We start from the raw sequence: 72089 nt of genomic DNA, 5'->3' as shown, positions 1-72089 counted from the left end.
AGCATATCAACGTCATCTAAATCGGGATCAATCATTGTATATTTTTATTGCTCACTTACTTCTTTTAGTTCATTGTCAATGAAACAAAAAATAAAATTGAATAAAAGAATAGATCAGCTAAAAAGGTAAAAGAAAAAAAAATCAAACTAAAGCAAGAAATAATTTAAATCAATATGAAATAAAAATAGTCTCCGACAGCAGCACTAAAATCAAGTTGTCAAATCTATATTTTCCAAGTGTAAGGATAATATTAAGTTATTAATTGGACCTAAGATACTGTATTACCGTTTTCACAAGGACTACTTTCTAATCATTAGTTAGATTATTACTAATTTCAATTTGATTGATAATAAATAGAAGTAGTTATTTTCTTTCTGTGATTTTTTATTTTGAATATACTAAAAACAATAAAAAATAAATTTTTATATAATATGGTTTAAGTGTCAGAATTCACGAGTTCACCATCCCTTTTTTTATAACAATTAATTATGTGTACCCAATCGAATTTCTTTAATATTCAATTTACTTCTTTCAAGTTCAAATTAATTCACTTTATCTAAGTCAGTTCCATATGATATGTGAATACGAATAAACCTTAATTAAATGCCTTAAAGCTTTAAGAATAAATGTATCTGCCTTAGTAACTACCAAAAAAAAAAAAAACATTTTTACATGTTATACTAATTACCTGCTTTTACTATGTGCATCTCAACGTAATTATCGCTCACAAATCAAAGATTTAGTGGCCAATTAATTCAAAAAAATAAAGTAAAAACATTACACAACATCAATTGGAGATTTAAGGATTTCTAATAAAAGTTAAAATTCAAAACTAGATTACAATCATTCATACTAACTAATTACTTAGCCCCTGTTTTGTGAGAATTAAAATTAGATTTTTAGTAGATTTTGATAGAAATTTTTGAAACGTGTAGTTGAAAAGTTGTGGGGTCCATGAAATATGTGGTTAATATTGATTGTTTGTGACTTTGACTTAGATTAAAATTCAATTATAATCAAGACCAAATAGGGGCTTAATTAAACATCATGGAAGAAGAAAAATACAAGAAGAAATTATAGTACGTCACCGAAATTTAAGGAAAATTAGAAAAAGACAAAGATGTTGTACCAAAATACCGCTTTCTTCTAGTAAAAATAGCTTGTTCATTGAATTTTTTTTTTTTTTTTTTTTTTTTGGGAATCTATTTTCTTGTGATTGGTATGACTTTTTGTTCCAAGAGGCCTATTTGATTTGTATAATATTTGTATATAATAAATTCCCAAGCCTCAAACTTCAATAGATGTGCATAACACCCTCACAAGCCTTCTTTCAATTGTTGCGCCAAGACATGTAAATATATAGAACAAGATTTAGAAAAAATTCTTATTCAACTTGATTTTCACAGAGTTTGAAAAGAAAAAGGTAAAAATTCACCTTTTCAATTAAGCTCTTTTCTCATGTAACTTTAGTCATTCATCATATAATATTTGGAATTAAGTCGTCTTCATTTAAAAGTCACCCGATACAAGTTTCAAAAGTTGTCAATTTAGTCCTCATGCTTTTCAATTGTCAAATTTAACGTACAAAATTTATGAATTTTTACCAAAAGCTCCATTAATACTTTCAAATGATCACATACAATTCGGTTAGTCTTCAATTGCTAAGAATCAACCCTAGTTAAGCTCCAAATGGCCTTTTTTCACACTATTTGTATTCAAGTTGGGAATTTTTTTGCAGTTAACATAATAAGAATTGAAGTCCGGATAAGTGCATAACCATTTGAATTATCCTAGATTGAATCAAACAAGTTTCCTAGATGGAACAATTTTTAGATACTAATCATATCTCATTGCTAAATGCTTTAATCGACAACTTAACGTTGATTATCATGTCGCCTTGAGTTAGGTGGTTAAGCCCATAACCATTAGAATTATCCTTAGTCTAGTCATCTTCCATGGTTGGCCTTAGGAATGACAATCAGGTTCGTCGGCTCAAAAAAAGCTCGAGCCCGCCCGACTCGAGGTTCTGATCGAGCCCCACTTTTAGGTGCCGGGCAAAGCCGGAGCCGGCCCATGTGGCTCGCCGGCTCGGGACAATCGAGCATATATTTAATTAAAAAAATTAAAGGTAGCATGTTGCTGCCTTGTTTGGTAGCAATTTAAGATGCCATTTAAGGCAACAGGTTGCTGCGAAACAAGGCAACAACCTGCTGCCTTTTAATAAAATTAAAAAATATATCCAAAACCAAACAAAACTCGAGCCGGCCCGGCTCGACTTGAAAAGGCCTAAGCTGAAAGCTCGGGTCCAGCCTATTTTTTTTTTGCCAAACTTTTGCTCGGCAAAAAAAAGCTCGGATATTTTACCCGAGCCGAGCCCGAGCCTAAAATTTCTGCTCGTGGCTCGACTCGGCTTTTTGACATCCCTAGTTAGCCTATACAACAACTTGATACTAACCATGCCTTTCTCCATGGTAAACTTATCGAGGAAGTTTATTACACATTAATCTACTGGCTACTAGATAACACTCACCCACCTTTGGTTACTGAATTCATAAGGCTATTTATGATCTCAAACAAGCCCCACATGCATGATACCCAGAATTCAAGGGCTTTCTGTTATTTTACTTCTTCACCAATTCTCATTGTAAATACTTTCTCACTTAATATATTATGAATCTATATATACAATTTACTTTCTTTTCTATGTGGACGACTAGTACTATCACAGAAAATAATACCACCAGTTTCCTCAATTTTTGCAGGCCTTGTCTAATCGTATTTCCGTAAAGGATCTATGTTTTCTACCCTACTTCCTTGGAGTTGAAGACCTAATTACACCCCTTGGCATGTTGCTCATAAAGAACAAATATATTCATGATAAATAGCAAAAGACTAACATGATAGTGCAAAATAATGTCTTATAGCTATGATTTATTCCCAATTTCCTGCCCAGATCTTGATTTTGGAACTTCTATCAACTTCACAAGTCCATCAGGCTAGCAAAGGCTAGCACGACCTTGGTATCCTTCGGGGATATCTCACATGAAATTCGTGATGAGTGTTCCAAACCTCCTTTATCCCACGTTGAGATTTTAGAAAAAGTTAGGCTTGGGCACAAGCTCAACTTCTTCAATTAGGCTACCATACTGGGCTTAGTTTAGCTGAGGATGAGATTCGTTACCCGATTAGTCTCCCCACGCTATTAGGTACCTTTGGTCTAGGCTTTGACCTAAAGTCCACTTTCGATTGAGAACATCCCACTATGGATTCATAGATTGAATGATTGAATTCACTGCGGAAGAGCTACACAAATCACGTCACCGCATTCGTTCAATTGAGCCAAAGCAGCAATGATGAAGGTTGACAAGATTGACCGGATTTGGAGTCTCACGAGGGATTTAGTAGTTCTGTGGCTGTATATTCAGTCGAGCACATGTGATTGAGTCATCCATACATGAGCTCGATAAACTTTCCTTATACTGAGCAAGAAAAACTAGTTCTAGAGGCATCTTCCATTCATATCGATTTGGATTTTTCTACACCATATTTGGATCTGCCTCTTCTTCGATCCGAAATTCTCAACAAATCCCTAACTCCTCAAATACAGTAAGATTTCACACCTGGAAAATCTTTTACTCTACCTCCTTAGAATGACCTTAGAATGTTTCTGCGAATTATGACTTTCGCCTGGAATGTAAGCAAATAGATCATGTTTATTACTCAATTGTACTTTGGCTATCTTACGTACAGCTGAATAAGGTTTTTTTGATGTTCTTGTTGTAAAATGTAGGCTTACTCCTTCCTTCTAGGGACATTGATCTAAAGCTCAAGTATGGTCTGTGCGCCAACATTCTTCTCTACTGTAACTAATCAACTGATTTAATGTAGGCGTCACTATTTCCTTTGTCCTTCCCCCTATATTTGCCCTCTTAGTAGTGGTTACTCCCGATCCGAACCATCCTTTCTCCATTCATAGAGAGATCCAATCGTCCAAATCAATAAAAAGGCCATCGTGGACCAAGATCCAAAGGGATCAATCTTGTTGGAAGGTATTGCCCAAGGAAAGAAAAGTTTACTACCAGATCAAGAATAATAATAAAATTGAAACAAGATAAAATCGTATGTCGAAACTACTTTTGGTATCACTAGAAAGATCAAAACCACATTTCGTAGGTCGACAATTTTTCTAGATAAGAAGAAAATAGAAAAAGGAAGACCGAGTGGGATCAAAGAAACTAGCGAACTGATCACTAAATAGATACAAATAGGTGAAAATTCGGACATCACTATAGCATAGTTGGTTTTTTCGCTCCTTGCTTGTGGAGCGGCTTAAGGAGATTTGGGTCATCTCTGATTTTCTCCACCCATTCCTGGAGGCTTTGGCATCTATCTTTGAAGAGATATCTGAGTGTAATACATTTTCGACTTCGCAATAATGGAGTCTACTTCTCTCATTTCCAAAAATAGCATGGATAGCCACACCCCTGTGCCTTTTTAGACTCCTCTTGCAACTGTTCTATGACCAAGGTCTGCATTTTTTATTGAAGTGCATCATGCTCTTCTTGATCGAAACCAAGGTAGGCAACTTCTTTTGGTGTTGCCACCTACGGTAGGGCTTCTTGAGCCACACCCAGGGACGGGAAAAGTGATTGGATTCGCGAAAAGATTTAGATCGAGAATTGTTGGTTTCTTAGAAGAGCTGGCTTCATTTCCACTTTCCCGAAAGGCAAAGGCAATCTCTCCATGGAAGAAAGCAAAAAATCCAGCTAGTTAAGAAATAGAGTCAATAAATTAACACACCAAGTCAAGTCCCAGTCCCAGAGCACGGGAGCAATTAAAATTATAGACATGCGGATTGCCAAGTGTCGAGGGAATGGATTCATGAGTTGTTTATTTTGTAGTCTCTATAGAATAAGCACCTGGAACTATCTGTTTCAAAAAGATAGTTGTCAGAAATGAGTTTTTTACTTTAGTAATTATTGTTTTCTTTTTATAAATGAGTGCTAAATTGAACCTAAAAGTAAAAAAGCGCTAACGCCATTTTTCGTACAACTCAAGTGTTAGACTTTCTTTTTGTTGATATTAAGGTGTCAAAGACCTAACAACACGGAGGCCCTATTTAATTAAGTGAGATCTTCCAACCCTTTTCCATAACGTTGGTCTACATACGATCGTCCTGTTTTGCACTGCTTTTGTTGGACATCTTATTAGACTCTCTTTGAAAAAGGAAATAATGATCCCAATCAACAATGATTGCAGTCGGCATTTCAGCAAATTTTGTTATGGTGGAGGAAAAGAAAATGTGTCTGAACATAGATTTAGTCTCCTCCTCAGAACCTGGCATTACCTTAGAAAAAAGAATAGCCTTTCCTTTGGGTAATCGACAAGGTTGTTTCCTAACCTCTCTAAGATCAAAGAGGCAACAAAGGTCCATGCAATCAACTATTTTGGAAGAGAGCCCCTTCATCCTTAGAATGGACCTCCTTTGGGCATCTCAGTGAGTAGAGCTCTCACATCAATACAAAATTATTCCCCCACCATCTTGTCCCTTCTGCTCTTTCATTTCATCTTTCAGTGGATAGGTTGGTATGTATGTCCCTACCAGCTCCAAGACTGAATTTGGATATCTGGATCAAAATGGAATTCTCGAAAACTAGGGCTAGATTTTTAGACTTGTTCTGTTTCGATAGAGGCATTCTAGCTGTAAGTGGAATAACCATCATTCGGCCGATTGCTCTTATCCTTCTTATCAAATAGGGGTCCCTTAGCCTTAGGGAGTGGGGCTTATTTATTATTTATTGAAAAAGTGAGAGGGGAAAGGTCCAAAAAGACCTTACTTTATTGATGGGACATGTTGATCACCTTTTCCTCTCATCCTCTCCCAGTTCTAGTTTAGGAAAGGGTCAATGCAAAAACATTACTTCAAAGCAATCTCTGGAATATTCTCTTATCCGAATGAGTCATGCAAAAAAATAAAATTTCATATTGAGCTCCAAATATACGCTAGTGAGATGGGATGGGTCCTACTAGCTCTCTCCCCTAAAAACTACACGTGTGAGTTCGACCGATAAGGTTCAAGTGGCGACGGCCCTTTCTTTTGCACTTGGTAAGCGCTTCACTATAGACAAGCTTCGACCGTGACAGTTCGTCTCTTTTGAATGCCTTATTTCGTCACCGAGATCCAAGTCAGACTGAAAGGATCTCTTGATTCCTCGCAGCCGGGTCGGCTTGGAAGCAAGTTCCCTCTTGCCTATCTCCCCTCATTTCTTCATATTAATAAGATAGGTTGCCCCTTTCCCTTTTAATAATATGGTAAGCTTTCAAAGCTCATTCTTTCAGTTGGGTAAGCCTTCGCTTTTTGGATCGTCTTCTACCTAATGTGGTACTTTCTTTTTTTGGCTCCCATTGGGTTTAACTTGTTCATAGGTCGACCCCATGGCAACAAAAAAAAGGTGATCTTGTGGTATACTTTGGCGATCTTTTTCCTACTGGACACGCAAACTCCCATCGTGTCCCCGATCACATTATGTGAACCGAAAGATGAAGCCTACTTATCTATCAGCTCCTGTTATAGATCAGTGTGATTTTAATAAGCGTCTAAGCACAGTTCACTCATGTTGATCAATCAAGAGGTTTGTCGCCACCCCTTAAGATTACCTGTTGTATCACACGCTTCTTGTATTCTTTTCCACGCTTCATACCTCTTCTTTTATTTTAAGGTAAGGCAAAAGGACAGGCATGGTGGGTTAGGAGCATCCAGTCAAAAATCTTTTTGGCTTGACCAATAAGTCTTATGTCCTTAGAGTCGCTAGGCATTTTAATCGAAAGAACTTGCACAATTTATGCGTTTCTATTTTTTTAACCAAAAATTATTTCTTGATTTTCATTTCAAATTGTTGTCTGGACTTTTTATCAATATGAGGTAATTATAACCCAGTATATAAGACTTGTGATTTAGGCAATCCAATCTTCCTTGTGTAAGGCGAAAGCCCCAAAAAAAGGTTTTCCTTAACTGGGCGATCAAAAGATTTAATTACTATGCGTATCTTGGTGGTTGTTACTTTTTGTGATCTTTCTTTTTGGCTGACTCTTCTTCTTGTCCTATTGATCAGAAGCATCCAGCAGCCGTATTGGCCTCACCTGAGACAGGTGCACGGGAAGAAGAAGAGAGCCAAAAAAAGATAATCCACTTCAATTGGATCCATCTCGTCTTGAACCCTGCCCAGGATCTTGGAAAGTGATTTGTTCTCTTCAGTATCTCTCTTTCACTCATCCAGGCTTTTTTTTTTTTGGTTAATAAGCTCTCTCAATTCATGTATAAACCAACGTAGAATCATTAGGAAGCTACTAAACGGGTCTTAAGATGCTTAAAGTCTGTTGTCATAGTAGAAATCCATTTTAACTCTTAAAACTTACTGCTTTTAGTGATGCAAGCATAACTTGGAATATGTGTGTGTGTGTGTATATATATATATACACACACACACACACATGTATATACATATACACACATATATGTATATGTATATACATATATACACATATATGTGTATGTACATATATGTATATGTATATGTGTATATATACATATATACACACATATATGTACATACACATATATGTATACACACACACACACACACGTATATACATAAATACACATATATGTGTATGTACATATATGTATATGTATATGTGTATATACACATATACATATACATATGTATACACACACACATATATGTATACACACACACACTTATACACATATACATATACATATATGTACATACACATATATGTATACACACACACACACACACATACACACACACACACACATATCTATATGAGAAAAAAAATGCCTAGTCAGTTATTTCTTTCAAGTTTCCTTCAGCCTTTGCACTCGAGGACCAATCTCCATACGGCCTAGGGAAACATTTGCACACTAAAAAAAACTACTTCTACAACTACAAAAAGGAAATTTCTAGATCTCGTAAATCTACTTAAATTGTCGGAATATGATAATCTCTTTCCTTGACCTAACAAGATTAAGTGAATACCTAAAATTGTGGTAATTTTATTTCTTTCTTTCCATGATTCATCACTTCTTTCTCTCATTCAAAACCATGCATGAGACTTTCATCTCACACGGCTCTTAAGTGATAAAAGAAAGAAGGTAATGGTGTTTAAAAAGAAAAAAAAAAAAGACAATGGCTAGCTCCTCTGCAAAAGCTGAATATGATGCTCTTGCCTCTTGCTCAATTGAAATACTATGTATTCACAACATTCTTATGATCTTTGTATCACGCTTCCCTGTACTTCAACGATAATTTGTGATAACATTTGGATAATCTATCTATCAGTAAATCTGAGGATAATGTCTTTACCATAGATCAACGAGAAGACACTCTTATAAAGTCATTATCTTTATCATCTTTTGATTATTGAGAAAAAGATGTGTGTCTCCAATGGAAAGTACGATCTTGAAGATGGTGTGAACGATAACTATGAATCTGCAAATGCATAACAACAACTTAATTATAAGGATAATGTCGACCTATGTAGACCATATTCCAAGTTATCATTAAAGTTCTCATGCAAGGTGTTGTCCCTTAACAATACAAGCAAGTTGAAAGCCCCTACAAGATAAATTATATCTTCTATAAAGCCAATGAGACGTTTATTAACTATTAGGTCTTCTATCACCGTTAATATCAGATAGCATTGAGTTCCATGTGTCAATCATAATCAAGGATTGTCATAGTCCCTCTAAAACGTCATTGTATAGATAATGAATCCCCTCAAGAATGTCTACTGTAAAGGTGATTGGATGAGAATACTCTTTCTTTACTCCATATACTTCAAACTTGAGATGTCTTGGTAATAGATTATACTTCTTTGTTTTCCTCTCATATTTTTGTTTGCCAAACTAATGTCTCTACATGTCAATCCTCTGGCTATCATCATGATAATTTTCCTTAGTTGTTCCTTATTTTGTTCATCTTTCTTTCCTTATGTGGGACTTCTTTCTTTAGAATGGCTACGACATTTGGCACGATCACAGTCCTTGTTAAAGGTCCTTTATCATTTTTATTAAGGAACTACTTTAGATAACCTTCTCTAATTAGACATTCAATCTCATCTTCTACATGCATACAATCCTCCATTGGTGACAAGCTCTTTATGGAACTAGTAATAGCCTTCAGATGAATATTTTTAGGGTTATTTCATTTTCTTTAGCCAAGTGACCATGTTTTTTTCTTCTCATGAGACATTATGACCTCTTTTCTTTTGGTGTTAAGCGGGGGTATAAGGAGAGGACCTAATTGTCGGGCACTTGACTCATACTTTTCTCTGGCCCCTTTTCTTAATTTTTAGGATGCTCATCTTTGTCCTTTGCTTTGTTTTCCCACTTTATCGTTTAAATTATGAGTTTTCTAGAAATTAATGTATTTTTCATGCAGACTAAAAGTTTCATAATATCATTCATGAGAAATTTCAGAAGAAATATGAAAGCCTCATTAGCTCGTTATTAAGTGTAACTGCCATTGCTAAAGGTCATCTCAAACATCTAATGCCTCATGGTTGAAAAGATTTACATACTCTTCTAAGGTTTTTCTTCCTTTTTGCATAACCACCTCCAAGGATCATCAAATCAGTATTTTTTAGACTCGATCTCGCTTTAACTTTCGCTATCAATCAACCAATCCAAACAGCTTCAACCCGACCACACATATTCAACTTAGTTACTTTCAATTTCATCCACAAAGGACAAGATAACAGTGTTGATTTGAAAACCAAAAAGGCAAGAAGAAGGTAGCCACGTTTTTCACCCTTTCACACACACAAATCATACACTAAAACAGCTAGGGTAGGAGCACATATATGTAGGGTTAGGTTAGACTTCAGTTGGATCAAATAATAGGTTAAATGGTCAAGATTCAAAGCTATCCAAAAAGTAATATAAATGCGCTGGGTTGAGCCTTTGAACTTATTTGTCGATAATTATTTTACTCATTGATAGATGCCTACGAAATATATTCCTACGTTTAACATTATAGCCTGAGATTTATTAAGCATCAAAACCCAATAGTTTCAATAAATGATTATTCAATAAATCAAATGCCATGGTAGTCATCATGGGGTGAGAGTTGAACCAAGCATGAGCATTGCCTTTTAGAGTTGTTAAAAACACCTTAAAAGTTACCAGGTCTAAGAATTCTCGCAGTTGACAATTTGAAAAAATAACTCAATTCCAATATGTATCTAAATACCTACAAGATATTATGCTCCATCTCATATTGATGTCTTGGAAGGATGAACTTTAGCATTGTATAAATGACACACTCGATATATTCTGACATTCAATTTTAGAGACAAATTCTCAAAAATAGAGACAATTAAGGACGATTGTCCCATTTGATGGCGAATACTCTTGGACAGAGGCGGATTTAGGTGGTGGCCAGCTAGGGTGGCCGCCTAGCTGGATTCGTAGAGGATAATTTTTTTGTTGTTGATAATAGATAAAAATTTTAGGTTATATAACTGGTGGTTCATTTTGTTTTCAAACCCTCTTCTGCCTAGTTGGTTAGAGCTTGCATTTATGCAAAATTTTTATTTCTACAATATTTATCAAATTAATTCCCTAACGAAAGGATTCAAACATATGACCTCTAGTTAAGATGATCGAAAGCTTAACCATCATGGCAATTGTTGAATTTTGAATCCAGATTTAACAAAATAGTATATGTTAAGACTCTAGGCAAGTCAATGACCATTTTTTTTTGTTGGTTTTTGTTGTTTTAAATATTTTATACTTTAATAATTTATAAGATATGACTTATGAGTATTGAGTTTTAATTTAAAAGTTATTTGAGAATTTTTCCACTGTGAATTATGATATTAAAAATTGATTTGAGTATCGTGAATATGTGATTTATGAAAATTTAAAATGAGAAATTGGTGAATTTATAATTTGTGATGAATTAGAGTTGAGAATTGGAAATTGAATCTTTAATTATATTTCAAAATTAATTTTAATTACGTTTAATCTTTGATTAACTTTTAATTCTCATTATGATTATGGAATGATTTTTTCAACTGAATCTCAATCTAGTTCTTGTAGTGATGTATCTAATCACTCAACTACTTTTAGTCAAACAAACGATTTGTTAAGCATTAATAACACAAAGAAGTCTTGTGGAAAATTTATATTATTTCGAATTCTATTGAACTATAATATGATAAAAATATACGATTTTTACGTTTTAGTGTATTTACATATAGATAGAAGAATTTTTAATATTACTTAATTTAATATTAATAAACAACATTGCTATACAGCCGTTGATTATCGACAGTTAATGGCCATCGATCAACAGTCGCTCTAATTGAGTCGAAATCCTGAATTCGCCCTTGAGTCTTGGAGGACATATAACATAACTATTTATGAAATCCCAGAAGAGGTCTATCTACTTAAAATATTGAAAGTGGGGATATTTTAATAAGTTATGTCAATTGGAAAGAAATAGAATCGGAAAGAAAAAGTTGTTGACAACACTTTTGTAAATGGTTTCCTCCTTCATATTATGAATAGCAATGATATCAAAATAAATTCTTCAAAACATATCGAAAAAATGATTGAAAAATAAAATGATGTAATCTTAACAAAATTGAAATTCCAGAGACACCTAAAGTTTTTGGACTTGCAGCCAAGCTTTATACTTATGGAAAAGGAAAATAAGAAAAATGAAGTCATGGAATGTAATACACAATTGTTGACAACAACAAACTTTACAAAGTTTTGTATAAATACATAAGTTATCCTGTAATAGATGTAATCCCAAATCTATATCTTGTTATCCAACAATAAAGGAAATTTGATATGTAATTATAATAGAACTCATATGGCATGATTATTGGCCCCTGTTTGTATCTCACAACATTAAATTTCATTACATTTCATTTTTCTCTCTCCTATATTCAATCACACAATTTTTCATAAAATAATATTATACTTGAACCAAAAAAATTTCCTTCTTTTTCAATCACTCATTTTTCAAAAGAACTATTCCACCCATTTTCGTTTTCAGAAAATGTGGGCCAAACAGGGGGTTAATACTATCCCCGAGTGATTTTATTTGAAGCATATAATTCAAGTGACATTATCGAGAAGAGAGTACATATATGTCGTAATCTTTTTCTCTTGAGAAAAGTTTCATTTTCCCATTGAGTTTTCAAACAAGGTTTTATCCCATTGAATTTTTATATCAAGATTTTTATTGAGCCAACTTTTATAATGTACTAAAAGGAATAATGTAATCTTTTTTCTTTCATTAGGGTTTTTCATAAATTGTGTACGAGACTTTGGAAGAGAACAAAAATAAGATTTGTTTTTTACTAAACCATCATGCATATTACTACAATCACCAAAGATTGATAAACATGTAGATAAGATGAAATTGCTTGAAGGCTGAAATGACACAACATGCGACATGTTTTACCAGAATTAGGATATTTAATAAATTAAGTGTAAGACATGGACAAGTCAATACAAGGATTTTCATTTATTAAAATTAGAGAAGATTTTGATAACATTTTAACAAGGTAACATTTTATTGCTCCAATTTTATTATAGTTATTAGTACATTTTTCCTTCATTTGATATTTTTATGTCATTGAATTTTTCAAAAATTAGATTTTTAGCGAGGTGTTATTGTGTAAATAATCATCAAATGGACAATGTTGTAAAATTAGGATAATTACTGATGACTATTTATTCTTGTCAATATATTTATTATATAAGTTTTATGTCACACCCCTATTCATATAGATAATTATCCATTAACATGTGTGGGAATGAAATTGATGACTCAGCTTAGACATAGAATTTCACACATTTTTTTTACCTGATAAAACAACATAACTATGTCTCTAAATCAAAATCATATTGCCATAATCAAACATATATATTATGAGATTATAAACATATCTACATGCCATGTCAAAAGACATACAACACAGGATCCCCAACATACAACACGATAGGCCATAAACTCAAAATACCAGCCCTCAAAATAACTCTACAGGTCTTTATCCATGTACATCGAACTCTGAAATTCCGTAAGAACTCCACAGCTAGTCGTGCTCTCTATATAGTTCCAGCCTCATATACAATGAAAGAACTACATAAGTCAATGCTTTGTAAGCAAAAATCATGCATGTTATGAATATGAATAATAACGATATATGCCACTATGGAAGCATCATATTCCTATATTCATCAAAGTCAACTCGAAATCAGTTCATTTGAAACCTTTCATTTCATTGAGCCCTTGACCCACCTACTATGTACCTGATAGAGCTCTGCATAATATCAATATCAATAATCAAATGGCCAATATGAAATCGACACCGACGAGTGGACCATCCTCTCGTGACCACTAGAGACCATCCCCTAAATAGCCCTATGATCACCGAATAAGTCTCCCACCGAGCAACGCCAATAATCATAATATCACAAGGGCACAGTCGAGTGGTCCACCGTCCTGTGATCACCAAAGGCTCATTCCCTGTCTACCTTTGCAATCACCCGCGATGCAAAACATATCACATAAGCATACCTCACATGCCTCGGTGCCCTAGTAGTGGTCAATAAAAACATTTATAAAAAAAACTCACTTTGAAATCATGTTTCACATGCAAGATTTTCAATCATGATCACATGTCGTGCATGCAGATGAAAATGCACATGAATTTCATGTTACTCCTGCCAAGTGACATGTCAGGTCTAGGGCATCCCAATTGGATTGATTGGGATGACAGATGACATATTTAATGAGAATCAATGTCAATAAGTTTCCAACATCATACTCAACAATCATAACCATCATATGATGTGCAATAAACCTCTTATCAAAGTTATGTAACTATTCCAACATTACCATTTCACAAATAATTGGCTCTTGTATCATAGTTGCAAATAGACTTTTGCTTACCTTTCACTTTTGTGTGTGCAAGCTCCTACGGAGTGTATATCAATTTTCTTTTTTGCTCAACGTCAAAAAATCACCTATATTACCATCTAATATTAAAGGCAATCCTCCATTTAATAACCTTAATACACACAATCCCAAAATACGTCCATTCACGCCAAAACAATTTAGATGAAATCATTATTTCAAGTTACCGATGACATTACAAACTAATCCTATAAGTCTCGCTATTTCTCGAGCCCAATTATGAACGTCAACGTCATCCAATTGTTTTCGACTACCTATTACTTATTAGAATCTATTTTCTAGGGCCAAGAGATAACTAATAGATATGTAAAGGTTGAAATCACATTAAAAACACAAATGGGAAGAATCTGTTTTCAGATTTCTATTACCATCCAATTATTTTTCTAATCCTTTTTTGCCCCTTAACTATATCCAACGACTCCCAAACTTTTACCACACTTCTATAACATGTATGTAAATGTAATCATGATCTAAAGCTATGACAAATGAAGTGTTTTCAGCCTCAAAAACAGTCCATTTTCCACTACACAAAATCGGGCAGTTTTATTTTTCATGTGACAGTTTTCGGTTTTCATTGTAATTTATGATACCAATAGAATTATAGGACATTAAAAATATTTCTACACTTCATAATTACATATAAAAACGTTCATATTGATAGATATAAGTCACACACTAAGTATCATCCCAAAATCAAGGTATAAACCACTAAAATCCAGCAATCTACATCTCTGCCCAGGTTGTTTTCCCTCAAGTTCTTGTAATTAATCTCCCCTATTTTGCCTTCATAAAATATTCCACAACCTTCCACATAATTTCAAGCAAGTTCAGAGTTTGAATAGGTTATAAAACACCCAAAAGAACTGCCGAAAAACTTCAAAACCGTGGGTTGAACTAACCTGCTCAAACTGCTGTTTTCTATTTCTCTTTGCTTCCTTTGCTCTCTTGTTCTCTTGGGATCACTTGAGGATACGTTTGGAAGGTTAAATGTATTCTTTAAGAGATGTATAAGTAGTCTTAAGGACTAGGATCGTGAGTATTGCTTAAGGGTGAAGAAAAATATGAACAAATGACAAGTATCCTTAAGCATGAGCTATCCAAGCATGATGTGTCTTCTTTGCAGCAATACTTGAATTTCAACCATTATTTTTGGATCCATCTGTGACCTTTAAGATATATATTTATCCTATATTAAGTTATTTTGGAGTAGAGACGAGATTGATGTCTAAAGGTTGATGAAATTGAATGTTAAAATGACAAACATCCCAAGCACGAGGTGTTCTAGCATGAGGTGGTCACTTGTAGTATAATCTGATTTTATATCTATCTTTGCAAGTAAAAATCAAGTATCATTGGCTTATTTTGATGTGTTTAAAATCCATTTCACTTGCCTTAAGATCCCAAAATATATTATAGAGCTAATTCCTCAACCGTTCATTTAATTTCTTACCCAATTGACACCCGATTGTCTACTAATTTCAACAATTTTCACCTCAATATTTGTAACGTCATATGAGACATATATTATTGCATTTTGATCATGTCACTTCATGCCTCATGTCCCAAATATGTCAATTACCTATCTAGGGTTTAAGATGACCTCGATCAACCGAATGGAAAGCTTGAACCTTTGTCGATACTAATTTCCGACCTTCTCGATTTTCCATTACTTACCAGACCAATTTCCAACATTTACTTAACCTAATTTTCTATCATAGTTCAATGTAAAATTCACCACCTAGGTCAAGGAGTCGAAGATTATCAAGATGTAAAGATTTTAAAGCCTTGATGATCGAATACACCGTTTTAAGAGAAAGAAATTAGGAAATTGATGCAAATGACAATGTAATTAGCATGAAATGCATGAATCATATTGGTCATTTGTATAACATAAAGCTTGGGGTATTACATTTTACTTACTCTAGAAGATTGTATTTTTTTTTTATTATAATTTCCATTGAAACTCCTTATACACAGGTCATTGTTATAATAATATATACGCAATAGTATTTAGTCCTACTTTTTCCCTCTTATTCTACTTTTCTACTTTCTCGTCTTATCGTCTTTGATGTTGTAAAGACACAAATTTTAATATTTAGACCATTACTAAAAGTCTCGTTCCATAATTAAATAAATTTTGCAAACATCTCAACATGAAATTTTTTAGTTCCATCAATAAAATAAATATAATATATATGAAACATAATCAATTGAAACGTGTCCAAATTCCTAAATAACAAATTTCACATGGAAATAAAACTAAAATAACACTGAAAAATAAAGATCCCTTGTCATGTTACTCCAGATTTATTTGATTGAATTCCATAATTTCTGGCATTACGGTTGCACCTTATCGCTCGCCAACTAATGACTCGGTCTAATCTATGAAGAGTAAGGAAAAGGATGAGTACATGGCAATACTCAGTAGGACACAAAAAAACATGGTTCAATCCCGAATTAAAATATTTAAATATATGTGTCAAAATATCATACTGTCATCATATCTTTAGCAATCGGTAAGAGCTCAATAAATATCATATCTTTGGTACCGATAGCCATAACATGCATATCATATAATTTTTTAAACTTTCATAAATATAATAGTTCAACAACATGAAATAAACAATTTAAATAAGATAAAAGCAACAACACCTAGTTATTCCTACCATATTAGATCAATTGAATTTGAAAGGGAAAAATAGAATTCGCGTTCCAAATCCCTATTTTTACTTATCTGCTCTGTGTGTGTGCATATTTGTATATTCTATTGTACAAATAATAAACCTCTTGTTTAGTATTTAGGTTGAAAGTGACAAGAAAATTTTGAAAGATTTAAAAGTTTGCAAAGTGGCGTGTTTTACAATGCCACAAAATACTAAAAAATCATTATCCCAAATAAAAATAATATTTTATCCCTAAGAAGCCAACACATGGCAACCAATCATATCAATTCTTAGAAAAAACAAACTACTACTCAAAACCTCATTTCTTACCATTTGAATCTACGTGGCCTTACTCCCAATTTAATTATAATATATGTATATTTTTTTATTTACATACCAAAAAATAACAACTTCTATAAACTATAATATCTCGGGTCTAATTTATCTGATTAAATTTTTTTCTCGAGCCTAATATACACGATTAATTATTAGCTATTTAATGAGTCCCAAATTGATATACTTATCTTCATCCTATCGAAACCTAAATATTTGGCCTAAATAAAATTTTTTTTGTGTGTGTGTGTGTGAATTTTCGGGGCTTTACAATCTCCCTTCCTTAAATATTTTCGTCCTTGAAAATTACCTTGGCTAATTATAGAGTTCTGAATACTTCGTTTTAAGCTCCTTTTCCTTGAGTCCCATCCATGATTTCGCTATTGCACCTTTCACAGGGAAAATTATTTGTTTTTGAGTTGATACACTTTTCTATCCAAAATCATCATTTGAATTTCTTCATATGACAACTCTTTTTGTACCTCCAAAGTTTGGTAACTTACCACATGATTGAGATCATGAACATATTTTCTGAGCATCGAAACATGGAACACATTATGCACTGCTGCTAGTTCAGGTGGTATAGCAAGTCTGTAAGCCACACTACCAATCATTTTCATAATTTCAAAAGGTCCAATGAACCACGGTCTCAACTTTCATTTCTTTCCAAATCTCAATACATCCTTCATTGGTGCTATCTTTAGAAAAACCTTGTCACCCACTTGAAATTCTAAGTCCTTTCTTCTACAAACAACATAACTTTTCCATCAGTCTTGTGCTGCCTTTATTCTTACTCTAATCTTATCAGCTGCCTCAACTATTCGTTGAATGATTTCAGGACCCAAAATTCTATTCTCTTTGACCTCATCTCAATGGATAAGGGATCTGCACTTCCTGCCATAAAGAGTTTCAAATGGAGTCATGCCTATAGTGGCTTGAAAACTATTATTGTAGGTAAACTCCACTAATGGCAGTTGTGTCTCCCAACTATCACCAAGATCCAAAACACGAGCCCCTAACATATATTCAAGAGTTTGAATGGTTCTTTTTGATTGTCCATCCGTTTGTAGATGGTAAGCAATATTAAATTTTAGTTTCGTCCCCATGGCTATCTGAAAACTATTTAAAAATTTCGATGTAAATCTTGGGTCTCTATCTGAAACAATGGTGAAAGGAACTTCATGCAATCTGACTATCTCCCTAATGTATAATTGTGCGAACTCTTCCGTGTTGAAATTTACTTTGATTGCAGAAAATGGTTTGGCTTCATCAAATGGTCAAACCACTACCCAAATAGCTTTGTAACCTCTTGCTGATCTCAAAAAACCTACTACAAAGTCCATCGCTATGTATTCCTATTTTTCAAAAGTCTTGACGGCCTTTGATATTCTGCCTTAGCCTGCTGACAGACCATATATATCTCCACGAATGGACCAATTCCTTTTTTTATGTTTCTCTACCAAAATGTATCTCGAAGATCTCGATATATTTTTGTACCGCCTGGATATCAGCATATGGGGCAAAGTAAGCCTCTTCCAATATCTCATTACTTATACCCTCATCCGTAAGTACACACAATCGTCTTTTAAAAGTCAATGCTTTATCTGTAGATACTTCAAATCTTAAACGTTTGTTCGTCCCAATCTCAGCCTTATTCTTCTATAGAAATGGATCATTATCTTGTGCTTCCTTAATTCGATCCTAAAGAGTAGGTTGAATCATAAACATTTTTATTCTTACTGTAGTCTGGGTCGGTAGCATGATGACCTCTAATATCAGTTTCTCAAATTCCTTTATCAAATGTTCCTACACCGTGAGTAGAACTGCTAACCGCGATCCGATATTTCTGCTTAAGGCATTTGCAACTACATTAGCTTTATCCGGATGGTACAGTCATAATCTTTCACTAGCTCCAACCACCTCCTCTATCTCATATTTAGTTCCTTCTACGTGAAGAAGTATTTGAGACTTTTGTGGCTGTATAAATTTCACACTTTCTACCATAGAGATAACGATGTCATATCTTTAAGGCATGAACTACATCGACAAGCTCCAAGTCATTCGTTGGATAATTTTGTTCATACTGCTTCAACTGTCTTGAGGTATAAGCAACCACTTTCCCATGTTGCAACAAAACACAGCCCAAACTTTGCTTAGAAGCATCGCTATAAATTACAAACCCGTCTGAACCCTCAGGTATCGTCAATACAGGAGCTGAGACAAATCTCTACTTGAGTTCCTGAAAATATTTTTCACACTTTTTTGTCCACTAAAACTTCATACCCTTCTTAATCAACTAAGTCACTGGCCCTACTATTTTTGAGAAACCCTCAATAAATCTCCTATAAAAGCCAGTCAACCCTAAGAAACTACGAACTTAATCTACACTGGTCAGTTTAGGCCAATTTGTTATGGCTTCCAATTTAATTGGGTCTACCTCATTACCCTGAGCAGTAACCACATGACCAAGAAAATCCTTTCGATCGAGCCAAAATTCGCACTTCTTAAATTTGGCATACAATTTCTCTTTCCACAGTTTCGAGTACTACTCAAAGTTGTTCTCATGCTCCTCATCTTTGGAGTACATAAGTATGTTATCAATGAACACTATGATGAACTGGTCTAAGTACTAATGGGACACTCGGTTCATTAGGTCCATAAACATAGCTAGAGCATTGGTCAACCCAAAAGGCACGATAGTGAATTCATAATGTCCATAATGAGTCCTAAAAGTAGTTTTGGTATATCGCTTGTCTTGACCTTTAACTAAATCTTCTATTCTTGTTATAGGGTACCTATTTTTGATAGTCAAATGGTTCAATTCTCTGTAGTCAATACACATCATCATACTTCTGTCATTCTTCTTCACAAAAAGTACTGGAGCGCCCTAAGGATCACACTTGATCGAATAAAACCCTTTTCCAGTATCTTTTTCAACTGTAACTTCAATTCTTAAAGATTTTTGGTGTCATTCTGTACAGGGCCTTAGAAACTGGTGTTGCTTCAGGAACCAAGTTTGTACATATCTATCTAGTGAAATGCTTGGTAGATCTTATAGAAATACGTCTGCAAAGTCTCGCATGATGTTAATATCATTAACGATTATCTCTGTATGTTTGGAACCGATGATATTAACTAAGAATCCGTGGCATGGCTCATTTCTCAACATCTTCTCATCTTGTAAAGTCGATACAATATGAGGTAGAGACTTGAACTTTGCTCCAAAAAATGGAACTCTTCATCTCCAGGTCTATGAAACAATACTTCTTTCTCATGACATCAAACGGTTCTATAATTGTATCCTAGCCAATCTATTCCCAGAATAACATTGAAATCTTTCATCTCTAAAAGGTATAAGTTTGGCATCAGCAACTTTCCGTCAATCTCCAATTTCATAGCCTTAATCATTTGATTTGTATAAAGAGTTCTTCCTAAAGGGATGTTAACCTCTAATGCATTATCCGTTTCACACATGTAATGTTAGACTTAACAGCGAAGGATACATAGATAAAAGAATTTGGAGTCTCGGAGTCTCAGAGTCAAAAGGTACGTAAGCTAGTACATCAGATAATAATAGAGTACTTATTTTCGTAACTATAATGTTAGCCTAGCAACTTAGGATGCAAAATAAAATAAGAAAAATATACGCAGATACTTCAAATAATATTAAAATACCTACTATAATATTTGGATCCTGCTTTGTCTACTGCTGATTTAGTACAGAAACTTGGGCATTCAATTTTCTATTCTTGTCCTGATCATCATCATTTTTTTTAAGGCTCTATAAAGTTGAGAGCAATATATCCCAACTACCATGCCAAAAACACATGTTCTTCCCCAGTAAGCATTCATCTCTATAGAGTTTATTACATTTAGCACAAGGTGTAATATTCCAACTTGCCCCACCGATACAAATTCCTATGCTTGGTTATTTATTCTACCAATTACGTCTATCCTTGCTCGAATCATTACATTTTCTTTTTTCTTAATGACTCCTTGCTTCGCTGAGCATATTACTCAAAGGTAGTCATCTGATATGAAATATCATGAACCCTCTCCAACATTTCACAATATTAAGTGAAACGATGAGACATAATGATCATGCCAATCTTTGGGCATAGTCTATTTTCGAACCTCCTGATATTCTTAACTTCAATATCAACCATGTGTAGAGTATACCTTGGGGTTGTTCAAACTACCTCTCATAATCAGTAAGCGACATGTCTTGCTATTTGAGCTGTAGAAACTCTAATTCCTTGAAATCTCTCAATGCTTGTGGAAAGTACTTTGCCATTACTTCATCTTTAAACTATTTCCAAGTCAGGTTACGCTGTTGCTCTTCGATCTTAGTGCTTGAGATAGATTCTCACCAATGACCGGCTACTTTTAACCAACATGAATTCTATACATAGTATTTTCTGTGCATCCGTATAAACAATGTGTCAAAATATGCGCTCCAATCCTCTTATCCACTCTCCGACAGCTAGTGAGTTGGAATCACCGTCGAAGGTAAGGGGTTGTACCTACGAAACTGTTCAACCACTAAGACAGCTCCAGGGGCAAACGGAGGTGCATTCTGCTGTTGTGGTACATTTTGGGGTGGGGTGCTCGATTCTATCATCTCAACTCTGGTACAGCTTGTAATAAATCATGCATCAAATTTGTATGGGTAGGTGGTGCCATTTCCTAAAATTTAGCATTAAGTCACTCATCACATACTAACACTAAGTCTAAGCTATTATACCAATATTATAGTATGCATCTCATAAATTTAACAAGAAAAATAATTGTGCATGTCTTAAAAATTCAAAGATAGAAAATTTTAAAATATTTAAGTTATGTAAAAAAAAAAAGTCTAAGTATGTTCATCTTCTTACTTCTTTACATACGTTAGAGTTGTCAGATGGTGGTAGTTGAGTGCCAAAAATCTCTTAAATTCTTACATATTTAACAACTTAAATATATACATTACATCATATCTTTAAATTTTAAAAGAAATTAATAAAAATATTTTTAACAAATACCACATAAGGTCTCAACAGTAGTAGTTTCACCTACTTTTCTAATCACACTATCTAATGGATGAAAAATAAAACTCCAGGTAATTTCATTTAGTTCTTGTCACTTATAAGCACTAGTCTCAGCAGCCCAAGTCCCATCAAGGACACCAATACACCTTTGTTGTAGCTAGCAACGTGGCTCTCACTTTTTGACGCTAGAGACTAAAGTCTCCAGTACCATTCCATATCTCAACTTCAAATTGTGTGCAGTGGACGTATTAACAAATTTGGTTTACAAAATTATAATAGCACAACACACAAAGTAATAATCAATACTCGTGATTCAGTATATAGCAAAAAATGTGAAGTTCAAAATAGATCAAGTGTATGTATTTGTGCTTACTTATCATACAATTTACATGAGCACAAGTTTACTGTTAAGAAATATAATTTGTTAATTTCAAACAGTCTAAGGGGTGGTAATCCTTGATTCCACTACTCCCTCAGATTCTCAAATCTTCGCAGGAGATCTTGGGCTAAAGAAAAGTAATGATAGACTACTTATCTTAATACCTAGTTTCAAAAATAACACGGGTTAGATAAAAGATAAAATGGAGAGTTGCAGAGAATACCAGAGTCCGAAATTTCAAATTTTAGAATGAGGAGAACAATCAAAGTATGCTAGGGTTGAACCAGAACTCCAATGTAGGCACAAGAATTATTTGAGTCCCAGTAGGCTGTGATTCAGTGTAGACTTAGGAATTTGTCAGGAACTTAGCAGGAATTGAAGTTATTTAACTCACTCGCCAGACTCAAGTGAGTTGCACGATCCACCAAAACTCAATAACGAGTTACGAAAGCAAATCACAAGAACTAAAAAGAAACAACAAATCCAAATGAGTCACCATTGAGTTAAAGGTTTTATAAACCGAAACCCTTTAGTTTTTGAGTAACAGTAAACGATCTCACAAAGTCTTGTAAGTTTATCAAAAATAACAAGATTTTCCTCAAGTAATCCAGCCCAAAATGTAATCAAGGGTAGATTAACACTTTAAAACTTACAAGAAATAGTTTCATACACAAGACCTCCCTTCTAAAACTAGATCTATAATTTTAGTGAAGTTTAAAAACTAAGGTTTACATAGACACACAGTCAAATCCCCAAGAAAGTGTTCTAATACCAATGCTCGGTCCTAGAGTGCTTCAAAATCGATTGAAACGTGGAATACAAATATTAAAAATTGTAGAAAAAATGTAAATTAAGAACATAAAAAATTGTTTTTGCCCTAAAAGGAGCCCACATTTTCAGTCTTATCCAATTATTGATACGTTGGTATATTGGTTTGTTGCTATTCCATGGACTCCATCAGGTGAATTTCATTTACTTTTTTTCTTTTTCTTTTTCGTATTCATCTCAATTCGTCCTCGTTTTCCTCATTTCCACCTATAAACAGATGAAAAGTTGGCTCATGATCCGGAAGTAATCAAGCGGTTAACCTCAAGTAAAGTGAGTGGTTTCCCAAGTGATATAATGGAAATGATAGAAAAGGCTAAGGTGGATTCATTGTCTCTTGACTAGCTCGAGGCATCACTTCATGGGACTTACTACTAACGACATTTAGGAAAGGGACGGTGGCTGTGGCCAGAGATGCAATGCATGTAATGGGTCCCATTCCTAGGACAAGGTGGCTCAACAGCTCTAGAAGATGATGTTGTCCTAGCCAGTGTTTGGCTCGAAAAGTACTAGCTGAAGACTTGTCTAACTTTGGCAAGCAGATACTGATAGACAAGTTGGAGAAGCAATTGATCAATACGTGAAGGAAATGAGAAAACGGCCGGTGTCATTATCAACACGAACGTATATTATCGGCCTTCTACTGGAAACAAGATCATGGCTAGTGAAACTCGTCGTAATCATGTTGTTAGTCATTCTGTTTCGTGATCCAATTGGCTAGTGAAACACGTTCAGCATGTACCACGAGATGAAGCTCAATATCAACTAATCTCAACCAAAATAGTACAAATATATAAAGAAATCAAAAAATTCTTCAAGTTCTTTTTAGCCTCTCTTTATCAGATTTGTAGCTAATATTTAGTAATCTCACATGGATCACTCATTTTATCATCTATCTCACTAAAAGAGCAGGTTTACATCACATAGATTTGAGTTACAAATCTCAGAAAAACCCCTAACTCATACAGAGAGAAATAACCATCTAGATATAATACACATGGAAGACGAAACTGTGTAGCAAGTATATGTATCTATCTACACGAACGGTTTTCAATGTAGGGTTGAGAGTGTGACACGTGTATAGTAGATCACAACAATTAATGAAGGCAAAAACATGATACCAAAACACTATTTTATAAAATTAGGCCGCAAAACTAATCACCAAGTCAATTCAGCCCGAGAGCCCAACTAAATAATGAGGCAGCCCAATCTCTAACAACACTGTCATAGACACCCTGATATATGTGATGCATCACTCAAAACTCAGACATACTAGTAGACGGCGGCCGCAAACCCGATTCAGCTCCATTATCGTAATATAGTTCAAATCCTCCAACTACAACTCCATCTCTTCCCTCATTATTTTTACGAAGAAAAATGATCGGGTTAAAGGGTGACCAATTATCCCCATTCCTTAGGCTCCTTCTAAGCCTCGAGTTGGATCCTGACCCCAAGCCTGGACTTGAGTCTAAGGTTTGCACTATGTACATGGAGGCGGCAGGGAAACTGCAGCTTCCGTTAGGAGTGTCGATTTCTTTGACAAACCCACCATTACAATCATGGTAAGTAATGGAACCTTGGTCCAAACGCTAACGAATCGATTGCATCTCTAACACCAGTATGATGAAGACACCGACATCTATAAATTTTCTTGGAGAAAATTAATCTTTAAAGAAAAATTCCAACTTCAAATCTATAAGTATCAATTTTTTGAAAAGAAAAAGAAAATAAAGACTAAACCGCATAGATTGAAGAGGAATGGAGCCTGAACAGTCTCTAGGCATTGGGAGGAGGAACAAGAATAGTGTGTTTGGTCATGAAAAATTTTAAGTGGGACAATAAGGGAAATATAGGAAGTGGATGAGTGGAATAATATTGGGGGAGATGATAAATATGAGTAAATATATTACAGCATTATTTTTATTTGTAACAAAACATTGTAAATGTATCACAATTAAAACACATTTTGAAAAATAAATCACAAATTATATATAGGCTAAAAAGTACAAATTTCCCTTATGTATTGGATATAATATGATAAAACATCCTTTTAGAAATAGTACAAAACGTCCCCATTTAAAATCATTAGTGAGGAATCATACTTGTGCGTTGCGAAAAATCTCCCTGTAAAATTTTTGTAGTGTGATCCACCCCCCTCCGTCCAATTCCATTAGTTTAACAATTGAAACAAAATTAAAAATTGCCAAATTAAAAAATAATTATTATTATTATAGTTATGTCTTAAACTTTTTATTTTTTTGCAAATTATACTCAATCTTTTAATATTCACCACTTATAATCTCAAGCCTTTAAAACTTTATTTTCATCCCCATCCTCGCCCATTCCATCCCACCCCACCCCACCCCACCCCATCAACTTGAATCAAGTAACGGTATTTGAATCCACTGCATATGTGTAAATGATTAACTTTTTATAATATTTAGCATGTGTTTGGCCCCCATTTTTATCTCATTTTCATTCTCTTTCTCTCTCCTATTTTCAACCACACAATCTTCTATAAAATAATACTACACACAAATTAAAAACTTTTCATTCTTTTTCAACCACACATTTTTCAAAAAAACATTATTCCATCCATTAAAATTAGTTAAGAATGGAGGCCAAACACATGCTTAATGGTTAGTTGATTCTTCCAAAATAATTTGAGGAATTAGTTGAGATGGACATCCCTCAATATGGTTTTGTTCAAAAAGTCTTTGACCAAATTCTTAAAAATAATAGAAATTTTAATTATTTATAAGTCTCAAAAGATCACTTTATCCTTCCCTTGTAAAAATAAATTAAAGAAGGTTGGGCTCTCATTCACGTTAGAAACCCGAATTCCCAATTAACAATTTTAGAAAATAAATCACTCCTTCAAATTCCCAAACAATTCTTCTTCAAGTCAAAAATCATCTCTTTTCCTTCTTCTGAGGCCTCGTTTTATAGAGTTTTAAAAGGGACTATTTTCTCTGTGAAGGGTTGAGGTTCGAAATCTATATTCTTCGTTTCAAAAAATTCAACGAGCTTACATTTGGAAAAATCAATGTAAGTTTTCAAACCAACAATGAGTTTCCTCTCTAGTGTTCAAACTGTGTTCAATTTCATTAGTGCATATTCTTCTCTTTCTTCTTCTTCATTTGAGATTTTTCCCATTTTTTAGGATTGTGAGGTGAAATTGTTTTGGATCAAAAACTACAAATTCGTAATCTTGTCGAATCCCTTTATAAAGTTTTCAAGTTTCTTAATCTGGACTCAATGAAATTCTATTCAAGATTATATACTTGGTTTTGCTAAGATCATTTCTGCAGTTTTTATTCAAGTTTTTTTTTTTTTTTTTTAATATTTGCATTGGAAATTCATATTGAGGATTGGTGGTTTTGGAGCTTTGGTTCATCACTTGGTGCATAGTAGATTCATTTTAGTAGGTTCTGTAATGATTTCTTGGTGAGTTCATTTCTTTTTTATTTTCTTAATTATGTGGTTTTGTATGTTTTATATAGTATACTGTTATTTGGTTCTATTAAAGGGAAAACGAATTCATTGAAAACCTTATGGCTATTTGTAGTTTAATTACTCCATGGACGTAACATTTGTAAGTATCTATCTACTTTATTGCTTCTGAAATTTGTTGAAGATTAATTTTTATTGTCAAATTTAGTGGTTTCTACTTAAGTCTAAGTTCAATTTTATCTTATTTTCTATCTACATATATGTATATATATGTGTGTGTTTTTGTATTGTAAACTACATATAACAAGTGAGAGCAGTTGACTTGGACAAATTTTTAGGCCGATAGGATGGAGAAGTGGGAAAATTAGTTGAGATTTGTAGAAGCCCGAGAAATAAAATGAAATTATGCTATTATTTTGTGATGATCTAGCACCACAAGTCTAGACTATTTAAGAAACAAGTTATGGAAGCTCAACCCATTTAAGATGATGAAAGCCCAAGCTATAAGTTAATTAAAAGTCCAACAATTTAAGAGATTAAGTTTAAATAAATTTGATTACAATGATTTGATAAATAATTGAGTTGCCTCAATGGTCATCTACATGGTATTCATATAGGCAACCCAAGTTCGAATCATCGTGTAGATGTTTTTATAAAACTTTTTAAATTAATTAATTTTTTACGGCTTATAAACTCTTCAAATTCTTAGTCAAATACCAAATTTAACAAATCTAATGATAATACAACTTCCACATTTAGTTTTTTATTAAAAAAGAAGATTACAAGAAGAGTAAGGTCATTTTTTTCACTATTCTCCTCCTCAAATCCAAATTTACTCTTATTTTCTCTAAAAAAAATATTTCATGTCAAATTAAACTTGAGGGAATAACAAAGTGAGAAGAAGAAAGGCTTTCTACATATTTTGTTCTTTTATATCCAAGAAAATTCAAGGTAAGTAGAGGTGCAAATGTTTATTTCATTTTCAAATTATGATTTTTTGATAAATTTTGAATGAAATGGTACCTCAAGGTACAGTGCTTTGGCACTACAACAGTTTGAATGATTATTCTCCGATTCTACATGTTATGATGATACTATAGTAATTGAATTTTGTCGAAAATCCATCTACGTGCGGCGGTATAAATCTATAGTTCGAAATTTCTAATTTGATAAGGAAATGCACCGATGATATCTATTGAGTTTCAAACTCATGAATCAATTCCCTTCCTACAGGTTGAACGGATTTCCTTAGGGCATGGATGATGCAACATGTTATGGAAGAAGCCGGTGATTTAATAATTTTAATTTGATCATGAAATATTTACACTTGTCTCTTTTTATATGGATTTCTATGAACGTCATATGTGCAACTATTCTTAGATTTTTTTTTTCATGAATAAGTTATATTTAAAAGTAGATATGTGTTATAGAAGTTAATTTACAAAACACCGTTTACAAACAAAAAAAAAAAAAAAAAGGGAAGTGTTAGCAAATTAAAAAGTATTGATGTCTTTTAAAAATTTCTGTTTCTGTCTTGAATTTAAAAATTAATAACTCACTCGTTATTTGGAATTTGTAGACAAAACCAATGGCGCTAGATAACAACATAGGTTAGCTACTGAATAAACTTGGAATAGTGTCAATCCGATGTTGGTAGAATTTTATATGTCACATAAGGTAAACTGCACTGGCCAGTGTTGCTATTTTTCATCTTCTACTTTGACTTCAAAAATTCATAATTCAAACGTTTCTTGGAATTTTTGGATGAAATCAATTGAATTTGATAGTCTCATGGATTAGCTACTGGACAAATTTGAAATCATATGGTTTTGATAGCTGTGGAATTTTCTATGTCATTTTAAGTGAACTACAGTAGTTTACCTTTCAACCGAGTCACTATTGGGTGTTGAAAAATATTTTAATACCTCATATGATGCCAACGGAAGCTAATTTTTGACTATATCATCTTATAAGGAGTTTCCTACTTTATACTAAAATTTGATGAAGTTTCAAGATCGATTGCTATGCAAACAAATTTATTTTGATACTTACCCTATGAGATAGAAAAAGAAAACAACTTGTTTAGTTAGTGTTAGCGGGATTTTGAGAAATATTTTAACGCCTCATGTGTCACCGACGGAAGCCAAATTTTGGATATATCTCTTTCACGATGCTCGGAAGTTCTGTTTTATGTCTTTCTGGGGGAAAATGGAATGAAAGAACATGTTGCAATAAATAAAACATACATGATTGCTTGTTGAAACCAAGGACGTGTAAATTTATCCACTGCTGTGTTTATTTCATTTGTTTTGGTTCTTTTATTCTTAGAAAAATAAACAGTAAACATCTTTGGAGAAGATGAAGAGAGAATGGGGAAGGGTTTCTACTTTTGTTTTTTCCATTCTTTTTTTTATTTTCCGGCTTTTGTTTGTTGAGCTCTCCACTATAGAATTTTATGATTTGTGATTTTTATTATCTTTAATGATTAGACTAATCAAAAATGTTATTCGATATTAAGTTTGTATGAAGGAGCAGCTGCCCCAGTGGCATTTGTCTCCCAGCACGTTCATACAAGAAACACATCCTCACTGTACACATGGTATCTTTATACTCCCATCGAGTATTTTGAAAGATGTCGATTTTTACACGAATTGTTTGTTTCATAAATAATTACTAACTCAAGAAATATACTACCTTTTTAAGTGTCTTTCTATTTTTATGATGAACCAAGTTACTGTGAGAAAAAGATTACAAAGTATGAAAATATAGTTGCTTGAGAGTTGGATCTATTGGGTTTGGCCCGTACTTCTGAATACACATTCCTCATGTTTGCATTCCTGGTTGGGAACTATTTTAACGTTAATTCTCTTCTTTTTCTTTATTTCTTTCACTTTGTTATGCCCTTTTTTTCTTCATTTATAACATTATGTAGCATTTGAGTAATCATCTTGGAATATTTCCCAACAGGAGGGTACAACACCCTTGAACCTATATGCTGAGGATGAATTTCATCATTCTCCTCGAGCTGGGGTTGGAGGTGCAAAAGAATTACAAATTTTGCTCCATTAAAATATATGCTGGATGATCATAATAATCTCGTAGTTTCCTCTTTCACTTTTTTGACGTTTTATTGCTTTGTAAAAGATTTTATTGCATTATCTTTGGTCTAATCAACGAGTTTTGTAGGTTTTGAAATTGTTAAACAGAGCAAGAAACAGAGGGTTCTCTTATGCCTTATACCTTGATTCGATGAATAAGCGATATATTGAAGAGTTCTTTTCTTGTAATGTCTTTATTTTGAAGGTATTCAACTAATCACATTTCGTACTGATTAATACGATATATTTCTTCAAGGAAACTGAGGTTTATTTTCTTAAATTACTTGGTGGTCGTACTCAGATTTACAAGTAATTACTAAAATCATATAATTCATCGACTTGTATCATATGTATCCAAAAAAAATTCCTTATAAAGGGAGGATAATCTCATTTTTCTTCAGATTTCCTTTTTGCGAACCCTAAGTCCATCTTCCACTTTCTTTATACCTAAAGTAACTTCCTTTTCCACTTTTACTTTTCTTGAAATTCAATTAGTTTGTAGATCCTTTCAATCTAAATGTATAACGTGATTATTGTCTTCATCATCTTCTAGTCAAGAAATTTTAGATTCATCTCCTTCCATATCAAACAAAATTGAAAATGATAGTAGGAGAGGAAAGGAAAGGAGTCGACTGACCCATCTTTCGATGGATTGACCGGTAGGCACCCTAGTCGACCGACCAGCCTCTCTCTAGGGGATTGATCAAACCCCTCAGGGTGATGATCCAGTCCATTTTCATGACCGGCCATTTTGTTCCATTTCTCTCAAAAATCACATTGGTTCTTTCAAATCTCCAAATCTTAACTTTGAAATTGGACAAGATCGGACGTGTCAGGTAGTAATTCTTGATATTCTAAAGGGACCTAGCTCATACAACCATCCAACCAAATTGGATCAATTACTTGATAGGTATACTCGCGTTGACGATTATATATATAGAACCTACAGGTCTAAGGAAGAACTTCCCAGCTCAAATCTTAGCGAAATCGCTATGTATAAAGATTAGTTTGATGGAGGTTTGAGGTTTTCTCTTTATGCTTTCTTCATTTCAATGTTTAATCAATTCCATCTTACCCCCAGTCAAATAAATCCCGATGCCTAGAGGAAAGCGCTATACTTTTTGTACTTTGCCTTAGTGAAAAGATGGTGCCTTCCATCGACTATTCAGGTGCATATTTTAATTACACAACTTACTCCATTATAACGCATTTGTCTATTTACCCATTAGGGTTTCTCTTAGTATTCCTAAGTATAGAAATTCTAATAGTGGATGGAAGTCTCGATTATTCTTCGTTCTACTTTCCGAAGGCGAATTTCCTTTCACTACTTATTGGAGAGTTTCCCAAATGTACCTTTTCAATAGTCACGTGAGCCTGGGACTCTTGAACTCTCAAATACAACAGTTGACCCCTACCACTTCTTGCATCTCTCCTATCTCAAGTTTTGACAATGAGGAAGATGTTGATATTGAGAACCAGTCAACTTATAGGTAGGCTTTTATTTTCTTACCGTGCATATCTTCATTTACTTTTCTTGATCATGCAAGCTTTACCTGTCAGAGTAAGTCACGTTTGAGTTGAAGGCTCTCGAGGACGACAAGATCAAGGAAGCGAGCAACTTCAAGGAAAAAAATTCAACCTTGAAGAAGTCTCTCGATGCTATGGAAGCTCGTTATAAGGAGATGGAGTCATGGATCAATGAGCAGAAGTCTCGAGTCAGTGAAGAGGAAAAAGGAGATTGATAATTGCGCTCTTCGCTAGCCCGTGCTTGAATTGATGCCTTAGAGTGATTCAAGGATTCTTTAGAGCATATTAAGGACATGAACACATATGGGAAAAATGATGGCAGCCTCTATCGTTCTTACTAAAGAATGGGTGGCTGTTGGGCATCCATCTATCGATCTTTTCAACTATGATCGATTTCTGTCACAGGATGGAAAGAAGAAAGAGGCAGCTAAGCAAATTAAGACATTCAGATACACAAGTGCACCACGAAGAGAGGGTAAAGGGACCTCGCACTCCAAGTGATCTAGTTTGTAACTATTCACTTGTGTTTTTCATTATTATTTCTTTTCATTATCCGATTGCTTAGTAATTTTTCTTGGATCGAGATGTGGACATCATCCCTATTTTGCATCGATTGTCGTTGATTTCTTTCTCAAAAAATGATTCAGTTTGACATAGAATCAATTTTTTTTTTTTATCTACAAGAGAAAACATTATGCTCCCATTTGGAAATGAGTGGTTAAAAAAGAAGGAAAAATTTTCGATTTGCATGTAATATTATTTTATGGAAGATTATGTGGTTGAAAATAGGAGAGAGAGAAATAGAATGTAATAAAATATAATTTAATGGGGATCAAACAGGGGCTATATTGGCATGTCAAATTGCTCACCAAATATGCAGAGTTAGGCCGTATTTTTTCACACAACTCTTCTGCTTGATTGCACAATAGTCAATGGGTGCATCGACCAAGCCTACGACCGACTGCATAGTGGTGGGCCATCAATCGTTATATGGTCGACTGGTGTGTGGTCGTCCTCTATATGGTCAACATATGCATACGCACAAACCTTTATACAGTCGTCGATTATTTGGCCTAGATAGCAAACCTTGGTTCTCCAATTTCAATTGATGATTTTTGGCTTTTAATCGACATTCGATTTATTGCTCATCAACTAGTCTTTTGAATACTTTTGAAGTGTACAATGTGAGGTCTAGCGTTCACGGGACCTAACCATTTTTAGTTTTGAAAACTCACCATTAGACTGTAGAGATATTTTAAGCTAATCAATTTTTTGGTTTTGTTACTTACTGCTCTCTATTAAGTAATCTAGCAGTATAGAGCATAAGATCTAGTGATTTGGAGCTTGGCCATTTTTTGGTTTGAAAGCCTATTTTTTTATTTTGTTGCTCATCACTATTCGTCAAGCAATGTGAGAGTGTAGAGCACGAGGTCAAGTGATTTTGGGCCTTACAATTTTTTGCTTTTGGAAGCTCGTCACTGGACCGTAAAGCAATTTCAAGCTAACTAATTTTTTGATTTTGTTGCCCACCACTATCATCGAGCAACCTAGAAGGTTTGATGAGTAAAGTTTGTAGCCTTTGTTTCAATCAATCGTAAATCAAATTCTCATATTGACATATAACTTGCTTGGATTTGGAGACTTAGTAGGCTCAATAGGAAGTCCCTGCTAGGTTGGAAATTATCTACCGCTATCTAGGCTTTTCATTAAATAATAGCAATAATTACAATAGTGTTTGTCTGTAGCAAGCATTATATTAGAGAAACTGATAAAACATCCTACAGGCTATATAAGCAAGGAAAATTAGGCATTACATTAAGAAAACTAATAAAACATCCTAACAACTATATTTACAAAAAATATCATATAATTTGAACTTTTTGCTTGCTGGCCTATTGATGCTACTCTTGAGATGCTCGATATTCCACGGTCCGCCTAGTGGTTTTCCTTTCAAGTTTTTTAGGTAGTAGGCTCCCTTTCCAAGGCTGCGATCACCTCGTACGATTAGGGCTGTCAATGGATTGGATTTTAATCCGAATCTGATCAAATTAATGGGAGATAGATTTAGGGTTTCAGTCTGATAATTCGATTGAGATCCGAATCCGATAATCCGTTAACTAAATGGAACAAATATGGATATAGGTTGATCCGATCCGATAACAATTCGATACAATTTATTATAATAATATAATATATTTTATATATTATATCATAATATAGTAAACATAATTTTTTCCATTTTGAAAATTATATTATGCTTTACACATAATTTTCAAATAATAAATAATATTAGATAATAGTATAATATTGTTAATTGAAATATGCGAAGAGATTTAATTTTTTTATTAATTAAAATAAAATAAAAATAACTATAGTAGTTCATTTTATAACATCAAAAGCTAATAATTAATATGTCCAAAAATAATTTACATTGTTTAAATTGATATTATTTGTGATTATAATCTTGTTGAGGTTATGATTTTTAATGAAAATAATAAAATAAACTAGTAACACTTAGAATTGATAATTGACTAGTATCCCACATTGAAATATTACTAAAATGTTGGAAAATGAGCATTCATTAAAAAGCTAGTATCCCACATTAGAAGATTATTATTCCAAGAAAAATCTCATTTAAAAAAGGAACAAAAGGAGCATCGTTTGAATAAAAAATTGATTTGGGCCTTTTAGTATAATAGGTGAGCCCATCAAGATAGTTTAAAATATTTTTTGGGAAAAAAAATCATATTACCCGAAAAAATGGTAGAAAAAAATTCGGATCGGATATTCAAAAACATAGCAAATCAAATATGGATTTAACAATCAAATATCCGTTGAATTATCGGATCGGATTGGATAAGATAATAATTTTTAACGGATTGGATCCGGGCAGATCCACTCCATATCTAATCCATTTACAGCCCTACGTACGATCCTTCCTAATTTGGCTCGAGCTTAGGTGGAAGGTGCAATGCTACTGTTTCTTTTCTTAGTACGAGATCTCCTGGTTGAAAAACATTGTCCTAACCCTACAATTAAAGTATTTAGCAACTTTCCTCTTATAAGCCGCCATCTTCATAGCTGTTTTTTTTCTCTCACCACTTTAATAGATCAAGTTCCGTGTCGAGCTGCTTGACTTTCATTCTACCAATTTTGTTTAGGATTTCCACATGTCAATGACTTCTATTCCAAAAGATAGCTTAAAAGGTATTTCTCCCATTGGTTTTTGTGGGGTCATGTGATATGCCCATAGCACATTAGGCAATTCATCTGGCCAAAGCCCATTTTCTTTTCCAATCTTGTCTTTAAATCCACAATATTGTCCGATTTGTTACCTCCACCTATCCATTAGATTGAGGGTAAGCAACGAAAGTGAGTTTGTTGTCTTTGTGAGAACTTGTATTAAAAGCTTTGAAGCTGTGGTTGTCAAATTATCTACCATTGTCGGTGATACAACTCTTGGTATGACAAACCTACATATAATATTCTTTCACATGAAACTCTGTACCTTAGCTATCGAGATTGTAGCCAATAATTTCGCCTTAACCCGTTTGCTAAAATAATCAATGACTACCCACAAGAAGAGGCTAGGGCTTTTCTCCCTTGTTGTACCTCAAGCGTGAAAATTAATAATTTTGTTGTAGAGGACTTAAAAGAAAAATGTAAAAAAAAATTCCACAAAATGTACTAGAAAAAAGAAGAGGCCATACATGGCACGCTGATGAAGTATTTATAGACACCTTCTGCCATGTAACTGCTAAGCGGCTATTTTTCATGTATCTAATGCAACATGCCCACTAACTATGTGGTTTTCATCTCCATACTCAGATTGGGTAATGGGGTAAGTGATAATCGTTAAGCGTTTTTTGATTTGTAGTATAATTACAAGCCCAATCATGACTCATGTAGGATAGTCCTTGTAGGAGACGTGTGTCAAAGTATTTGGATAGGGTTGAGTCCAAAGTTTATATGAATCCTTTTTTAGGTTAAGAACTGCCTTATTAGGTTTGACCAAAGGACGGGCCCGAAGATGTCAAGCCTTCCAACAACTATCACAGTCGAGGACTTATCTCGAGGATGTCTCATAAAAACTTGTCATCATCTTGTGAGGGCATAGCTCGAGCATTCACACTGCTCGAGGACTAAGGCTCGAGCACATTGTGATCGAAACAAGGAGAAAGGTCACCTTGAAACCTCAGGATCAAGGCTTGGAAATGACATATATATAGCTCATCATTGGCCCTCGTGCATTCGCTTATGAGATTGAGGTTGACGACGAATTCTTAGGGTCAAGATGCATTGAGCTCAAGATGGCGATGTAGGGGTCGCCCATATATGTAAATTGATGGAAAGGTGTTGAGATGATAATGGGACGAGCATGAGCAATCGCAGTAAAAAAAATGGAGGTTGCCTAGATAAATAACACGTGGCATGGGTTAATGGCTAGGATTGATTTGACTGTTGTTCTTCCCCAAAGTCCTATAAATACCCCTTTATCTCCTTTATTTTTCACTTTTTACTCTCTGTGAATCCTTTTTTTTGAGATCGAAGTCGAGTTAAAAGTTCGAAATTTTCCTTTGAGCGTCGGGTAACTAAGGTAAGGCTCCAGACTTTTAAGTTATACTTTTTAGTTTTAAATTAAAAAAAATGTTACGGTAGTGAGAGTGACCAAGGATTTGAGGGCTTCGATGGTTCCAAGGACGATGGGATATAGTTGATCCCCATGGCCATTCCTTTAGATGCTCGACCTAGGGAGTAAAAAGATCTCGAGCTTAAGTACCCTGATGTCCCTTGTCAGTTTAAAGAGCACTTTAGCAATACAGGCGGCAAGGAAGTTTAGGCTCATGCCTTATAATGACTGTAGGGCTCCTAACCCCGAAGCTAGGATGGTTGGGGCTCGGGATGGTGAGTTTGTCATTTTTAGGGATTCTTTGAAGGCTGGGTTTTGGTAGCCTATGCATCCATTTTTTTTTCTGGTCAAGCATTCTATGTGCCCACGGCAACTAGTGCCTAATGCTTGGAGAATGAGTATTTATTTCTTCACTGCCTATAGATACCTAGGTATTACTCCCTACCTCGACCTATGTAGAGTGGTGTTCAACCTAAAATAGCTCCGACGCTTTACTTGTTTTGCCTATCTTTCTTCTCAAGATGGGTTTAAGGTCCTGAGGATGCCTAGTTCACTGAAGGGGTAAAAGGATAAATGGTTTTACGTTATAGCTCGAGATCTCGATCTTTCTTTTTGGCCTTTATGGAAAATCTCAGACATAGCAAAGTTTTGTGAGGAATAGGCCTACTTCGAAACTTTAGAGAGAGATAGGCAGATGTTAGAGAATCTCGAGTTTTGGTGTATAATTTGGCTGATATCATCAAGGATGACATCCTCGACCTTGCAAGCGTGAAAGACCTTGAGGGTAGGAAATTTAACATCTATTAATATGTTCCTTTTTAGCTTGGTCTTCTGCTCGTGTCTAACACTTGTGTTTTTGCACAATATGACTTTTGATCCTTCAGCTCTCCATTGGGCCGTAAGCTCGAAATCTAAAGAGCCCCAGGTCAAAGCTCCTGGTCAAAAAAAGGGAAAGAAGAGGCCTTGGGTGGTTACCACAGACCTTTCATCCGGGCCCAAGAGAATCATTAGCTCAGGCCCCCTGCACCGAGCCTTGTTTTACCTCGACGACTAGCGAGCTCTCTCCGACCTCCTTCTAGTTCTCCATAGTCTCTTTCTCCTTACACATTGGAGGTTGTTGACCTTGAGCATGATTTTGTACCTCCAATGGCCTTAGTCATCAAAGACTTCGAGCGCTGCCATCTTATATCGAGCATCGTGGCAAAGTACAAAAGTGATGTGGGGTTCAACGAGGGCATGAAGGCCCTTGAGCTTCTCACTTTAAACATAATTCTCGATCTCTTTATATGGCAATTTGCATATTTTCTCATTCTTATGCTCATTATTTTATGTTTTCCAGACCCTTAGTATTGCCTAGGGCCTATCACTGCAATGGATGGATGAGTCCCATAAGATGGCAGGTTTGGTCGAAGCTGTTGAGCTTGGGGATAAGAAATTCGTCGATGCTAAGATTTTTTGAGCTCTGATTATGAAAGAAAGCAATGATTCAGAGGGCTTAAAAACGTGTGCCAAACAAGTTCCATAAGTGTCCGCATCAGAATAGGAATTTGGGATTTTGCCCTCGAAAAATCCCCATGCAGCCGCATGGTTATTAGCCATACGACCACATGGTTCAACCAAAATGGCCCTAGAAGTTCTCGGAAGGCAGCCATACAACCACATGGTTGTCACCATTTCCTCCGCCAGATAGCTTCCAGTATTTTGGCTATACTTTCTCTCCTGATATCTGATTGAGACGATTCAAGTTGCGTTCGAAAGATAAGACGAAGGGCTACAACTTTGCTTCCAATTTGATCATCTTCTATGTCAAAAAGGGGTTCCAATATGAGGCTGAAAATCGATGTGTAACTTTTTCGATTGAGAATTGATTTGTGAAGATGTTATGACCATATTTCACTTCTTTTGACTTTTAATTGTGCCCAATTGATCCTTAGCATTCTTGAATCATCATTTCATCTCCCATCTCATCTATGAATTATTTGTAACTTGGTCCCTGAACTTTCACTTTCTTCCACTTTGCCTCTTTTTACTCATTTCTTCCAAATTTCAACATTTTCCATCAAATGGAGACCTACATCAAAACATAAGAGTAATGAGTGCATTTTGATGTTAAATAATCATATGAATGCAACAATTAAGAGGATGTCATATTTTACACTCTTATCCCATCCCCCAACTTGCTTATTGCTAGTCCCTAGCAATTCAATATAGAACAAGCAAAGGAATGATTAGATTGTGATACAAATGAAATTATTAATTTCCAACTTAACTGCAATTCATGCTCTTTTCAAACTCAACACCACAAAAACTTAACAATGTCATGATCATCAAGATATCAAAAACACTTACCAAATGTGTGAGTATGTGTGAAGCTATAGCCATCTTACGACCAACCCTAACACATGCAACATCAAGTATGTCTCAAGCTGAAGGTTTAGCTCCACAACTCACGAGTATCAAAGTGTTTAGTGCGATTTTCTCTCTATGGAGTTGAGAAAGGGATACACTCAGAATTTAGAGGCTTAAATGTTTATGAATGAGCTACAAGCGAACATTGATTTATGATAGGCATACTGTCAAATGAAAATTCATCATTTTCTTACCACAATCATACTTAGGATCAAAATAATCAATATAAAGGATTGTAATGTGGTTTGGGTTAGGCTGTATGAAAATGAGGATATAAAGATTCAAGGACTTCCAAGCATGTAGTTAGGCACCTCATCAAGCATCTCAATAAATTACATCTTTTGATCAATACACTCTTCAATATTTCAACACCAAAATTAATCATTTTTTATCTCTTTTTTTGTCTTTTTTTGTCTTTTTGTGTTTTTTTAGGGGTGTTTTGCTTGAGCACATACTAACTCTTGTTATTTTCTTGCTTCTATTTTTCACAAATAAGCATTCAATACTTACTACATGCTTGAAAATAAAAAGTTGGGTAAATACATGGATAGATTATACTCTAATGTGGAGAAGTATGTATAACATGTGTATTTGAAGAAAAGGCTATACATGTGTGTATGGCTCAACATGGCTACTAGGGGTTGTAATTATTGAAAAAGGAGGCTTGAAAGGCTTAAATGTTAATCTTAAATTGACCTTCATTATTTTCTAAGTAACTTACCATCTTACCACAAACCATATATTCTCAAAAGAGTTTCCAATTCACAAAATCAATGAATGCTCATTGCTATTTTAGTGCAAGGTGCCTCTCGATCCTCATTAACTCTAACAAGAAAACTTCAGCAAGAAACTACTCTAACTATATGTGTTAAACCACTATCTTACTATAAGGCTTGTATGAGCAAAAAGATTCAGCAAATGTCTCAACATCCAAACAAATTAAACAACATTAATTTCTAGTAGCATATATTGTCATTCAAGAACATGTAGTGAGTTAGGGACTTAAAACAATTTAGACCAAAATTCCATGTAAATCATGCAATTCACAACAAAATTTAAGTTAAACTCTCCCTCCAACTAAACATTGCATTGTCCTCAATGCAAAAACACGTTTGCCAAATAAAGGTAAAGAAAAATGTCACCTTGAGTGCCGAAGTGAATCACATGAGCTGAAGTATAGGATGCCTGAAAGTCTCCAATGGAGAGAGTGATGCAGAAAATGAAAATAAACTAAAAAAATAAAATGTAAAAACGCTAAAAATTTTGAAACTAATGTACAGAAACACAAAATGAAAAAGTACTTGAAGTGTGTCATGAGTACTAAACCGGGTCTGCAAGAGGAATTTCTTCCAATGTAGACACTTATTGCCCATAGAGTATTTTAAGTCTCTATCCATTCACTTTGAATACCCTACCATCATTAGGGTCTTCAATTTCAACATCCCCATTTTTCAAAAGCTCGTATTACCACAAAGGGGCAAGTCCACCTAGAGCGGAGTTTTCCCGAGTGCTTGTGAAGTCTAGAGTCATACAAGTACACTTTCTGGTTTGGCTCAAAAGTTTTTTCTCAAAATGTTTTTATCATGAAATGCTTTCATTTTTGACTTGTAGATTCTAGAATTTTCATACGCATCATTTCTTAACTCCTCTAACTCACTCAATTGAAAGAAATCTTAAAAGATGTACGATAAGCCCAAAGTAAATCATTCAGTCTCAACGACCAATCATTACGATTAGGGTTCACCGTCTTTTCCAAAATTTGTTTAATTTTCCTATTAGCCAATTCTATTTGTCCACTAGTTTGTGGGTGATAAGAAGTGGAAATTTTATGAATCACCCCATACTTTTTCATTAGTGCCTCAAATAAACGATTGCAAAATTGTGTGCCTCGATCACTAATGATAACATGTGGTGTACCAAATTGAGAGAAAATATTTTCTTTCAGGAATTTAACAACCGTTTTATTGTCATTGGCTCTACAAGCAACCGTCTCTACCTACAAGTAGTCTACAACCACAATGATGTATAAATAGCCAAAAGAGGTGGAAAGGGTCCCATAAAGTCAATGCCCCAACAATCAAACACTTCAATTACCAAAATGGGATTTAAAGGCATCATAATAGGCAGGGAATAGCACCTAGTTTTTGACACCTCTCACAAGATCTACAATAGGTATCAGTGTCTTTAAATAAGGTGGGCCAATAAAAACCATACTGCAAACTTTTTGTAGCAGTCTTTTTCATAAAAGTGGCCCCCACAAGTTTGGGTATCGCAAAAATCAAGTACACTGGGTATCTTCTCATCAGGAACACATCATGTCAATATTTGATCGGGGCAATACTTAAATAAATAAGGGTCATCCCAATAAAAGTTACATACATCAACCAAGAATTTTCTCTTATCCTGTGCACTCCACTCCTTTGGAATTTCACTTAGATTCAAGTAATTCACAATATTAGCAAACCATGATAGAGAAGAGATAGTAAATAAATTTTCATCAGGAAATTCATCTCTAATTGGCAAGGTGTTTGAGTTATCTTCAAAAGTCAGCTTTGACAGATGGTCTGCTACAACATTTTCCACTCCCTTCAAGAATCTTTGATAATAATGTCAAATTTCTGAAAAAGTAAGATTCAACGTATTAGTCTTGCCTTAGCATCCTTCTTTCCAAGAAGGTGCTTAAAGGCTGCATGATCTGTGAAAATAGTAATGGAAGAGTCAATCAAATAGGATCAAAATTTATCAAGCGCAAAGACTATCGGTAGTAATTCTTTTTCAGTAGTGGAATAATTCATTTAAGCACTATTTAGAGTTCTACTAGCATAGTAAATCACAAAAGGTTTACCTTCTTTTCGTTGCCCTAGAACAACACCTACCGCAAAGTCACTAGCATCACACATAACTTCAAATGGCAATGTCCAATCAGGTGCTTGAATTATGGGTGCGAATGTGAGTCTACCAATCAACAATTCGAATGCATTTTGACATTCAAGTGTCCATTCAAAAGTCAAATCTTTGTTTAGCAAGTTACATAGGGGTCTAGATATAAATGAGAAATTTTGTATAAACCTTCTATAAAAAACTGTATAACCAAAAAAATGATCTAATGTCCTTTACTATCTTAGATGTAGACAATTTAGAGATTAATTCAATTTTTGACTTATCTACTTCTATCCCTCTTGAAGAAATAACATGCCCTAAGACAATACTGGAAGACACCATGAAATAACATTTTTCTCAATTCAAAAATAAGCCTTTTTCTTCACATCTAGCCAAGAATCTTTTCAAATTTAACAAACATGCATCAAAGCGGGTCCCAAAGATAGTCAAGTCATCCATAAAAACTTCTATGCAATCATCTACCATATCACTAAACATACTCATCATGCATCTTTGAAATGTGGCAGGGGCTTTGCAAAATCCAAATGACATTCTACGAAATGTACAGGTACCAAAATGACATGTGATGTGGTTTTTTTAGTCTTCTAAAGGAATCTCAATTTGATAGTATCCTGAATAGCCATCTAGAAAACAGTAAAAGGGATGTCCAGCCACACGTTCAAGTATTTGGTCCAAAAAGGGAAAGGAAAAATGGTCATTGTGAGTGGCAGTATTTAACTTCTTATAATCATTGCACATGCACCAACCAGTTACCGTTTTTGTAGGGAACAATTCACCTATTTCATTTTTTACTATAGTGACCTGACTTCTTGAGGACTATCTGTGTAGGGCTAACCCATTTACTGTCTGCAGTTGGGTAAATGATTCTTGCATCTAGCAATTTAAGTACCTCATTCTTTACCACTTTCTTCATTGTGGGGTTTAGCCTACATTGTGGGTCTCTCCTAGGATTAGCCCTTTCCTCTAGATGAATCCAGTGGGAACAAATTTAAGGACTAATATCTTTGATGTCGGTTATGGTCCATCCTAATGCAGATTTGTGTTCATTCAAAATGCTTAATAGTTGTTTACATTGTAATACATCCAATTCTGACGAAATAATAACAGGAAAGGTATCACCTGGTCCAAGGAACACATGTTTTAGTCCTGTAGAAAGTTGTTTCAATTCTGGCCTAAGGCTTTCAATAATTGATGGTTTCTGTCCTCCAGTCCTTTTTGGCAATTCCTCAAACTTGGGCTGCCATGATGAAGTCCTATGATCCTACAATTTGCAAAAACAGCAAAAATGTTAGCATACTTGTCAACATCGAAACCACATGAAATTTCAGAATTTAGGAAAAAAGAGTTCAAAGGATCAGAATCAATTATTGTGGATGCTTCCTCCTGGGTGAATGCATCAATCATGTAGGTTTGATGGCATTCATCATCCTCCGTAGGTTGTTTGGTGATATGGAAAATATTAACTTTTAGAGTCATATTTCCAAATTTCAGCTTCCTCAGGCCATTTCTGCAATTGATAAGAGCATTAGCTATAGCAAGGAAAGGTCTACGAAGTATAATAAGAATTTAGAGTTAAAATTCACCTCAACCTTCACATCTCGTACCAAGAAATCAACGGGGTAGTAAAATTTATCAAGCTGAACTAACACATCCTCAACTACTTCCCTTAGTCGTATGGTAGACCAGTCAGCTCATTGTAGAACCACTGAGGTGGGTTTCATCTCTCCTAGAACTAACAACAAGTATATAGCATAAGACATGAAGTTGACACTAGCTCCTAAATCAAGAAGGGCTAGTACAAACTTACGGTTCCCAATGACATAAGAAATGGTAGGACAACCAGGGTCCTTATACTTTGGTAGGATCTTTTGTTCTATCACAGCAGTTACTTGCTCAGTCAAGAAGGCAGTTTTTTTTATATGATGCTTCCTTTTTACAGTGCATAAGTGCTTAAAGACTTTAGCATTTGTAGGAACTCTAGAGATCACATTTAAGAGAGGCAAATTGATTTTGACTTGTCTGAGGTATTCTAGATTTCATTATACTGACCTGTTGATTTTGAAGTAGACTTGAGAGCTTGAGGAAAAGGTATTCTAGCTAGATTTTCCACTACTTCCTCACTAGGACTGGTCTCATTAGGCTCACTTGGCTCTTTTTCATTCTCTCTAGGTAGAGCGGTTGGTTCTACAACCTTCCCTGATTTAGTGGGTATGACATTCGCTTCCTTAAAATTGGTATCTTCATATCCTGAGGTTTGTGCCATGTGCTACCCTTTTGGGTTCAGCTCACTACAACTAAGGCATTGGTTAACTTAGACATATAATTCTTTATCTCTTTGTTTTCCTCGACTACCTAGGTAATCATAGTTTCAAACTTTTGTTTGTTTTGCCTTGTACCTCGATGAATGCATATAGGTGGTCTTCAAAGGAATTCCTAGAGGAAATGGGTTGATGTGGGGGTGCATTGTAAGCTCGAGTTTGTCGGGCATGTTGTTGGTTCTCAGATTTCCAGCTAAAGTTGGGATGATTCGGCCACTCTGAGTTATAAGTCTCGGAGTAAGGGGTGTAGGGCTTTTGATAGATTCCTAAAGCATTACAGTGTTCATCATAAAGTTCGCTCATCTCAGTATACGTAGTACACTCTTGTGCTGGATGATCCGTGCCACCACACACAAAATAAAACCCTTCAGACTCAACATTGGAAACAATGTGTGTAGGTTGTGAATCCTTCGCACGTAGGGCTTCTAATTCTCTAGTGAGGCTTTCTACCTTGGCTTAGGGTTGTCGTCCTTCCTAAGGTGATAAATGCCTGTGTTAGTAGGGTTTCCTTGAGGTCGTGACCTATTGGTGCTATCGGAGGCATTAGATCCAGTCCAGGTATAAACCTTCTCAGCTAACTCATCTAAATACTCTATGGCCTCATCCGGATCTTTTTGCAAGAAATCACCATTACACATCATCTCAATAAATTGACGCTCTCTAGGTGTTAATTCCTCAAAAAAATAACTCACTATACGCCAACTCTTATATCCATGGTGGGGGCGAAGGGTTTGCAACTCTTAGTATCTCTCCCAGGTTTGGTATAAGATTTCACTATCCTTTTGAGTAAATGAGGAAATTTGCTTCTTAAGGGAAGTGGTCTTGTGATGTGGGTAATATTTGCCAGAGAAAGCTTAAGTTATTTCAGCCCAAGTTCCAATCGAACGTGATTTCAACGAATACAACCAGCTTTTTGCTCGTTCTTTGAGTGAAAATGGGAAAAATTTAGGCCTGATTGTATCCATTGTACCACGTTGATTGTAGAAGGTTACAACCACTTCCTCAAGTTCCCGAATATGCACGCATGGATTCTCATTTTTAAGTCCGTGAGAAATGGGAAGAAGTTGAATCATTCCCGATTTTAGGTCCATACGTGGCATATTGGGGGGAACATAATGCAAGATGGCGTGGAAGTGCGTGCTGGGTGAAGGTAATCATGTGGGGTCCTATAGGGTCCATCACCGTGCCCATTGTGTTATGTAATGTGATGCTCGTGTCTACAGATGTAGAATCGAAAAAAGGGTTAGAAAGTAATTCAAACTCTAGTTGAGGTCTTGCAATGTGAAAAAAAATTTGACCTAGAACGCTTAGATATGCTAGAAAGTTCGCCTGACGTGATACAGTGTCATGTTCAAATTTTATGCGTTACCAAGTTTACATTCTAGATTTCACTTTAACCAATTTGACCTTACGTACAGAGTTAATCTAACTAAAGCAACAAGTCACTTTAATTAGTTGTTTAGGTGATTAATCATATAAGTCAATTAACCTATGTTGGAATGCTGCAGTTTGTATATTATGCAAAGCAGTAAATAACAAACAATATGATGACGGAGAAACCCCAACGTGGGTAAAACTCCGGGACCAAGCCAGTTACCTCAGCTATACCAATTCAGCAAGTACAAGTTATACGAAACTCCATACCCAATCAGACCCGCTGTTCCAGTCTCACGATCTACTGCTGCAGATACTTCTAGTCTCTTGCTAAACTTCCTGATCTACCTTCTGCAGCCCAATTTGCTGTCCACTACAACATCCTGGTCCTTAGCTGATTGTATCACCAAGTGGAACACCAAGAACCGTACGTTCTTGTGCCAATCCACCTCTCTCAATCGTCCAATGAGAGAGTCCCTTCCTCAATAGATTAAGGAAGTAAGGTGTTTTGGGTTATGCAGATTCAATGTTTTTTCCCAAAACAATGGTTGCCAGATCACAAGATTGATGTAGATGAAATCTCCAATTAATTGCACCTTGGATCTCTTCAAAGATGTTATGAATATTTTTGCAATGAAAGAATAATGTAGCAACCTCTTCAATTTCGTCCTAGGGCTTGAGTATTTATATTTGAAGGTATTTAGGTGGTATGGGCCGAGTAAAACACTTCAAAAATGTAAAATAGGATTTTTGCCGCATAGGAGTGTCGCTCGAGCGAGAGTCAGCGAGAATCGAGCAAGAGGTATTCTTTTTTTTCGCTCGAGCGAAATGCCAACGAGAAGCGAGCGACAGTGAGTAGTCGTCAGTATTTTCATCATAACTTTCTTTTCCAATATTCGATCGAGGTGATTTAACCTGTGTTGGAAAGATAACTCAAAGGACTACAATTATTCTAGAAGTAGCCTTGTCCAAATTCCAACGATTTCTATGTGAAAAATGCTATGCAATTTATGACTGAAAATCCGGAACATAATTTGTCCGGCTCTCTGATATCCTTTAGATTTTCAATTGCATTCCGATGATCTTGTGTGATCTTCTTGGGCATCTTGGACTCCTTCAACGACTCGAACAATAATTTACCTCATCTATACAAATTGCACCCTAAGTCTTTGACTTTTACACCAATGTTCAATTGAGTCCCTGACTTTTACAATAATACAATTTAGTTCGTTTTGTCCACAGAATCGCCAATTACACTTTTAGACCTAACACAATGAATCACCCTCGCTCATCTTGATACCTATTCATAAAGCACAAAATGTGAAAAATAACAAAATACAACAATAAATAAACAACAAACTAAAAAGATAAAAGAGGAACGATGTCACCCTTTTGCTCGAAAATCCTTTAATTATTTGTACCGTCTCCCCAACAACGGCGCCAAAATTTGATTACGCCCAAAGTGTAACGCGGTGATTGTAGTATATAACTTTGAGGTGTCGTATCCATGGGGAGATGAAAATTAATTAAAGGGTCCAACAAACTAAGATTTTCATTGTGAGTTGTGTAACAGATAATATATCAATTTGAAATGTGTGCAAATGTTAATATGTGAATTTACGGGATTTGAATCAAAGTATGAAATAATGAAGCGTCGGAATTCCCTCAATTGGTTCAGATCATACGATGTCAATTATGCATTCATGTACTCAATTAAAAAATTTTCATCAAACTTTAATTGAGGAATATAACATTAACGCCCAATTTTATTCTACAGTAATTTTAAAATATGGATTTCCCATAACATATTCTCACTTTAATCTATTGAAATCAGATTCTAAATTCACCTTATACATCGAGCATAAAATCATAGAGAATCACACCAATAGATAATTGAAATTGAAATTTAACAATTAGGTTAATTTTGCGATAGATAAAACATGATTAAATATATGCGAAATGCAGTAAAACTTAAATCAATCTCACAACAATGCTTGAAATTAAAACTCAATACATGCTTCATTTATTCGATGGAAAGAACATGATTAAATCCATGAAAGTCTAATATCTATTAAGCCAATCTCAAAACATATTTATAAAAACAAGAAATCCAAATCGAAAATTGTTTACCAATGGAAATCATATTACAAGCATGAGAAACATTGAAATAATCGATACCAATAGAGTTTTTCCCTTACTTTACCAAGGATTTCTAGCCTTCCATGGAGTCTCTTCACCCGAGATGAGAGAAAATTGATGTGGAAAGGAAGAATGGCGCTTTGGGTCGAGATTAAGGCTTAAAAGCGTGTGCCAAGCAAGTTTCCACAAGTGTCTGTGTCAAAATAGGAATCTAAAATTTCGCTCTCGAAAAATACCCATGCGGCCACATGGTTATAAGCCATGCGACCGCATGGTTCAACCAAAGTGGCTCCAGAAGTTCTCGAAAGGCAACTATGCGACCGCATGGTTGTCACAATTTTCTCAGCCGGATATCTTTAAGTATTTTGACCATAACTTTCTCTCCCAATGTTCGATTGAGGTGATTTAAGTTGTGTTGAAAAGTTAACACAAAGGCCTACAAATTTGATTCAGAAATCATCTTCCAATTCAAATATCTTCCATGTCAAAAAGGGGTCCCAATATGAGGCTAAAAATCGGTGCGTAACTTTTTCAATTAGAAATTGATTTGTGAAGATGTTATGATCATATTTCACTTCCTTTGACTTCTAATTACACCCAATTAACTCTTAGCATTCTTGAATCATCATTCCATCGCCCTTCTCATCTATGAATTATTTACAACTTGGTCCCTGAACTTTCACTTTCTTCAATTTTGCCCTTTTTTACTCATTTCTTCAAAATTCAACATTTTCCATCAAATTACAACGTAGATCAAAACATATGATTAATGAGTGCATTTTGACGTTAAATAATCATATGAATGCAATAATTAAGAGGGAAAAATATCATATTTTACACTCTTATCACGGGCGACTTCATTCTTGAATGTCATTTTAATTCTTTCATGTCATTGATCTCCATCAAGATATTAATGTTGGAAGTGTTCAGCCGGGTGAGGGATGCTAGTGGTAATTCATTTCTACGTTAACCCCGAGGATGCTCTAGTCGAGAACCCGAATCATGGTGCCTCTTATGCTCAGCCCTTTCATGGGATAGACTATCTTTTCTCGGATCCAATGTCTCCTCCATATTAATGTACTTTTCAGCTTCGATGAGGAGCTCGATCACTGTCTGTGGTAGGGTCCTCAATAAGGACATTTTGAACGCCTCACACCTTATAGCATATGTGAGGGTAGAAATGGTTGCCATGATATGTAGGTTGGGTATTTGGAGCCTCTCTTTGTTAAACCTTATCGTGAAACCATGTAGGGTTTCTTCCGTCCTTGGCGAAGTTGCATGAGAGAAGCTATTGTTTTCCTGATGCACTTGCTACTTGTAAAGAAGGCAAATAACTTAATAACCAAATTTGAGAATGAGGCTATAGAACTGGCCTCTAATGTCGAGAACCAATCTCTAGCAGATTTATCAATATTTGCAAGAAGGCCTTGCATATCACCTGATTCGATGTAATTTGCAGGTTCATGACGTCAACATACACATTAAGATGGCTGATCAGATCAGTCGTCCAATCATACTCTTTAATATAGGGATATTTGAATCTTTCAAGCAAATGATAGATAGTATCTCTAGCGTAAATAGAGTGTTGGGGGTAAAACCCGTTGGAACCCCGAGTATTCCAAAGCAAGCAGGTTGTAATCCCTTCTTGAATGATTCGGGTAATCTCTCCAAAATCCATGATCTCGATCATGAGGCCACATTAGGGACGCCCAAGGTTCCTACTCCTCCGTCACTAGGGGCAGGGTGTGGTGCTTGAGCTCGAGCATCATTCATAAAATTGCCTTGATTTGCCGACGTTAATGATGGATGTGAATTTCTTTAACTCAACAGCTGAGTTAGTGTGGCCACCTCTTGATCTCTTCAAAAGCTCTAGCCATGACAACTGCTGGCTGGGTGTGGGTATCTCTGAAGAGCTTGCTGGAAAAAAATCTAATCGTGTGTTAACCATGGCTTTTGGTAGCATTTCCTATAGACAGCGCCAATGATGCTACCAAAAATCTGCACCTGCTGCTTTCCCGAACTTGAGGACTGCGAATGAGCACAACGAAATCTTCTGGTATCTAAAACAAAGGAGTCGAGTTATGTCCCCATCACCCCTCCGATGCTTAAGTTAGAAAGAGAATTTTTGCGTGAGCCTATAAAGTGGAAATAATAAAAAATGCACTTGAATAATGATCCAATGCTTTGTATTTATAGAGGCAGGCAGTACACTCCTAGTAGGATTAGGTGGTGCACTCCTGATAGGATATAACTATTGAACGTCCTTATCCTAAAGAGTCCATCCAAATAGGAGTGTTGGACTTGTACTACAATTGTATGCCCAATCATGACGTGTCATGTAGGATAGAGTCCTTGTAGGAGTCGTGTGTTGAAGTATTTGGATAGGGTTAGAGTCCCAAGTTTGTAGGAGTCCTTTTAGACCAAGAACAGTCCTTTTTAGGTTTGGCCAAAGGACGAGCTCGTGAACGTGAGGCCTTTCAACAGCTTTCATGGCCGAGGACTTATCCCGAGGATGTCTTAGGTAAACTTGTCATCATCTCCTGAGGGTGTAGCTCAAGCATTCACATTGCGTGAGGACTAAGGCTCAAGCACGGTGTGATGGACACAATAAGAAAGGTTGCCTTGAAACCTCGGGATCAAGGCTCGGGAATAATATAAATGTAGCTCATCAAGATTAAACCTCAATCATGGGTTCTCCTATTCATGCCACTTAAGTAAAACAATACATCAAGCATCTTTGGAGTAGAATATTTTTTGTGGCTCTTGGCCTTACACAAACATAACTTGAAATAGAGGTAATAAATAGAATTATAGATTGAGGGACAACTAGGATGGAAAAGTCTATTTAAAATTAACTTGTTACAAAAATGATAAGTCCAAGGTTGAGATTAAAGACGTGCTTGTACAAATTTGAATTATTCAACAACATCGTATTGCAATTTCGCAATATTCTGTTTTTCCCCTTTTGCATTGTTTTGGCCATGAGTTGATTATGTACTAATTATCAATATGATTAAGAAAAGAACAACAACAACAACAACATAAGTGCGCCAAGAAGGTTGGTTAAAAGTATCTATCTATATCTTTTGGTTTACGATTCAAAAACCATGAAAATTGCCACCAGAAATGCTAATTAATCATTGTTTCCTCAAATATTTGTGAGAAAGAAAAGGATTCATTCCAATCTATTTGGGACCAACTAGCTACAAAAGTTGATAACTTTAAGATTATGAACAAATTTGAATAAGTAAACATATGTTGCAAATTTTCTTTTCTTCTCAAATTATTTTTACAATATTCTAATTTGCACGGCATTTTTGTTTTTACATTGTTTTGGCTTGGGGGTTTTCTAAAATATTGTTTTATATACCATTTCTTTAAGGTACTAGAGAAACAAGAACAATGGTCCTATGGTTAATGAAATAAATTTATACAACTTGGAATTCTTTGGATTCAACTTTTGAATTCTTCAATATTTATGAATTTTTTTATTAAATCAATTTTTTTTTCCTATAAAATCAATGACATCCCGATTTTCATACTTCTTAACATTCGGCCCTTGTTTGAGTTCCATTCTGTTTATAAGAATGCAGTTTTTAATAGTGTACTGATAGAAAATATGTGGTTAAAAAATAAGGAAAAAATTTGGATTTACTTGTAATATTATTTTATTGAAAAACATATAGTTGAAATAATGTCAAAATACTGTTTAACAATAAAGCTCAAACAGGGCTCGATTGGAACAATGATTTGGTTGATCCATTTATTCTCATTACTGTATCAACAAACTTTAATCTCCTATTTGTCTTGTCTCGCCTTGTCAATTTAGTTAAAAAAGTTTGTCGTGTTTAGCTTATTTGAGTAAATATTCACTTGTTTGAATATTAATAACATAAATCACGCTCCAATATATTACTCTTTCAATTCCTTGGACCGGGTCTCCGGATAAACCCACGCTAATTAGAGCTAAATTGGGAGGCTTGACCGCTGCCCTAACCGGCCTATCCGGTCGTCATTCGACTCTCTTCGATTCTATATAATACAAAATCCGATCCCCAATTAACTCGGTCTCATCGTTTTCCAAATTCTCGAATCGAAAGGGGAAAAAATCTAATTCGAATCAAACCGAAGTAAGTTCTTCACCCGATTTATAATGCCCGTGTTCTGAATTCGCATGCTGTAAAATTTTGTTCATTTATGTGCGCGCGCTATTTTCCGCTTCTGATTTCGTCTGTAAGTTTAAGTATCTGTGTATGTGTATGCGTGTTTGGGGAAGAATTTGCTCATTTAGAGGAAATTTAGAAATCAATTTTTGTTTTTTTATATGTTTAAGGTAGATTAGATGCGACAATGTCTTCTGCAGTTATGGAGCCAGTGCCTGTGACTTCACAAAAGCATGACCCGGCTTGGAAGCATTGCCAAATGTACAAGAATGGGGACAGGGTTCAGCTCAAGTGTATATACTGTGGGAAAATTTTTAAGGGTGGTGGGATTCATAGGATTAAAGAGCACCTTGCATGTCAAAAAGGGAATGCAGCTACTTGTTTGAGAGTTCCATCAGATGTTAGGTTCCAAATGCTAGAAAGTTTGAATGGGATTGCTGTTAAGAAGAGGAAAAAACAGAAACTTTCCGAAGAGATGTCGGGTAATTTTGATAATCCTGAAACTAGTGGGGTTGATGTGTTGAACCATAATTCTGGTTTGAATACTGAGGTCGATTTGCTTCCTGTGCCCGAAATGCACGAACAGAATGCAGAAGTGCTCGTAAATAGAGAAGATACTGTGATCAACAAAGTAGGTGGTAGAAAGAAGAAAGGAAGAGTTAGGAAAGCCCCTCCTGCGGCCAATCATAATGCAATTGTCTTGAGTAATATGGAGAATATGAACTCGAAGAAGGTGCATAGTCCAGTACATATGGCAATAGGGAGGTTTTTCTTTGATGTTGGAATACCTTTAGATGCTGTAAACTCTGCTTATTTCCAGCCGATGGTTGATGCAATAGCATCGCACGGACCAGGGGTTACTGGTCCCTCTTACCATGATATTCGGAACTGGATTTTGAAGAATTCAGTTCAAGAAGTGAGGAATGATGTTGATCGCTGCAGAGAAGCTTGGGGAAGGACTGGTTGCTCAGTTTTAGTAGACGAATGGAGTTCGGAAAGGGGTAAGACATTTGTGAACTTTTTGGTGTATTGTCCAGAAGGAACAATTTTCTTGAGGTCCCTGGATATATCCCACATCATAGATTCTACTGATGCCCTTTATGAATTGCTCAAGAAGACAGTGGAAGAAGTTGGTGTGAGAAATGTGATGCAAGTGGTAACTAGCAGCGAAGAGCGTTATGTTATAGCTGGAAATAGACTGACTGATACTTATCCTTCTGTATTTTGGACTCCTTGTGCTGGACATTGCATAGACTTGATGCTTGAGGATATAAGAGAACTGGATTGGGTAAAAGTTAAGCTAGAACTAGCAAAATCAATCTCTAGATACATCTACACTAATAGCGTTGTTTTGACCACGATGAGGCGATATACATTTGGAGTTGATTTGGTTGATATAGGAATCACACGGTCGGCTACAGATTTTATGACACTGAAACGAATGGTGAATATCAGACACAATCTTCAATCCATGGTTACTTCTGAGGAGTGGATGGGGAGCCCTTTCTCAAAGAAACCAGAGGGGTTAGCTGTACTAGACTGTATCAGTGATCAGTCTTTCTGGGCCACCTGTGTGTCAATTGTGCGGTTAACTGATCCACTCTTGCGACTTCTGAAAATAGTTGGTAGTGCAAAGGGGCCCGCTATGGGGTTCATTTATGCAGGACTATATCGAGTGAAAGAAACAATTAAGAAGGAACTCGCTGATAAAACAAAATACTTAACTTATTGGAATATCATAGATCACAGGTGGGAACAACTTCAGCGCCATCCCCTTCATTCTGCAGGTTTCTATTTTAACCCCAAGTTTTTCTACAGTCTTGAAGGAGATGTGCATCTTCATATTCGGTCACTAGTGTATGATTGTATAGAGAAATTGGTTTCTGACCCAAAGATTCAGGACAAAATTGTGAAGGAAACAGCTTCTTATCATAGTGGGACAGGAGACTTTGGTCGGAAGATGGCTATCAGAGCTAGGGACACTTTACTTCCCAGTGAGTGTCCTTTCACGAAATAAAGGCTTTTTTTTTTTTTTTTTTTGGTCAGTTATCAAATTTAATTGGGTGCCTCAATTCTTGTGTGATTAACATTTTCTTTTTTGTGTTAGTTTCTACTGAAAATTTGATGAAAACTGAAATATCTGGGGAATGTTTGATGCTGAAGGAACTTGCCATTTTTTTAACAAGAGAATTGCCCAAAGATTGGGAATGTGCCCCAATTTGAACATTTAAGAACCTTTGCCCACATTCTATATGTCGGTTTGTTAATGAGGTCTACTGCTTCGCACAAATTCCTTGTATATTTTTTCTTTTCTAAACTGACAAATTAACTGTAATCAGTGGGTCAATTTATCATTAACCAGCAATGGTGAACCTTATTTATTCTCTAGCTAGACATGCACAGCCAGGCATGGCATGAATTCGAAAAGCCACAACAATTATACTAAAAAGAATCAAGGATAGTTTAGGATGTATGCCATGGCCATTTTAGAAACTCGTTTATTCCTTATCAATGTTTATTCTGGTTTGTATTCTGCAATCAGCTGAGTGGTGGTTAACGTATGGTGGGGGATGCCCTAGTTTGGCTCGCTTGGCTATCCGCGTTCTTAGTCAAACTTGCAGCTTGATTCTGCGTAATCCAATTCGAACACCTCTTGAATGTGTACATGAAAAGAAAAACTGCCTGGAGCATCAGAGACTCAGTGACCTTGTTTTTGTTCAGTACAACATGTCCTTGAGGCAAATGTAAGTAGAGAAATTAGCCCTTCCATATTCTAAAGTTGTTAAACCTTCATAAAGGTTAAGACTAACTTATAAGTGGTTCTCTTCTTTATTATTTTGCAGGGTTTTGAGTGACAAAGAACAGGAAACTCTGGATCCTATTTCATATGACATCTTTAGTATTGTTGAGGACTGGATCATGGACAAAGAATTAATCTCAGAGGGCTCCGAGAATTCAGACTGGACGGCTGTTGATCCACCTTTAGGTAACACTGCCCTCTTAGGACCACCAATTGATGATGTTGAAGCATTGGGAGGAGGTAAACTAAGAGTCTTTTCGGAGAATTCATGTGTTATAAATTGGGGTTACTTATATATTTCTCACTGTAATGTGCAGGATTTGATGATTATGAAATTTTTGATGGGGTGAAAGTTGAAGAAGAAAATGACGGAGAAAACCTTGCGAGTCAATAGATTCTTGCAAATGAAATTCCCAATTTCTTTTCAGAGGAAACTGAAGATGGTTAGGGGCTGATTCTGACCAACAATTGGTAATTGGTTGGAAAAAAGTTTGAGGACTGGACAACAGTGTAAATATACTTGGTTACTGATGATGTTGAATATGAATATAGGTAATTACGATTTACGATTTGCTGAAGGAAATTTTTTATTAAATTTCATATTGTGCGTTTGCTAGCAAATTTCCTTTTGCTATCCCTGCAAAGGTCTGAGAGAAGGCAGAAAGAATTGAGAACCTTTTCTGCACAATTTCTAACTTGAAGAGCTCTGCATGAGCTACTAAGAAACTTGTTCAAAAGTCAAAACAAACATGAACGTTTTTAATACGCTGAAGTTGACACGATAAGGAGAAAGGCATGTGACAATGTTCAACTCAATGTACCAAAGATGCAAAAACAAAATACTAATAAGCACTTAAAAAATAGAATCTGGTCTATGCATCATTCATGTTTCCACTGTTTGTTCTTACAGGCGACAAATATCACACAAACTGTCATAGGCAGTAATTAGTTACAGTCAATACCACCTATCTATGGTGAAATTGCAAAAGGATTTATGTACATACATCATCTGAAATAAAGTTGCTGTGCTAAATGTAGAAACTGGAAGAGTGGAAAGCTCACACAGAGAGACCTGAGGTTGAACCAAGAATGCTGAAGCCCTAAAACTACAAGTGCATATTCTACAGTTGCTGACTTAAGTAAGCATTGAAGTCATTGTGGCACCTCGCCTGCATGCTGTCCTGCAGGATTTGAGATCTAACTGCCATCCACTCTAAATGAAGCAGCTTCACGATCAACCGAGGACCCTGCACTTACCCTCTCAAAGTATGATGATGATGATGGATATGAATGCACAAAATCCTCCAATCTGTCACCATTATATTCATCAGAAGCAACCAACACTTGGGGAAATGCCACTTCTCCATACAAGTACCTAACCACCTGACTCATCGTAGGCCTTTTATCGGGGTCATCGTCTGAACAAATCAATCCCAGCTTTATCACCGCTATAACCTCTGACTCGTCATAATCTCCTCTTAGTCTTGGATCCACCACCTCAAGTATTGCCCCTTGTTTCCACTTATCCCACACCCAATCCACCAAAATCAATTCCTCTGGCAATGCTTTTGCCTCGATTGGCCTCCTCCCACAAACAACTTCCAGCAACAGTGCACCAAAGGCAAACACATCTGTTCTTGTTGTTGGCTTACCAGTTTTAGTTAGTTCGGGGGCTAAATATCCCAACGTGCCCACCACAATTGTTGTGCTTGGATTTGCACCACGCTCATATAGCTTTGCAACTCCAAAGTCTCCGAGCCTACCATTTAATTCCGAGTCTAACATCACATTTCCTGCTTTTATATCCCTATGAATCACAATTTGTTCCCATTCTTCATGTAAATATAGCAGTGCAGAAGCCACACCTTTGATGATCTTTAACCTCTGTTGCCAAGTTAAAATCATTTTCCTTTCATCGAATAAGAACTTATCTAAGCTTCCATTAGGCATATAGTCATAAACAAGCAACAGATCCCCTCTTCTGCGGCACCATCCCAGTAATTGAACCAAATTTCTATGCCTAAGCCGTCCTATGCTTTCAATCTCTGAAACAAATTCACGTAAACCCTGCTTGGAATCGCTATATATTCTCTTCACAGCAACTTGGGTATTGGAATTAGGCAAAGTTCCTTTGTAAACTCGGCCAAATCCACCGAACCCAAGTAGTTCCTTGTCTCTAAAACCACTTGTCGCTTTCTCGAGCTCTTTGTAGGAAAATTTATGTGGGCCAATATCAAGCTCCCAAGCCTCAGTCACATCCATATTCTTGATTTTCTTAATTACGTACAAGGCTATCGCAGTTGCAAGTACCATAAGAACAGCAGATGCTAAAGTAGTACCTAGAATTAAGGGCATTTGACTCTTTTTGGGTCCAGGAAGAGAAGGCAATGAAGATAGATCCAGGGACTGAGCTTGCCCATTCATCTTGAAACTCCATCCGAAAATATAGTGAGAACTGGCAAGTAGACCGGTCGAAGCAGAAAAGCCCACATACATGTAGTCCATGAGAATTGGTGTAAGATCCACAGCAAATGAAAGAACTGAAAGTCTCGGTTTTGATGAAGAAAGTGAAAGAGTCACATCCAGTTGTTGTTTAGTCGAATCATATTCAATCCAGGCCTGAATTCTCTTCCCACTTTTGAGACGGAGCTCTTGCTCTGTTGAATTTCCTTCAACAAAATACTTGGCAGGCACAGATGCATTTGAGGCCAAACTATTGATGTCAATCCCAACATGGTTATCATTAATATCACCAAATTCCATGTTTTGAACAGTGTCGAATTCGACTGCAAATACATGGTTAGAGAAATTACCAACCTCAGTTGCATTGAGAAGACCCAGATACTGACTTGGAAGAGCTCCTTTGAGCTCTTTCGACTTGGCGATCGTGAAGGCTAAGCCATGGCCACCCAATTTTTCATACTCAGGGACCATAGCAAATACAAAAGCCGTTGAAAAGGAAAAAACTTTCCCAGTAGTTGAGTTCTTGAAATTAATTGGGGCTTGATAGAAGGCATGGCCAATGAGTCTCCAAGTATCGTTCGTTAGCTTGAGAATCCCATTGTGCTCAATCTCAGAGACAGTATTCAGGCTCATGTTGTTGCCTGCTCCTTGAAAACCATGGAAAATGAACTCATCCAACTGAGAAAAAACTGTGCTCGAGAGAAAAAGTATAAGCAGGAGGAAGAATATTATCAGCATTTTGGCCATCTATTCTCTTGTTAGCACAGGATAAAGAGAGAAGACGGTAAAGCGAAAAAACCGACCCCAGTTGAGTTGACACTTGGATATTACACAGGGTAAGGACTTTATTTGTGGTGCTAGTATGTCCAGCGTCATTCATGTTTCTCTTCTATATCACCTTTTAAACATGAGCTATGCTACAATAATAAAGGGTTGATAAAGTTAAGTTAAAAAATCAAATCTACATCAATCATTTTAAAAGCAAATTTTTAAATTATTTGAAATCAAGGGTCCAAATTTTGCCAACACACTTTGACACTCCACTTTTATACACCAACTTTGTAGGAGTAGAATTATTCTTTAAACATTCATCCAAATGACTCGAGATTTATTGTTCTTTCCTCTTTTTTCCCTAAAATTGCCGGGGAAAACAGGAGATCTCGCTCCTTCTTTATTGTTCTCCCAAATTTTGTTAACAAAAGCAAATGGATGGAGGACTTAAAATTCTAGTGGAAAGTAGCAGATCTCAATCATTTCTTGTCATTCTCCCAAATCACTTTTTTCACATTGGTAAAGATACTCAAAATATACAGGTACAGCTCCCTCAAGTTGAGTTTGGAGCCCCTCATGTGGACGTGGGCCTCCCTCGTGTGAGAGTCATAAGTCTTGCTCTTTTCACATTCATGGACCATCGATGAGTCAACATGTTATGTTCCTATCTTCGCTAAAATCTTGATAGCTCAATATATGAGTTCGTTATATATATACATGAAGAAATCAAAATTCTAGTTGGGGATAGGAGATCGTGACCCTTCGTATGTCAGTCTCCCAAATCAACTTTTTCTTGTTCATGATACATCATGTATTCTCCCAAACAAAAATTGTTCCAAAAATATATTTCAATATAATTCAAAAATAAATTCATCTTTTCTTTTTCTCTGTCAAAAATTTTAATGATTCATTTCATCATATAAAAGATTTAAAATGCTTGATTTTCCATCCCACATTTCATAATCTTTCATTGATAAAATTATAGTTAGGATACTCGACTTGAGTGAAATGCAGCATAAGTCTCTTTACTATTGTGAACGAATTAGTTTATTAATGAATGGATGAGAACTAGAGAGAGTTGTGAAATGTAGCCCAAGAATGTGTTTTATTATAGTCTGACCCAAGATTAATAATCCGAATTTTATTATAGCCCTGCCCATGTGATGGGAAGTTCTTGCTTAGGGCTTGGGCCTACTTGCCCTTTTATAATCAATGGAAATCATTATAAATAGGAGTGGACATTTTGTCCTGGAATCGGACCAAAACCAGATAGAACATGACAGTCCTATTCCTATTCCTCTATTGAATGGGTTGATTTTGGACCATGGATCGAGAATTGGTTGGTTCCACAATGTTCTTGGTATTACCTTGAGAATTAATAGGGAATTTGGTTCTCTCAAATATTCTATTTTGCTAGTACATTGCACCGAGATGCACAAAAATTTTGAAGATTAGATCCCAAAATCATCTCATGTCAAAATGTCATTTTCCATACACTTTTTTCCTGCATTTACGACTTGATGTTGAACTTTGGAGTGAATTTTTTGTATAATTAATTTTTTATTATTACATTACAAGATGATAAGTGATTTCATACTCGAGTTCCCACTCCCCCCCAATCTGATAAGTAGTTTCATATTTTATTTTTATAGTTTTTAAGTATAAAGAATTGGACTAGAACCAAAACCAAATGGTTCAGTTATATAGTTAGATATGGAAGTAATGGTTCCATTTTTAAGATTTCCATTAGTATTCAGTTTGGTTGGTTTTCTTTTAAAATCAGAATGAACCAGATTGTACCCACTTCTAATTATAAAATATTATTTCATATTCCACTACGTTATGTCAATAAATTAAAATGATTGGTTGACATATAAAATATATCTAAAAATACTAACTTCTATATGACAAACAATATTTTGTAATTAAAATCTATGGAATCCAGCAATGATTACGCCTCTCATTTAGCCCTTGTTTGAGACACATTTTGGAGGAAAAAAAATACATTTTTTGAATAGTGTATTGATCGGTATTTATTTCCTTTCCTCTACGACTATTGGGGATTCGCCGAATCTGGAATACATCATGTAATATTTTCTGCTAGTATATATGACTTTGCCATTTTTTTTGTGTCAATAAATATACCAGGTAATTGATTTGCAATTCCTTACAAATAAATGATTTTTTTCAACATCTTGCTCACATTAATTGATACGGGGGTCAAAGTGAGATAGAGTTGTTTCATTCCAAGAAATTTTACCTTGTTTTTTGGGATATAGTTTTTTCCCTCCCAAAGTTAGGAAAGTCATTTCATCAAAATGACAATATACAAAACGTGCAGTAAATAAATCATTCGTTAAATGTTCAAAATACCTAATAATTAATGGTAAATCAAAAACCACATAAATTTCAAGTATTCGTTAGGAGCCAATTTTAGCACTTTGTGGGGGGTAAAATAGGGACTTGGACGTACAACTAAAAATTCGTAGATGAGAAATATCATGTTCATGACCAAATGCAAATTGCAAAAGTGAATATTGATAATATGCAGTTGATCTAATACGAACCAATGATGCAGCATATAATATGGCATGACTCCAAACAGAAGCTGGGAGTTTTGTTTTCGTAAGTAATGGTCTAACAATAAATTGTAGACGTTTAATAGACGACACTGCTAAATCATTTTGTGTATGGACATGCACAACTGAGTGTTCAATTACAATCCCAATTAACATACAATAATCATCGAATGCTTGTAACCTAAATTCACCAACATTGTCAATAAATAGTCTTAATTGAGTAATCGAAAAATTGTGCTCGTAATCTTATAATTTGAGCAAATAGTCTAGCAATGGCTATATTCCTAGTGGAAAGTAGGTAAACATGCTACCATCTCGTAGAAAAATCAATTAATATCATAAAATAAAGAAATAATCCACATGGTGGATGTATTGATTCACATATATCTCTATGAATTCTTTCTAAAGAAGTTGGAAATTCAATATTGATCTTTGTAGTCAAATGTCTAACGAATAACTTGCCTTACGAACAAACTACACATGGATAATCATTAGGTAAAAGAATCTTTAGATTCTTTAAAGGATGTCCATGTGAGTTGTTTATTATTAGACATACATTATAACTCCTGGATGTCGAATCAATCATGTCAAAGTATAAAATTTTTTGGGCCAACGAACTTTTGATTCGTGATATTATTTAATTCAACATTTTTTATAAATATATCATATATGGGAGTAATATGAAATTTTTCTTTTATCTACTTCTAACCAGATACAAAAGAAGTTATGTAAAGATATTCGACATTATTTTCTTATGTCGTCTCAATATAATATTTATTGTAATAGATATCTTTAAAACTAAGTAAATTTCTTCAGGATTTACTAAAATAAAATGTATTGCCAATATATAATGTTGTATTATTTGATAAAATAATACAAACTTTTCCGGAGCATTCATCGACATTCGATACACTTGATATTGTATAACATTATTTTCTTCTAATGTTAAGTCCAAAAAAATATTTTTTTTCTTGAAGAATATTATGTTTAGTTGTACTATCAATGAAGCACATGTTTTGACAATCCATCATGAATCTATCAATTTGACAAAATAGATATATTTTAAAAAGTTTAAATTTAAATTTAAAAGGGTAAACAGAATTCAATACTGTGAAATTAAAGATACATAATAAAGTTTAAAACATTTTTCGAAAAGTAAAAATATATTTCAAACTAAATCTCTAAAATAAAAGGAAATACTAGAGATATAGAAAATAAATTAATCTATTTATTTGATCACACTATCCTCAATCAAATTGTCAATATTCCCATTTGGATCGGTAAAGAAATCGGAGATTTTCAAATAAGTCACATCAATTAGACCATCATAGTCAACAAAATTTGGCTCCATTTTTTTCCTTTCCCTTAATTGATTTTTGATAGAGATCCACAAGATATTTTGTGATACAACAGGTACGTGTCCAATGCCCCTTCATTCCACATTTAAAGCAACTTTCTTCATACACCTTTTTGGATGTGCTACTTTCGTTCACTTTGTACCTTTTGAAATTGTTGCCTTATTGTTAATAACTTTGTTAAATATTTCGTTCATGATTTATTCAACGTGCACACCTGCGTCAACATCAATGTCCTTGTCTTGGCAGTACATTTGCTTCAGAGGTACCATTTGCTTCAAACAACGGTATAGAACCAGTTGGACCTAATCCATGATTTTTTATCAACAATTCATTATTCTGTTCAACAACAAATAGGCAAGATATAATTTCTAAGTACTTCTTGAAATTACAGTCACGATATTGCTGCTACAGAGCACATTTGAGACTGAAAGGTGGAAAAAGATTTCTTCAACATATCTTCGTAGGTATTTTTTTTCCACACGAGGTCAATTTTTTAATATATTCTGAACAATTCAGAATTGTACTCACTAACAGTTTTAAAGTTTTACAAACGAATGTACATCCACTTATAGCGGGCTTTGAGAGGACTATAATCCTCTGATAATCAAATCTCTCAGTTAATTTTTTTCAAAGAACATGTGGATCTTTTTTAATGAGATATTCAATTTTCAGTCCATCGTGAATATGATGGCAATGAAAGATGAGTGTTTTTGCACGATCTTGTATGGATTTTTTGTTTCCTTCTTTTATTGTTTCTTCCAAACCTTTTGAGATAAGATAGATATCAGTATCGAATACTCATGATAGATAGTTTTTGTCAGACATGTCAAGTGCAGCAAACTCAAGTTTTATGTTTGTCATGTGACTAACTACACAATAAAGAAAATACATTTAGTTTCGAAAAATATAATTAAATATTACATAATGGTTAATCAATATCAACAGGATATAATATATGTATTTTCATTCAAGGATAAACACTAAAATAATATGTTTTTCGAAATATGTGCTACTTCAAGAGTACATCATATTTTATTATTATTTCTTCAAGAGTAATATATTAATATTCGTCTAAAATATTGAAAATTATAATTTATGCTCTTCAGGAGCAAGTAATATTCTTTAGAAATATTAATTATAATGTTGTGCTACTTTTAGAGCAACAACTATAATAGACATATCTACAATTAAATATTCTTCTAGAACGTTAATTATAATTTTTTGTTACATCTGGAGCAACAACATGATATATTATCAATTTAAAATTTAGTATAGAACATCTAAAGTTATTTAATTAGGTTAAAGACTCTTCCAACAATAGTCATAAATATTAAAATTGGCACAATTGTTGTCACCTTTAGGACTAATCAAATAAGGAATAACTATGGGCACATAAGTATAATTACCATTCCAACAATTCTGGGCTCATAAAAAAATTATTGTACCAATCCAATCATTAGAAGATTGAAAAAAACACTTGAATCTTGAAAAACGGAATACGTACAGAGAGAGGATTGTAAAAGATTCGACGGGACATGAATTGAAAAGGCAAACATTATATATTAATTTCACAACTTGAAGCTTAATGTGATTGGAACATGCAGAAGAAGATTAACATGAATTGATGTGTACGTATATATAAAAAAATTCCATTGTTATCAAATTAAATTTAATACACATGATAGAAAAAATTAGGATTAACATCATAAAACGTCCTTACGTTTGACACTTATTACGTAAAACAACCCTACATTTCATTTTTATTTTTTTTGCATTTTCGTCCTTATTTCAACGTTTCATTGCTACAAACGTCATTTTCACTATTTTTGAATCTAAAATTACTAAAATACCCCAATATTTAAATAAAACCAAAAAAGAAAAGAAAAGAAAAGAAAACTAAAGAATAAATTGCAATATTATTCCTGAATGTTTAAAAAGTACAAGTAAGTCCAAATAACTATTAAAAGGCCTAATAGCCCAAAATGTCCCTACGTTTGTAGTGTGCAAAACATCCTTGTGTTTCAAATTGATGAAAATGACGTTTTTCGCAGTGAAACGTGAAAATATGGATGAAAATGTTAAAAAAAAAATTGAAATGTATGGACGTTCTCAACAAGAAATGTCAAATGTAGGGATGTTTTCCTCAAGAAGTGTCAAACGTAGGGATATTTTGTGCTATTAAACCTTATTAACACACCAATCGACTATACTCATCAGGGCGCTTCTCTTCATGGTCTCTTCTTTTCCAAATGGGAATGCCACCTTAGAAATGAAAAAACTCTGACCATCCATCACACAAACAGCAAAACTTCTATACCGCTAAACCATTTGTTGATGTTTTAAGACAAGAGAAGCGTCCTGGTAAGTATAGTCGATTGGTGTGTTGGAAATGACATGGATCCCTTCGGAACAGGTGGTGCCGCAGGAGTTTGGGTGATGGTATTTTGGAAATGGTATAGAGGTTCGACGGTTTGGCAATGGTTTCAATTTCAATAAGTTCTAATAGCACAAAACGTCCCGACGTTTGACATTTCTTGCGAAAAACGTCCATACGTTTCAATTTTTTTTGTATTTTCATTCCTATTTTCACGTTTTCTTCTATTTTTTTGTTTTATTTAAATAGGAGGATATTTTGGTAACTTTACATTCAAAAATGATGAAAATGACGTTTTTAGCAATGAAATGTTGAAATAAGGACGAAAATTCAAAAATATGTAATGTAGCGATGTTTTCCATAATAAGTGTCAAACGTAGGGACGATTTGTGCTATTAACCCAAAGAATTACTAACTTCCCAAACCTTTGAGGAATTATGCTTTTCATCCTGATAACGTATTCCAAAAAGAGAAGAGAAGATAAGAGAACAGAGAGAAATCAATAGACTTGTATGTATTTTATTAAAAATTGGAGCTTCATATTTATAGGTAAGAATCAATGATACAATTGTAATAATTTCTATAACTGTAGGGGTAAGATTGTCATTCAATAAAAATTCTAATAAACTTACCATTTACAACAAATATAACAATTTTTAACTTTATTGTCCTTTATTCCGGTGTGTAACGATTATGATAATTAACATATGCTTTTTCTAATTACAACATTTCACATCCTAATTTATCAAATCGTTTATTATATTATTAATAAATCAGAGAATTATACTTTCCATGTATATACTTGTTCTACATTCGAAATATATTTTCCAACTTCAAAATTTCTTATAAAATATTCAATACCTATTACAAATTATATGTTTGTTAGTGAATGATCAATATAACCATAAAACCCTACATTTTATTACTATTGTATCTCCTATAGCTCTAATTTTTCTTTATAAATATGAGGCTTTGGTTCTAATAGAAATACACACAAATCTATTGGCTTGTTTAATTCTATTTTTTTCTTTGTTTTATAACACATTATCAGCATGATAGTTTAGACTTTTTAAATAATTCAAAGTTTGTATTATCTCATAAGAAAAGAAAAGGGCGATATTAATCTATGTTCCAAAAGAAATACAAATTTCAATTCGTCTTAGCATCGTAAACGAACTCGACGAAAGATAATATATTTATGCATAATCAAATGTAGGTGAATCAATTTTATATTACAATCTACAACAATTACGATTATTATACATGCAACAATAGTTTTTTCATACACATCTTTTTTTCATACACATCTTCTTCTTCTTTTTTTAATATTTTTGGTCCCATCATTCTGTTTTGTGACAATAGACATAAATATTCTAAATATAAGCCTCCATATAATTGTATTATAATAATTTTTGGAAATGGTTAATTGAAGTAATTATTGTGCCTCTATACTTTATTTTTCTTTATATTTGTTGAATACATATGTTTATAATTATTGTTGAATATTATTTATAGGGTAATTGGCGCAAAACATCCTTACCTTTCGAGGTTATTGTGGAAAACGTCCCTACCTTTCATTTTTTGACATTTTTGCCCTTATTTACCACATTTCTTGCGCTGAAGGTCATTTTCACTGTTTTTTGACGATTTTGCCCTCTATTCAAATAAAAGAAAAAGAATAGAATAGAAAACAAAAGAATTAATTGCAACTAATACCCCAAAATTTCAAAAAATTACAAATTAGTAATAAATATAGGAGTTAATAGTCCAAATGGTTACTAAACTTTGCCAAAGGTCCAAAAAGGTCATTGAACTTTTTTAAATACAAAAAGAAAAAAAAAACCAAAAAAACCAACAAAAAAAATTGAAGAAACGGGCCCCACCAACAAAAAAAAGGACCAAAAATAATAATAATAAAAATAAAATAAGGAATGTGAAAATGGAAGAAAGTAAAAAGTAAATCAAAAATTATTTTTTATTTTTTCAATCGTACATTTTTAATCAAAATTTATTGAAAATTTTATTTTTAAAAATAAAGAAAAAAAATACAGATTAGTTTTGCTAAAAATAAAATTTTCAACAAATTTTGATTAAAAATGTACGATTGAAAAAATAAAAAATAATTTTTGGTTTACTTTTCACGTTCTTCCATTTTCACATTCCTTATTTTATTTTTATTATTATTATTTTTGGTCCTTTTTTTTGTTGGTGGGGCCCGTTTCTTCAATTTTTTTTGTTGGTTTTTTTGGTTTTTTTTTTCTTTTTGTATTTAAAAAAGTTCAATGACCTTTTTGGACCTTTGGCAAAGTTTAGTAACCATTTGGGCTATTAACTCCTATATTTATTACTAATTTGTAATTTTTTGAAATTTTGGGGTATTAGTTGCAATTAATTCTTTTGTTTTCTATTCTATTCTTTTTCTTTTATTTGAATAGAGGGCAAAATCGTCAAAAAACAGTGAAAAGGACCTTCAGCGCAAGAAAGGTGGTAAATAAGGGCAAAAATGCCAAAAAATGAAAGGTAGGGACGTTTTCCACAATAACCTCGAAAGGTAAGGATGTTTTGCGCCAATTACCCTTATTTATATCTTTAACTTGATTAATAATTTTATATCTTTTATAGAACTTTAAATTAATAATGTATTACGTTGTTGCGCGTGGAGAAGCACAACTCTACAAATAGAAAACTTTAAAATTCTACTAGAAAACATACTCTTCAAGCGTTAATGTTTTTAAATAATAGTTTATTGTTACTCTTGAAATAACATAACATTATTAATATTTTAGAAGAATATTATTTGTTCCTAAATAGCATGACATTACAATCTCTATACTTTAGAAAGATATTGAGATGTTGCTCTTGAATAAGCATCGACAATATATAACATCATTATCAAACAAAAAATGATAGTAATAATTTTTTATCATGCTCTAAAATTAGCACATCTTGAAAAACCTACACGATATGATCCCATGAAGAGATACGGTCCATAAGAAAATTTTACAAAAACAAGTTGCTTATTCTAGATGAATTACAATTTTGCAAATCTATAAAATTTCTAGAAGAGTATTTTACTGTTACTCGTTACAATTTTATATAGCGTTAATATTTCATTAAAATATTACTTGCTAACGTAGCGTAACTTTACAGGATCTATTATTTGATAATAATAAAATATGGTTTATTGCTTCTAAAGAGTAAAAGTTTTATGATTAATAATAATTTATCGGTATTTTTGAAGAAGCACAAATTATAAAATTCAATATTTAGTTTTAATTTTTGAATAAAAAGCAAATTTTTATTTTATTGCTCTTGAAGAGCATAACATTTCGTAAACCAATATTCTAGAAGAATATTATATTATTGTTCTTGAAGATGAATAAGAATAAATTTTTATTTTGTTAATATTCAAGTAAAATATTAGTTATTCTTGAAGAAGTATAAATCATGATATATAAATCAAATTTAAAATGGATCACCAAGATGTCAGCTTAGTAGATGCTATGCAAATAGTTCTCCAAGTATTTCTTGAAATTAACATTTGCAAAAAAATAATATTAACACGATATCATTTGCATTTAATATCGTTGAAAGCTTTGGAAGATGTAGTATTATTTTATCAAATAATGCAAAAATATATATTGGCAATGCATTTTATTCAAGCAAATTGAGAAAAATTTACTTAGTTTTAAAGATATCCGTTGTAATAGTGATTGCTTGAAGAACTCGAAGATGGTATTGGAAAGATATGAAGAGACAAATTTGATGCTTATTTGGGAAAAATGTCACTTCATAATTCAAGAAAACATATTTTTGGCCACAGAATTTCACACAAGGGGATTGAGGTTGACAAAGGCAAAACCCAAGTTATTAAAAAATCGCCTTCACCAATCTCAATGAAAAGGCATAAGCGCTTCTGTGGGTATACCGGATTTTATAGAAGGTTTATCAAGGACTTTTCAAAGACCACCAAACCGCATTACTCTTTCCTTGAGAAGAATGTTCCATTTGATTTCTCGTAAGAGTTCATCCGAGCTTTTAACACGCTTAAAGAGAAATTCATCATGGCTCCTATTATTATAGCTCTGGATTGGGATTTTTTCTTTGAGCTCATGTGTGATGCAAGTGATTATGTCTTTGGAGTGGTTTTAGGACAAAAGAGAGATAAGATCTTGCATGTCATTAAACTATGCTAGCCAAACTTTAACCGATGTCCAATTGAGTCATGCTACTTTCGAAAAGGAGATGCATGTAATGGTATTTGAATTTGACAAGTTTTGGTCCTATCTCATTGGCTCTAAGGTAATTGTTCACACCAACCACCCAGCCCTCAAGTATTTGTTAGCAAAGAAAGACGTCAAGTCGAGGTTGATTAGATGGGTGCTTCTTTTGCAAGAATTTGACTTGGAGATTCATGACAAGAAGGGGACCAAAAATCTTGTTGTTGATCATTTATCTTGCAGGTCATGCATCTTCTACAAGCTTATCATGTACTATGGTATGTAGACCATGTAAATTTTTCACAAGTGGAGTTACTCCTTTTGATTTCTAATGTAGGATATGTGCAAGGACCTACAGGTTTAGGTAAATATCTAATGCGTTCCCTAACCGGTTGTCAACATCAAGTATTATTTTTGGGAAGATCCATTGTTGTTTAAAAGAGGGATAGGATCAAATAATTCGAAGATGTATACCGGGGGATAAAATGGAGAAGATCCTTGAACAATGTCACTCTTCTCTTTATGGTAGTCCTTTTGGTGCCGTGAAAACTGCATCAAAAGTTATTCAATCGGGATTCTATTGGCCCACCTTATTCAGTTCTTTGTTGGGCAACAGATTTTCCTTTACAAATCTTGACTCCAGTTGTTCCCTAAAAAAATCTGCTCTAGGTGGTCGGAAACTTTTACTATAGCTTAACTTTTCCACATGGAGCATTTTAGCTATATCATGAAGAAAATGGGAATTTTAAAGTCAATGGTCAAAGGTTGAAATCGTATTTGGGGAGGTGATTTTTCTAAAGAGAAATCATCCATTCTTCTTGCCAATTCAGAGTGATCATGCCCAAAAATCGAGCTAAAGACTTTAAATAAGCGCTAGTTAAGAAACAACCCAATTTTCTTACTCTTAAACCATACTTATGCTTAATATTTTCATTATCAACATTTTGATTATATATTATTTTTTGTGGGTAATTTTGTGGCTCCCAACAAGTTTGGGGGTAAATTTGAAAGTTGTATACAAGAAGGTCACAAGGAGGTCAATCATGAGGATCCTTCAACAACTATCCAAATGTGAGATTTTTGCTAATCCTTTTTTCTCTTTTACACATTAAAGACAGTGCAATTCAAGTTTGGGGATGATGATTTATTTTGCCTATTTTGTGGTGATTTTGTTTTAACATGTTAGATAGCCTTGCTGACTTTGATTTGATATTTCAAAATTGCTATTGATTCATAAGATATGACCAATTATGCTATTCGTGCTTAATTTTCTTTTTGAAATTTTTTTTACCGAAGTAAGATCCTAAGCTTTTTTTAAGCACAATAGTCATTATAATTGTTGTCTAGGTGTAGAAATTATTGATGGATGAAATTTTTTTGAATTGGTAGAACTAGGTAGGCATTGTGTGTAAAGTTTCTATCAACCTATATTTTCTTCTCTATCACTTAACCATATTGCGAGATAATTTTTTGGGAGTGATTGAGCCTACAAAGGATATTATCTAGAAATGTGTTGATTCCATGTATGTTGAGTAAATATGTGTGAAATGTCTTTGGCTAACAATTATAAGTTGGGTAATGTAAGGTCTTGCTTAAAAAGGGTATCGCACTAGTTAAAATTCTATGCCTCACTCCATAACTTTTTTTTACTCGAGTGAGTAAGTATGGGTATCTCAAATTCAATACCTTTGTTCGTTAAAAATCAGGGAGATGTCGACCTAAAGTTCGTTACATGGGTCAAGAAGAAAGTTCAAAGGGGTGAGGTCAATCATGATCTATAATTGCTTTATTTGCAAGAAATTGTGATTGTGTAATTGAATTTTGGGCTTGGTAACTAATAGAGTTGAATTATTTAGTGTAAGTTTAAATGTCAAAGCACTCAACATTTGGGAAAATCATCACATGCCTAGATTGTTGACGTTGTCGGTTAGACCCAACCAAATTAGAGAGGTAAAAGAAACGAGTTGATTATCAATATTGAAGAAAACTACATATACAAACTAACAATTAGAGCTACGATGTTCTGGACAAACAATGATGAAATGACATTTGAGAGCAACCAATAGAGTATCATCTCGGGAATAAAAAGATGTATATATGTGGGAATGTGAATTTCATGAGTGAGAAATGAAAACAATGGCCGCTAAGGGTTGGGTTGGCCCAATTTGAAAATCTTTTCCATCGTTGCAACATTTTTGAAAGGTGACTATGAACGCACACATACTGTCAAACATGGGATGAGCTCAAATTGTTTTTAATAGTTATTTGGAAGCATGTTTATTAATTGATTATACAATTTTACACTCATAGATGTTTTGGCAAGCTATCTAATATTGTCGATCTTTATCATATGTTGCTTGATTTTGCTAGTAGATAATCTTGCTCGAGTGCCAAAAGTTGAATTTGGGGAACAAAATGACTAAAAGCATATACAAGTAAATTTGGGGAACAAAATGCTCGAGTGCCAAAAGTTGACGGACCTTGAATGCAGTTTATATAGTGCATATTCGAAATAAAAGTACAAAAAATTTGAAAGATCAAAATCAAGCGCTTTTGACTTTTTTGGCGAACATGCACCGGAGAAGGAACGGTGCACCCTAGCCGTCAGCCGAAAAAAAAATCTCGGACCATTCCTATAATTGCATTTCTTTTTGGGGCTTTATTGGGATTGTCCTATGCATGTTTTAGGCTTTTAAGAGACAAAAATTCAGCCTTTAAGGGGCATTCAATACACACCCATTGAGGAGACCAAATAGTTAGAAAAGAGGAAAGAAAATGAGTAGGTAAACTTAAGCAAAAGTCGGAAGAAATTGGGAAAAAATCATAGGGTCATGCTACATGATCACAAATCTCGACACATCGGTTGACACATTCACTCACATGGGGAGGTCGACATTATATTATTCACTCGGGACCCACACCTCGGTTGTAAGAGATGTGTCAAACAATGTTTCAAACAATGTGATCATTTAGCTTAATTCAAAATCATAACCAAGCTATTGCAATCTTCAAGAATCAAGGGACAGATCTACCTATTTTTTTTGTATTTTTTTTTGTATTACATCCCTTATTTTCCTTATTTTGTAATGTATTTCTTCATCTGCTTTGCATTAACATGAACTAAGTTATTAATGTTGGGATGAATTGAAGAAGTTTAAACTATTTTCGTTAATTTCAATGTTTGCCATTTAATGTCAAAATTATCTATGTTCTTGTTTATTTTGATATTGTGTTATATGCCATTTATGTTGTTAATAAATGATTGTGTTGACTGATTTATGTAATTATTGAGAGATTGTTGTGCATTTTAGATGAAAATAGTAAATGTCTTAGGTTCTTGTAGGAAATAGAAATATACTCCTAAACCGAAAATACCAATTGAGCTACTTTCATAAAGAGTTAATGCAATTGTTTGAGTTTTAATCGACATAGAGATATAATAAGTTAAACCGATCGATTAGGACTAATTTCGCTCAAGAGAGGTAATTAGCTAGAAAAGGAAATTGGGTCAAGCATTATAATTAAGTAATTTACTTTTTGGCTTATTGAGAAATTAATGAGACGATGTTTGAGTGAAATAATGAAGTCCCAACTCTTATATAATCCAAAAATTTCATCACTTTCATAATTGTTTTTTTTTATGATTTTAATGGAACTTTAAAATCATTTTCTTTTTCACTTTCAAAACTCAAAATCATATTGTGTTTCTTTGTTAGAATCAAAATTAACGATGGAATAATTAAAAGAAAACAATCCTCGAGAGATCGACTCGGACTCATCATCCACTTTATTATTTGAACACGGCCTGTGCACTTGCAGTTTGCAATTTTAGTGAACACCTAACTTGTTTGCTTAGGACTAGCTTGCCAACACATTTTCATGCACTTCTTGATCAACGGCCTATATTTTGACAAGCTTGGATTGCCTATCAATCGAGTCCAAACAAGTCAACGAGCGGCTTGATGTAATTGTTACTCCTGCCTCTCATAGTTATTCTTCACCTCTAAGCACTCTTTCTAACTAGGTCATTTTGATCTCATCTTCGTTATGAGTATGTCAATAACTGGTTAACAATTAGCATTACCAAAAATAATACAAGTGAGGAAAGACGAAGCACATTTTTTTGGTAATTCGATTTTCTTCTCTTATCTATCTATGTAGATTAGAAAATTTTAAAATGAATATCATATAGATTGGAGGGTTGAATTTATGCCTATTCAATTTAGCTAAAAAAAAGTTGATAAAAAATCAAATCAAA

General features: G+C 34.4%; 3 protein-coding genes and 1 pseudogene across 6 annotated transcripts; 1 reads left to right on the top strand and 3 right to left on the bottom strand.

Moving 5' to 3' along the window:
• Positions 1-3939: 3939 nt before the first annotated feature.
• On the bottom strand, positions 3940-4288 carry LOC111377891 (annotated as a pseudogene).
• A 35740-nt stretch (positions 4289-40028) lies between these two features.
• LOC111377890 lies at positions 40029-43535 on the bottom strand. Its single transcript, XM_023001041.1, has 10 exons — positions 43322-43535; positions 43010-43229; positions 42578-42818; positions 42392-42533; positions 42074-42235; positions 41671-41730; positions 41023-41066; positions 40751-40957; positions 40586-40666; positions 40029-40367 (listed from the first exon to the last, which is right to left on the bottom strand). The coding sequence occupies exons 1-10, from the start codon at positions 43533-43535 to the stop codon at positions 40029-40031; spliced, it is 1710 nt and encodes a 569-aa protein (XP_022856809.1).
• A 7515-nt stretch (positions 43536-51050) lies between these two features.
• On the top strand, positions 51051-54666 carry LOC111377887. 4 transcript variants are annotated; one of them, XM_023001037.1, is made up of 5 exons: positions 51051-51233; positions 51467-53260; positions 53809-54010; positions 54110-54306; positions 54384-54666. In XM_023001037.1, the coding sequence occupies exons 2-5, from the start codon at positions 51469-51471 to the stop codon at positions 54458-54460; spliced, it is 2268 nt and encodes a 755-aa protein (XP_022856805.1). In that variant the 5' UTR covers positions 51051-51233; positions 51467-51468; the 3' UTR covers positions 54461-54666. The 4 variants fall into 4 exon arrangements, with proteins under 4 accessions (XP_022856805.1, XP_022856804.1, XP_022856801.1 ...); XM_023001036.1 differs by having other exon boundaries at positions 51076-51233; positions 51441-53260; XM_023001033.1 differs by having other exon boundaries at positions 51076-51233; positions 51437-53260.
• Positions 54667-54919: 253 nt separating this feature from the next.
• Positions 54920-58127, bottom strand: LOC111377888 (L-type lectin-domain containing receptor kinase S.4-like). Its single transcript, XM_023001038.1, has one exon. It carries the CDS (start codon positions 57274-57276, stop codon positions 55264-55266), a length of 2013 nt encoding a protein of 670 aa, XP_022856806.1. The 5' UTR covers positions 57277-58127; the 3' UTR covers positions 54920-55263.
• Positions 58128-72089: the final 13962 nt, after the last annotated feature.

The sequence above is a fragment of the Olea europaea genome, unplaced genomic scaffold (genome assembly GCF_002742605.1).
Source record: "Olea europaea var. sylvestris unplaced genomic scaffold, O_europaea_v1 scaffold1738, whole genome shotgun sequence".
NCBI lineage: Eukaryota > Viridiplantae > Streptophyta > Magnoliopsida > Lamiales > Oleaceae > Olea > Olea europaea.
This window is presented reverse-complemented; position numbering and strand designations above follow the sequence as displayed.

What these genes read in the sequence shown, in the direction of transcription:
- LOC111377888 (XM_023001038.1), bottom strand. Translation starts at nt 57,276, where the DNA reads ATGGCCAAAATGCTGATAATATTCTTCCTCCTGCTTATACTTTTTCTC.
- LOC111377890 (XM_023001041.1), bottom strand. Translation starts at nt 43,535, where the DNA reads ATGGCACAAACCTCAGGATATGAAGATACCAATTTTAAGGAAGCGAAT. An exon ending in TCTTATGCTATATACTTGTT is followed by an intron (nt 42,819 to 43,009) that starts GTTAGTTCTAGG and finishes TATACTTCGTAG; the next exon opens with ACCTTTCCTTGCTATAGCTA. An exon ending in TTGGAAAGAAGGATGCTAAG is followed by an intron (nt 40,958 to 41,022) that starts GCAAGACTAATA and finishes AGATTCTTGAAG; the next exon opens with GGAGTGGAAAATGTTGTAGC.
- LOC111377887 (XM_023001036.1), top strand. Translation starts at nt 51,454, where the DNA reads ATGTCTTCTGCAGTTATGGAGCCAGTGCCTGTGACTTCACAAAAGCAT. An exon ending in TAGGGACACTTTACTTCCCA is followed by an intron (nt 53,261 to 53,808) that starts GTGAGTGTCCTT and finishes TTCTGCAATCAG; the next exon opens with CTGAGTGGTGGTTAACGTAT. An exon ending in AACATGTCCTTGAGGCAAAT is followed by an intron (nt 54,011 to 54,109) that starts GTAAGTAGAGAA and finishes ATTATTTTGCAG; the next exon opens with GGTTTTGAGTGACAAAGAAC.